Consider the following 72089-nt stretch of genomic DNA (forward strand, 5'->3'; position numbering starts at 1 on the left):
CACTGTTTTGGGGGTGGCAACAGCGCGACACTGGTGTGCCCCGTTGCGGTGGCCTTTTTATTGTACAGTGCTCTGACACCTTCGGGTAAAGTCCGCGCTTTAATGCATTAAATAAAATCCTGACATTAAGGCAGTGCAATGACACATCCATTAGTCTGGCACGGTGGGCGGACGTCACGTCACGTCACGTCCTGCTTCCAAAGGCGGGGAAGTTGGTTTTTGGAGCAGGAAGCGGCTCGGCCTGGCTCTGCGGGCGCCACCTCTATTATGGAGCTTGAAGCACCTGCCTCCTGCTCACAGCTGCAAGGCCGCCGTCGTGTGCTGTCTCATTACCGAGGCGAGCTGAGCTCACATCATGGAGTCGGTGACCGACACCAGGACAGTCGAGACTCTGAGCACAGACAGCCCTGGACCAAGAAAGCAGGGTGGCAAACTGACTTGAAGTAAGTTCCAGCCACCCGACTTTCTATTAACACCATGCTGCTGCAGAAATACACGATTTTTAAAACGGTGCCGTCTGCAGAGGCACACGCTCTTTGGGGGATAAAATAATGAATACTACCTTTACTACCTCATGTATTTCACAGTTTTTACTACCTCATGTATTTTGTTTGCTCACAATTGTCACTATTACCTTGTGTAAGTAACGCATGTTTTTGCAATCTGTTCTTTTATAATGTTTCTCATTATGTTTCATCTCTGTTCCTAATGTAAAGCGCTCTGACGCCTTCGGGTAAAGTCCGCGCTATATAAAAATGCATAAATAAATAAATAAATAAATAAAAAAAGAACAGAAGACTGGTGATTGGCAAGATGGGATGTACCAAAGAGGGCTCTAAATAGAAAAAGAAAGTAAAGAAATAGGCGGCCTTCAGGGAGAGGCTGCTGCGAGCAGAAGGAAGAGAGGGGGCACAAGAGATGATAAGTCATGGAAGAGGGAAAGAAAGCACCAGCAGCAACAAGGAAGATGATGGGGGAGTGAGGTAATTGAAGAGGGTGAAACATAATGGCATGGAGAGCGTGAAATGGAGATCGGAATAAGACACGGGTTTGGGACAGTGGTGAGTGGAAGGTTGGTGATGTAAGAAGTTGGGAAATGAAGGGTAGGGGAGAAAATGAAAAGTAAAGCAGGAGGGGCTGATTGGGGTAAAAGAAAATGACGAAAAGAATGTAAGGGGAGAGCAATGGAATTTATTTTATTTATTTTATGTTCTTGTATAGCGCAAGAATCGACCCCTTGCGAGGTATCTCCGCGCTTTGCTCGCAGGATGGAGTAGTTGCTATAGAACAGAGAATGTGGACGAACACTGATGTTTAGAAGTATTTAGTCTTCCTGGAATAATACAGTTTTTAATTTCTTCCTGAAAGAGAAGTGATTGTCGGTTTGTCTGAGGTCAGCTGGGAGGTTGTTCCAGAGCTTGGGCCCTACCAAAGAGAATGCTCTGCCCCCTTGTCTGGTTTTTTTAACAAGGGGGGTTTTGAGTAGCAGTTGATTGCTTGACCGCAAGGCTCTGTCAGGTTTATAGACAGGTAGCTTTTGGGCCAGGTAGTCAGGACCTTTCCCGAACAAGCACTTGTGGACAAGGCAGCAGATCTTGAATTTGGTGCGTTGTCTTATTGGCAGCCAGTGCAGTTCACGCAGCAGGGGTTTGGAGGGAGTTCTGGGGGGGGCATTCAGAACCAGTCTTGCTGCAGTGTTTTGGACTACTTGGAGGCGATTTATGAAGAGGGAAGGAAAGGAGAGTGTAAAGGAGACAAGGGGAGTCTTCCTGGTCCGGGGGACATGATGACTGCAGACAGAAGTGTGAGAAAACGAGAGTAAGAAAGAGAGAAGGAGGCGAGAAGGGAAGGACTGAGGACGTAAGAGAGGGAAGGGTAGGGTGGAGATACAGGGAAAGAATTAGGAAAGAAGTGAGAAAAGAATGACCGTGTGAGTGGGAGGGAAACAGAAGAGGAGGAAGATTTGGTGAGAAATAAGCAAGGAACTGGAAAATAGAAGGAGAGAGGGGAGGAAGGGTTAGAGAAAAGGGATAGGGGCCGAGAGGGGCGGAGGCTGTCCTATCATGGAGAGGGGGTCTGTGTAAATAAGGGAACCAGGCAAGAGGAATAGGGGAGGGGTAAGGGTCGAAGAGGGAAAGAAGGGGTGTAAATAAAAGTACGAAGCAAATGTAGGAATCCAGGAGGGACAGAAGGAGAAAAGATTGTGAGAGACCCGGTCCACTTAAAGCCCTGCCTGAGGCTTTCATGCACCCCCATACTCTATTGTGTCTCAGTGTTAATTGCTTAGACTAGCAATACAAGTTCAGCCTCAGGTTGTGAATAAATAACGGTCGGCACCGCACACCTTGCTGTTATCTGCTAATTCATTTTTATCAAATTGCTCAGTGTGTCTTTTTGAGATAAATTACAGTCTGCAGAGGGGTTGTGACCTCTAAGGTACGCGTGTACCCTTCCATTTCCAGTGCTTTGCAGTCGTTTAACAATCTTCTTACAGTTTCTCGTTGCTCAAATGGGTGTAATTTCAGATATTTATGTTTCCGTTGTTTTTATTGCTTGATTTTAGTTGCGAAAAAAGTGTCACTCATAGTTGTTGAAATGTCACTCATAGTTACGCTGACATTATCAAAATGTCACACTTAGCAATCTGAAACCTTGGCAGCTATGACTTCCTTTATGTCCGGCCTGCTGTTGTTAGCTGTACTTCCGGTGCCAGCTGCGCCCCTCCACGTGCACAAACCATGAGCTGAACATTGCAGGCATTGCCCTGCAACTGCAGAAACGTAGACATTGCCGTCTGTTGTATAGTGGGGTGTCGGAGAACATTCCATAAAGTATAGAACCCAGTGAATGCTGGTAATTTCTAACTTGCACAGACATACATTTTTACAGATAAAACTAATATAGCGCACAAACGATGTGTGGAAATCAGGTGTCAATTCATCAAACAAACAGGATTTGCATAGCGCTACATATCACCTGTGAGGTTATCTAGGCACTGTGGGGTGGGGGCAATGCTTCTGCTGAGGGACGTTAATCGAATAACCATGTTTTTAGGCCCTTCCTGAAATCCTGCAGGGTGGCAGTCTGTGTGCTCTCCTTTGTACTGCCGGTCACCGGTGTATTTAACTGTGTAGCCTTGGACCGTGTCATGTATGTGCATGTAACTCGCATGATCGAGGTAACTATTAGCAGCAATACTACGTGTCTCTCTGACATCTTTCAAAAGTGCTCACCGTCCTTTTTCCCAAGCACCCCCTATCCTCCCCCCCTATCCTCCCCCCCCGTTCCCCCTCCCCCCTAAGGGGCGGCAATCTGAGGGATAGCCCCGGGCGCCACAAGCTCTAGCTAAGCCCCTGGCTATTACATAACACAGCCTCTGGCTACATCACAGCACTTTTTCTTTTCTTTTAATCTTTCAGCCATACTGCTGTACAACAGGACTACGTACATCGACAAAGCCAACAGGTCTCTCCTAGGCAAGACCCATGGACTTTGCTGATGCTCTAATTTGTCAACACCTTCCAGGGTGGACTAGGATTTTTTTTTACTTTCAATGTGAAATGTCACTAGCGTGATAGTCAAATATTGGAAACAAGTCCGGTCATGACTTGCGCTCAAGGGTGTGGTGGCATAGACATTATTAGTGAATACTTCTAGGGCAGTACTATTTCTGGTATGGAACTATGGCCGGGCCTCTTGGGGGGGGCTGCGATGGACAGAAACCGTACACATGCTGCTGGAAGACCCTAGTGCCAAGCTGTCACCTCTTCCTGTTTCCACAGCCTCCGTCTCCTACGAAAGACCTTCCTTTGGATCCCCCCTCAAACATAGGAAAACCATCACCCACGCCCCCATCAGCAGCAGACTGAACTACGCAACGCACTCTACGCCAGGCTCAGCAAGAACCTCACCCGCAAACTCCAGAACATCCGGAACGCCTCTGCCAGGCTAGTCCTCAACCTACCGTGCCACTGCCACATCACCCAATACCTGCAGACACTACATTGGCTCCCTGCCAAGAAGAGAATTGCCTTCAAGCTTCTCACCCATGTCCACAAAGCCCTCCACAACACCGGACCTGCCTACATGAACCACAACCTCCCATTCCACGCATTCCAAAGATCCCTCCACTCAACCCATCTCTCCCTTGTGACGGTGCAGCGCATCAAGAAGACCAGAACAGGAGGCAGCTCCTTCTCCTTCCTCGACGCCAAGGCATGGAACACCCTCCTTGCTCCACCTCCGAAAGAAAGCAACCCTCTTCAAGTTCTTGAATAACCTCAAGACCTGGCTTTTCGACGAATAACCATGACCTTCCAGGAGCTGCGCACCCCTCCCCCCCAACCACCTAAGAACCTTGAGACCCTTTCGGGTGAGTAGTTTGCACTTAACAAATCCTTGATTAATTGATTGATGGTGCCAATTGTGTGATGCAAATTCGACCACTTTGGTTCATCATGAATATAAAGCGCTGTACTGTTGTGCTAGAATGGGATCTTAAGCATATGCTCATTCATGGCTAGGAGTTAATGTGCTATTTATATATGGTTTTAAACAGCGCTTCATTCAGTGCAATGATGTAGCCGTAGAGAAAAAAAAGTGCTAAGCTGCTGTAAGTGCTGGGCACATAATAATTTTGTGTTATGGTGGGTGGGGCCAACAGAAAGTAGGAAGGAGAATGGCAGGGGTAAGCAACACGACTGACAGCTGGAGGAGGGTGAGAGTAGGCAAGCAATCCAACTCACAGCATGAGAAGGGAGGGAGGGGACAAGCAACACAATGGTAACTGCAACAAAGTCCTGACCCAGCTCCTCAAGGGAACAGTCCGGCACGAACTGCCAGGTCAGGTCCTCCCTGAACCGGAAACCAGCATCCTGGGACCGGTTTCGGGGTATCACCCCTCATCTGCCAGGATAGCTTGAATACAATGGCATAGCTAACAAGGGACCCATGTCTGGGCATACCCTTGGACACGTTGGGCGAACACAGCAAACACAACGAGATGATGGACGGGGTGCTGAAACTTTTCAACCACTCACCCCAGTCAAGAAATCTGGGTTTAATGCATTGTTCTTTTGCTCACCATGCCACCCCAGGTTGAACGCATCCATATGGAAATCAGTCTTGACCCTGCTCCCAGGTGCACAGCAAGCAAGGGACCCACTGGAGTCAAGCTAGACTGAAACACTTATCGCTCCTCTGAAGAGGCTGCAAAATTTGACCATCCTAAAACGCTTTCAAACTGTACCGGGATGAAATTTCAGAGAGACAGATGAGCAACATTTCATATATTCTGGTAAATGATAATAATAATTACGCACTTATATAGCGCACAACTACCCGTAGGCATCTCGGCGCTTGTACGAATACTGCAGAGGAACCCTTCCTGGCCTTTCCCTGTGAGGAGCCCACTCTTGGGCACCCCCAAGGTGAAGTCAGGCATCCTCAGCGCTGTTGGGGCCGTTGTGGAGACTAAGCAAGCTATTGCCCAGAGTCACAGAGTGGGACCCATGATTAGACTAGGCACCGAGGCGAGAATTATCAGGTCCGAGGAAATTGAGCCCGAGACCCGCCGAGGCGGGAATTGAACCCTGGTCCGGGCCAGACCTCTGCATCAGGGTCTGCCACTCTAACCATTGAGCCACACATCTCTTCTGGGACCACTAACCCCACCCACACTGCAAACCAGTTCAGAAGTGGGAAGGCGAGTGTCCCTAAAAGGCACTGCAGACCAACACAATCTGAAAAGGAAACCCAAAAACCCCTGAAAGCTCGTCCAAGATAGGCACTTTGAAATGTAACCACAGTGTTTCACTTACCAAAATACTGGAACGATGCGCTACTCATCAGAGTTAAGAAATGTAACAAGATTCTGAAACGCCGCTGCCCTATATCTGGGACTGAAAAAAGGCAAAGCTCCGTAGACAATATCATCCATTGAAGAGATCATGGTGTATTGTGAAGGTCACACATTTAATATGCCTCAAGGCCGCCTCAGCGCATCACCTTCTATGGCAGGCACGATGAGTACCTCGGATTTGGGTACTCATTGTTTGGGCTGACTTATACAAAGGTACCTATTACAAGGGCAGGCTGACGCCATACCTTTCCACGTTTCTTTCCTACGTTTCCTCACCCTTTAACTTACCACAACCTGTATTTTTCCCAACTTTTGCAAATGACCAAATTCCTCAAATTTACTACCTATATTGTATTTTTCTATGCACTTATTTTGCCCTAAAATTCCTTAGGGGGGAAGTACTCGCTCTGAACAACATTTTTTGTTTAGTCATCGGGGGAACACATGGTTTTCTGATGGCTGCCAGGCTGGGGCTTCGGGAGAACTTATATCTGTAGTTGCACTCTATAGGCTCAACGGTTGACGTGTTGCGTATGATCAGGGCATTGTATTAGCACATGGAATCATCGATCGAATAACACAACATCCTATAATTTATTAAGCCTCTGAAAACTGACTTGCTGCTTATCACATTTCCAAGCCTCTGAAGTGTGTCAAATGAGGAGAGCAGTCAAGTGAGCTCAATTGATTTATCCAGGATTGCAAAATGAGGTCAAGTGGAGAACCTCCGGTGGCAACCCCGGTCTCCAGCTGCTACGTATACTATTAAACGCTAAAACACACCCACTACGCCAATGAGTAAAAGCTATCCTCATGGCTAAATACACTTGAACTATTATCTCGAACTCTGTTAATACTCTGCACCGAGCTGTACTACATGTTTGACCCCTTTGCTTATTTGTATTATTTGTCTTATTACTCACATGATTGGCTCTGCAGCCACCTATTTGTACTGTGTGATCTATTGATTTATCTGTCTGACTATGCTCCCTCATGTACCCCTTCTATGTGAAGCGCTCTGATATCTGCAAAGATCTTGTCCGCGCTATATAAAACTTTCAAAATAAAAAAAAATAAAAAATGAGGATGGATCTAATTTTATTTCAACCAAAAGGTGCTAAGAATGTCCTAGCATCCACCCTTTAAACGAGTGGAAGGCAGCTCCAGAGTCCACCAATTTCACATTTCTATTAGCCAGCTTCCTTGTTAAATACAACTAAAAGTTTGATTAGTGTCATTCAAAGAAAATGGATTGGGAATGACGTATCAATAAGCCTTTCAAACCAGACCCTGAACGACAAACCTATGTGGGGCAAGCAATGATGAGCCACAAAGAAGATGGCGGTGGAGTCGAGAGAAATGAGGCTGGTCACCCAACTACTGGGCGAACAAAGCATTAAAAGATTCTTCCCAATAATCTAGAAAGCATTTTATTGAACATTACTTTCTAAAGGGGGACACAGTAAGTTCTAGGATCCTCTGATCAGCATGTACAGTGCGGAGACCGTGAAGGCAAAGAATGTGCAAGTCATGGCAGTGGTGAAGCGAAAGTTCCCATTAATCCGGGACTCCAGACTCTGCTTCGCGTCTACCAGTTCCAGCATCACATCGCTCACAGTGAAAGGCATGTTTTCTTCCCCTACGAAAATAGCTGGGCGCGATGTCTCCACTGGTGTCTTTTCAAATGCAGTCTTCATGTTCTGTACCTCAGAAGACACTTTACTTAAACTTTTTCCAAAGCCGCTCACCTGCTGCTGCAGATTTTCTATGGCTTTATGAATCTCTTCGGAGTAGTTTGTCTGCTTACTTATATCGACTATAACAGGGTCGTCAGTTGAGGGGATCCCCTTAGCACCGGACCCCATTTGTATCAGGTGCTGTAGCCTCAAAATGGCATTACTGAGGTCTTTTTGCTGATGTTTGTACGTGGTGGCCTGTTCGTGAAGCGCTTCCTGCAAGTTGATTGGTCCTTTTTGCGCTTCCTGAAGTAGCGATTTCAATTCTTTTAGCCGGACCCGATTAATGTATGTTGAGCCCAAGACCCCAATGAGGGTACCTATCACCGAGCCGATGATGGACCAGTTTTTTGTCTTTTCGGCTCGAGTTCGCTCTTTTTCGTGGCTCTCCCTGACGGCAGCTGAAAAGAGGGCAAACTTCTCCCGTTCAGAGTCCTCTGCGTTCGCAAATGAAGTTCTAACGCGCTTTTCCTCCTGTGGAAAACACAAGACAACTTAAAGCAGACATGCGGAAGGGAATGCAAACAATTTAGCTGCAAAATGAAAATGTGTCCACAAAGGACAAACCATCTCTTTGTTTTCACACATGGTGCTAATCACCAAAACAGGTTTCTAATCTGGACAGTAGCATTGAACCTCTAAGCACCGTGCATTTGTAATGGACAAAATGCTGCAGGATGGTATTTTGACATCAAAGAGTTAACAGTTTAAACTATAACTTATCTAACCAATGGTATCGAAACTTTGTTCTTGGAGGCAAACACATTTTATGCATTCTGTCCTTCTCTGCCATTTAACTGTCAGACAACCCACCTATTGATTTAAAATGTTTTAGGAATAGGCTCAGATTGACAAACAACGCCCACACCTGAGCCCCAACCTATGCATGGCATTTAAACTGGGACAAATGGATAAAAAGAAATCTCAAAGTAGAACCCGAGAAGCGCTCTACGAAATCTGCAGTTCCGTAAGGCGAGCACAGCTGGCCTCCAACCTGTCTGGATAACTGATTAAGCAGGCAGCCACAATCGAATAAAACAATACTCAAAAGACATTTACAATAATACAAGAAGCATTTTTGTTATATTTCTTGCGAACAAACAGATGTTTGGTTTTATTCACACAGTGCATGTACAATAGATGCTGTGAAAGGGTGACCCTGGGAGGTGGCAGCAGACACAAGGTTTACTCTCCAAGTAGCACAAGCCACATTCAGGACTGGAACCAACCTTGGCTGGATGGGAATTGGGTTTATTGACTACCAACATTGAAGTAACTGTCTAAAAACAAAGGTGAGGGTTCCCTCTTTCTGAGGAAACCTAGCCATGAGTTCCTGGTGCCTTAAATATTCATGCTTCCTTGCACATGCATATCACACCCTGAACGGGTATATTACAAAATCAGATTGGGATATTGCCTTTTTATGCACCTGAAGTGTTCCTCACCTTTAACATGCATGCTAAGTTTCATGATTCCCATGAGCCTAGGTGCAATTTTACTAGCGGAAGTACATCAGCATACGTCCTGCACCTCGCTGTAAAATGCAGCCTTCCTTTCAATATTAAAGTATGGACAACTAAAACCGTCGACATTTCGACCCTGAGAGGAGCATTTATAAGGGATTGTCATGACTGAATCTCCTGCCGTCTTGCTGGTTGCAGTCAATAAGCAATTGATGTTTTTTCACAATTCATTTGTGACGCCTGGGTTTGCCCGCTAAATAGGAGGTCATACCAACTGCGTACAACCGCCAGAGCTTTATCAAATTCGTAGCAGCGCCTGGTTTCCTTAGTGCTACCAGGAGCCGCATTAATTTGCTAAACACGTCTAGTTGGATTCAGCCAAATCTAGGCCGACTGGTAGGTCTTTCATGTCCACCTCAACACTTGTTGACATGTCTATTGGCATCGATTAACTTGAGGAATCGGCTGTCCACTTAACTCCTTGTCCTGAAGAAGACCAGCCATGACAATGCCTCATTAATGCTCGTCAGGGTTGAAACGTCAACGGTTTTAGTTGTCCATACGTCAATAGGTCTCTCAGCTTACAAATCACTGTGTATCAATTCTTGAGCCTGAGACACCTGTATTCTACTATGAAACTGGACCTATTCTCAAACTCCCTTCCTTACTTGTCAATTCATTACCATTGTGTGTGTTTTCAGTTATATGTACAATACACGGATTCTGTCACTTGGGCTCTTTTTTCACCTTTTCATTGTAAATAATTGTCACTTTCGCAGCTTCAGTCAGTCAAAACAAGCTTTATTCGATTACATTTAAAATCATAAAAGCAACAGACAACATGTATTTAAAAATTGATTTACAATTTGATAAAATTCATTACAATTTGATACATTCATGTGGGTTACAAAAACAGAACAGTTCAGTAAAATTCATAAAGGTTAAAAAGCAAGCCGGGAATCATAATAATAAAATCACCCTTCCAGTTGTCTCGGGGATAGCATCCTGGACCTAGTGCGCATAGCGGCGACCAGGAAGCTAGCAACCCCGAGAATTGTCCTGATGCTGCCTAATAACTGAAGGTAAAGTAGAGCAGGCCGTACCTGAACAAAACCTGCATCTCTTAAAATGGGTGCCAAAAACCTCAACCTACTCGCTTTGTAGTGGCTACAAAACATGATGAAATGCATGAGGGTTTGGTCTGAAAAATTGTAACAGCTACACGGGGTAGATTCATCAGGAACACCCCACACGGGAAGATCGCCCAAGGAGTATTGGATTAAATTGAACCTAAATCTAATAAGCAGGTGACGATGGTAAGGTCTGCTCACGATTTTTAAATAAGGTTCAATTTGGGGCGAGGTCAGGAGTAAGAAGTTGGCTCTGACTCTTGGTTTAGTTAGTTCTTTCTCCTCCCGTGTTTGAACTGCCCTCCTCATGAAGTTTTCTTTGATCCATTTCAAATCTCCCTTGAGTATAGTGTTTGGGTGGCTGTATAGATTTGGTCTGCCAAGTCTGCCCATCTCCCCCTTTATGTATTCTAGCCATGGAATTTTTGAGGCATTGTCCAAGGTCATGCAATCCCTGAGGATTTTGTGGTTCAGAGCAATGTCCTTGTTCAGCCAAGTTTTAGTCCAACACATAAGGGGCGCTAGTTGGAGTGAGTCAGTAAGATAACCCAGCCCTAGTTCGGTATGTATTGAAAGGACGGGTGTGGATTGTGGGACACCCAACAAGGACCTGAGGAAATGATTTTCTGCTATTTGTAGTTTGCCACAGTTTGCGTGGCCCCACAATGGGGCTCCGTAGGAGGCTATAGATAGGCATTTGGTTTTGTAAACCTTCAATAATGCCTCCATCGGTCGAGACCCAAGACGCTTGGCGAAACTCAAAAGTGCAGAGGTGGATCTGGTAACGGCTAGGGATTTCGCATCCACCTGTGGGGACCATGAACCCTTCTCTTCAAATATCACTCCCAGGTAGGTGAACACTTGTACTCTCGAGATCCCCTCTCCACAGCAACTAAAAGATTTCAACTTTTTTGGCCTTGGACGCTTCCCTGCCAGCATAATATGAGATTTTTTGTTATTGACCAGCAGGTCGAGCGAAGACATAAAATGACCAAATGCATTAAGGAGCCTCTGTAACCCCACCCCTGTGCGGGCTAGAAGCACCGCATCGTCCGCATAGAGGAGTACGGGAACTGCAGATCCCCCCACATAAGGAATATCGAGTGTGGACCCCTCCAGGGCTTTATCAAGGGAGTTGATATAGATGGTAAACAGGAGTGGGGCTAAGATACAGCCCTGCCTGACACCCCGTCTGGAACTAAATGGTCTGGTGGTTTTACCATCACGGGTAGTTCTGATGTTAGCTGAAAGATCTGCATGGAGTGCGGCCAGGAAGTCTACTAGAGGGGGGTCAATCCCAATACCAGCCAGTATGGTCCATAGCTTGGCCCTATTGACCAAGTCAAAGGCCGAAGAAAGGTCCATAAAGGCCAGATATAGATGACCCTCCTTGGCCATGGTGTATTTACTAATCAGCATGTGGAGGTTCAAGCACTGCTCTATTGTACCTCTTTTCTCCCTGAAACCATATTGCAGGTCAGAGAGCACCCCCTTCTCCTTAATAATGTCGCCTAATCTGTGTAGAATGACTCTGCCAAGAATCTTTACGGCAGAGTCAATTAATGAGATCGGCCTGTAGCATGCCGGGTCCGATCTGGAGCCCTTTTTAAATATAGGGATGATGGTTGAAGTGGACCAGCTTTTTGGGAACCCCACGGTGACAGTTGTATTAAAAACATTTGTGAGGATTTTGGCCCAGAATAGTGTCTGCAAGCTATATAAGTCTGCAGGGACCCCGTCTGGGCCCGGTGCCTTATGTTTAGTCATCTCTTCAATTGCCCTGATAACCTCAAATTCAGAAAAGGACAAAAGGGGGGGTTCGGTAGGTGGCTGATGGGAATGGGGTGTGGTTAAAAGATCTGCACTGTTATAAATTTTACTAAAGTGGTTCACCCAGTCATCCTCTGGTATCACACAATCCAGCACAGTGTTGTTGGAAGAGGCAAAATACGGATGATTTAAAATCGACCAAAATTGGGAACTATCTCTCAGCACGCTGACCGATGTTAAACTGTCCCATGCCTCACTTTTTATGGTTTTTTTGCGTGTCTCGATAGCCTGCCTATATTCTTTTCTGAGCCGACCCACCAACTCCCTATCTCTGGGCTGATGTTTAAGAGCCTGTAGTAGAACATTATGTTTTTGGGAGCACTCCCTATCGAACCATCTAGGACTAGTAGAAACCACTTGGTTTTTTGTGGACGTCAGGTCATGGCTAATTTGTGTACATATGGCGGTGAAAGAGGTAATAATGGCCATTCCCTCACTTGTACTCTCCATACAGGTTATGATGTCAGCTTGTCTATTCTGAACAAGATTGTCCATTAAGTTCTCCGGGACAACTTTTGCCCATTTTAATCTACGACCCTGCTCCCTAGGGATGAGGGCGTCTCCACTGGCCCCCAGGCGCTCGACCTGGGTCGCAGTGTTGTCGCCCTTCATTAACGGAATTATCAGACAGCCTGTTCCTATGGTAATTTTGTGGTGAGAATCAAAAAATCTTCTGGTGAATCTTTAAAGTTTAAGTAAAGCACTCGTTTTTGAAATTATGTATTACTTTGCCATTCTATATGTGTTCTAGCGTCGTCCTCAGATTCACTAATTTACACAAATGTTAAGCACTACAAAGAAATGGTATCACCCGACAGAACCAATTGTTATTTGTACTATACATGCCCAGGTTCTGAGGGATACTGGGTTACCCCTTTGCTTTGTGTATTCCTTTCAATCCTGGCAAACAGAAGCAGGACTTTCAGATAATAATGATTTCAGCACTCGGTTTATGCATCTTTATCTTTGACTTCAGGTCTTCTCGCACTCTCTCCATGAGAAGATTCTGCCTCCTATCCTTTTTATTTAGTTTTGTTAAAGTAACAGTTACTGTCACATGTTTATGTTCCTATAGATTTATACTGAGAGAGAGGTGTACATGAGCCGTTTTATACAGATTAGATTTACATGCTCCAACTGCCTTTTTGAGCGATAACTCTGGTCGGGTGAAATGACAATAGTCCCTTTAGTATGTGTTAGGTGTTTTGCAATGTTTACATTAATCACATGTTAGACTTTCAGGTGTCCCGAAGTGTTGTGTTTTATTTTAACAGATGGTGCACTGTCAAGCGGGAAAAGTACTCCACAAAGGAGAGCGCTGGATCAGACCCCACACACCAAAGGCAAGGAAGGACTGGATTTTCTCAGGGGATCTAGGGTGCAGCAGGGACTAGCACTGTGCCTGGGGAACTGGCAAAGCTGTGTGAGCACTCTGAAACAACATTCTATGTAAAATCTAACTGAGATTACAGTCTGTTTGCTTGCTTACTCTGCCTGGCCTGTATGGTTTGATAACCAAAGTACTGTTAAAAACAGCACACAAATGTCATCCGGGTCGGCAACGATAATGAAATTAATTGATTAGTAGGCAGGATTGGGAGATGTCCAGTGAAAAGAAGTGTGTGAATCTATGGTCTAGAGAAAGTGGGTTCTATAAATAGTACAGTAACAGGAAAGACGGGCAGGAGGGCCAGGATCCGAAGAACAGAACTTTGATGGATGAACCAGAGAGAGAACAAGACCCTCTGATCCAGCACCTTCACAAGCCCAGTTAGGTGTTGACTGAAGGGGGAAAAACAAACAAAAGCAAGGGGTTCTTTGAGTGCGAGTGTACAGTGCCTTCACAGGCGACAGCCTCCTCACTTCGCCCCATATATAGAAGCAACACCTGGGAGGGGACATTATATGGAATCACGTGACTTGGGATCCAGATAAGCTTGGGAAATGTAATTGTTACGTTTGTTTAATGTACGGCAAAAACGGGGAATGAAAGAGATTATTTGTGAGGACTGTACACCAATGATATACACAGCTGCAATACTCACAAAGTTTCATTTTAAAAACAAAATCAACAAACCAGATAATTAAAAAAACAAGCACTTACAATGCAATGGTTTCGCCTTTTGAAAAGTTTGAGCTATTGGCATTGTAAATGACAAAATTTGTATTTATGTGTTGGTTTTGAAAACAGATAAATAAATGGCATTGTCATTTACAATGCCAATAGTTTAATCTCTGGCAAATGCCACACAAAAACACACAGACCCACACACAGCGTTTGGTACTTTAAAAAAATCACGGAAACCTACACTTTTTATTTATCTTTCGCATTTTTCAGGCAAGGATGCCACTGGAGTTAGCCAATCATTTCAGCAATAAACGCGAAATCAATTTATGCATTACTTTTTTTCACGGCGTAAAACTATTGCCCATTTGACATCTTTTAGATTGTGATGCTATTTTGCACTAAGATCAGATTATCACGTTTCTTTCATTTTGGGATTGGCATTCTTCGTAAAATAACAAAACATATCAGCTATTTTTCAGCTCGAAAATTTAGATGATTGTGCTCTATAGGCAGATTGATCTAACTACATCCAAGTCGCCATGACGGAGTCACGGTCTGAAGCTGCAACCCCCGCCCTGTGGGGGGAGGAGGGGGGGGGGGGGGGGATGCGCCGACTCACCGGTGGTCCCAAAGATCGGAGCCCCCTCCGGGCTCCACGCAAGACACAACGGACTCGGATCCAGCCCCACTGGTGCGCAGCCAGCAGTTATGGCCGGAGAGGAGCACCACCAACAACATGGGCAGCCTAACCATAGGGGCCCCCTGCATTTCGCCGGACTATCTCCCGCTCATGTAAGAAGCCAGGGTTAGATTTCCCCCGCTCCCAAAAGCCAAGGGGGTGGACATTAGGTACCGGCGCGCGGGAGGCGGGCGCGCGGTTCATCATTCATTGTGTGCAGCATTAGCCGCAGCCGGGGGGGGGGGCAGTGGGGGGGGTCCGTAGGGCCCGCCCATGCCGCCTGGGGGTGCCGCTGCTGTTCCGCGGGGGGCGGGGAAGGTGCGAGTACATGCCACGGGAGGCGAGGGAGGGGGCACGGGGCTGGTGGCGGGGGGACCATGCGCGAGTACAAGGTGGTGGTGCTGGGCAGCGGCGGTGTGGGCAAGCCCGCGCTGACTGTGCAGTTCATGACGGGCACCTTCATCAAGAAGTACGACCCCACCATCGAGGACTTTTACCGCAAAGAGATCGAGGTGGATTCGTCGCCCTCGGTGTTGGAAATTGTGGACAAGGCTGGTACCTAGCAGTTCGCCTCCATGCGCGACCTGTACATAAAAAATGGCCAGGGCTTCATCTTGGTTTTACAGCATGGTGAACCAGCAGAGCTTCCAGGACATCAAACCCATGCGAGACCAGATCATCCGTGTCAAGCGGTAAGCAGACTGGGGAGCCCAGAGGCCGGAGACACGGACAGCGGGAGGGGGGGCGGGAACGGGTACCCAGACAGCGGGAGGGGGGGGGGGGAAGAGCACTCACCTGGACTTCTTCCGTTGGCCTGGAGAAATGACCAAAAACAACCTTCGAAGAAAGAAAAAAAAAACAACCGCCCGCAGCCGCATGACGCACGAAAATGGGCGGGATGAGTAAAAATCACCGGAACGCCCACGAATCTGCTCGGGGAATGAGTGACGCATCTCTGTTCCAATCGCTAGCCTGCATTTATGGAGCTAGCCAATGGAACAGAGGGGCGGGACAACACACACATACTGTAGACATAAGATTTCGCCTGCGCCGAAAAGCTGCGCGGTGCGCGGCTTTCGACAGGCGAAACCTAAAAAGTGTACCATACCTTCTCAGCCACCTATGGAATCAGGAAGTAGAAATATAACTGAGGGAACCGTCTTCCGTTTAATTCCCTACCGCCCTCCAAGGGATGAGTTTCCGGGCATAAGACCTCAAGATCCCTCTTGTTCTCAACAGTGTGAACTGTGAAGAACACTGATGGGGCCGGAAAATCTAGACACAGGGAGTCCCCACCGAAAGGAACTCCTGCCCATAACATGCGCTATCAGTACGATAAAGGCACAAGCAGGTATTCTTACAAGAGTGGGTGGGATTCCCTCAAGAGGATTGGTAGAAGTCTTTTTATGAACATGGTACCGCTGACAGAGAAAGATCAGCAAACCTGCAGAAGAAACTGAAGGATCCCAAGAACGAAACAGATACCCAGCAATGGCCACCCTTCCTCCAATCGCATGAGGAGGCACACGAGCGTAAGTATGAACCCCAAGTCCGAGGGATGAAAAACACCCAGGGGAAAATAGAGTACCAAATGAGTCACCTTAGGAACAGAGTTAGGGCTACTGCTCCGCTGCCCCCAAATCGTCTACCATGATCAGTCCGCCGCATCTATTCCCCACGATCAGTCCGCCACCTCCATATCCATTCCTCTATGATCACTAAAGTACAGGAAAAAGAGAAAGAAAGTGAGGACCCAAAAAAGATGGATTTGCTGGATATGCTCCCCTTGCCAGCTGAAGGGGCTGGGGGGGAAGTTGCTTATAACCCCGGGGGAAAAAGTAGTTCCTGAGAGACCACCGGAGACTGGAGCACAAGGAGGTAATGTATAAGCGAGCACTGTAATACAAGTGATTGACAGTAAAGTCCCAGGTAGAAGATTTGAGTGTCTAGTCATGAGGCAGATTCCACTACTGTGGATCGATCCAGGGCACACGTATGAACATAGGAACCTCTGAGAACACAGCCTCACCATTACCTCAGAAAGTTTAGGACAAACCACCAAACAATCTAGAAGACATCTCACATCTACCCCACTCAAGTGACCCTGACAATGAGGTCCCTTCCTGATCTGCTCTTTTTCCCTTGTGTGACTACAAGGCGGCCGGGGTTGATGGGGGGAGGGGAGGAACTGGCAGGGGGATAGGTAGACTCTTCCTATGCGCCCCCTCTGCCTATATGAGCATTAAGAAAACACTCTTCAACATTTAGAGAGAACTCTACTCAATGCCAAGAACATCTGCATAGTCTGTTCAGAGTATACAGACCAACTTGGGAAGACCTGAATCACCTACTGCAGATGTGTGTATGGTGAAAACTGCCTAGACTAAGATCTCAAACTGGTGGCGCCCTGTGCGACAATGTTTGTTGGTGCCCCCCAATGACACCCTCCGCCAGTGATTCCCTCACTATTACCCTTTAACAGTGCCACTCAAGTTTTCATTACCACTCTCTCTGAGATGCATCTAATTAATTTTATAGCACCATTCATACCAGTGCAGGGTGTACTTTACATTGAACACACATTAAACAGAGACAATCAATTGTAGGTATTAAAGCCCTGGGTTTGGGGTTACTTTCTGTATCCGTCGTCTCTCTTGCGCAGCGAGTCACAGGCGTAAAGTAAGTCAGATAAAAGCACGTTATGCTTGTAGTCAGGGCTTTAAGTGGGATAAAAAAACTGGGAAGGGGGGGGGGGGAAGTCTCATTAGGGCGATGTAATTAAGGAAGTGGCTTAAAACACTTAAGCTACAAATCTGTACTAAGCATAGTATGCTCACCCCCTGGTATTTTGCTGCATCTGTCCAATTATCTATATACCCAAAACAAAAGGAGAGTGAGGGAGAGAGGCACTCTTAATCCCCCTGGCAATTATACAAAATAACAACAAAAGAGTGACTGCCTAGAATTTTGTGAAGGGAACACACAGATGTTTATAAAAGGACCCTCACTCACCAACCTGGTTGATGACATTCGGATCCAGACGTGCACGCCTAGGCACACGGCGGGACTCTGCAATACTGGAAATTACCCGGCAGGTCCCCCGGCTGTGATCCATGATGCAACTCGCATCAAAACTCTAAGCTACAGCAGGTCTAAGAAATACTTGGAGACCTTTTTTGTGGTAAAACCGTGAGTTTTATCAAAAGCACTAGACCACAGGTTAGGGTACGCCTTAGCGTGCGTATACCGCCGTGGTCTTATTATCCTTTAGGTCCTGATGAAAGCTTTGCAGAACTTGCACTAATAAAGCAGAAACATATCGACCACATTTTCACCCCTTTAACTCAATCGGATCCTCCTAGCTACGCTAATCAGCTGGCATAGATCCGTCACTTGCTTTTAACAGTAACCAAATCACCCAGAATAAACTATTCTCAAGGTAGTATTTGGCTACTTTTTAACCTGCACAAAACCGCCCAACCCCCCACACGCACTAAACAAATACTTGCTCCGCTGCAGCCGCAGGCGTCGTAGCACACCGGAATGGCACTCGGCCGCTCCGTAGGGACCCTATGATGAAGCATGTCATCAACCAGGTTGGTGAGTGAGGGCCCAATTATCTATATATTCAACACAACAAGTAACATTACACCTACAACGAGCCAGGGCTACTGACTTTGTCAATGATTGTAAATTGCATAAGATAAATAAGCAGCAACTAGGACTTTGTTGTATACAATATTGAAAATGCTTCGTTCTTGTAGACTAGGTTGTGGCTAAGGCTAGAGCTGCCGTCTTTAAAGCTGAGAAAGCAGCGTCTAGCTTCACGCCGGCTCAACATCCTTGGATTCAAAACATGAATATGTCCTTGTGTAATGTAACTGGCGCTCATGTTTGCTCTATATAAAACCGAAAAACGAGTTGCTTTGAAGGTACATCCAAAGCAGTGATGGATGCAGAGGTGCGTTTTTTTACCTCCACCCTCAAGGTAAAATTGAAGAGCCCAATAGGAAACCGTCTTGGCACCGGCTGAAAGCCCTGCTTGTAGATTTGATGCATTTCTTCTGTTAATAGAGCGCAGCACACAATCTGGCCCGCTCTATTAACAAAAGAAATGCAGCAAGTCTACAAGCACGAAGTGTGCTTTCAGAATCACCTGAAAGCACACATCTTGCTTGTAGACTTGCTGCATTTATTTTGTTAAAAGGGCGCGGCTGCATGGTAAATTGCATGCCTTTGTGAAAGTAATCATGTTAATTGCAGTGTATGATGGGCACTGTGATTAACATGAATACTTTTATAAAGGCCTACAATCTGCCCCGCAGCTGCACCCTTTTAACCAAAGAAATGCAGCAAGTGCAGGAGACACTTCCTGATGAACTTACATGCCGCTCTAGGCGCTTCACACACCACACTGCGTGCTCGAGGGGCAATGGGTGCGCAAGCACCTTACAGGGAAAAGTGGTTGCTATGCATTTTGTGAGAATTAGTTAATTTCCAATGCCTTCATTGAAAAATGTGTCTCAGTTGCAGGAGCTAGCCACAGAAAGTGTTTGGATCAAGCAGAAATGTGAAAGATACAGTGAGGTATGGAGAGAGAGTATTGTGCGTGCTGCTTCAACCATATGGTATGCACCCATCTTTTCTTCTACAGCCCAGAGCTAGTGCAATTCCTGCGCCAACAGTCTATCCCATACAGCCTGCACGGGTATTAAGACCACCCAGCTGCTCACCATCCCACTTGATGCCCCTTTTTGCATACTCAAATGAATTTCCTCCAGACGGCAAGATGTGCTATCTACCCATTATGTTTTGGTAATTGTCTGTATGTTTTCAGGATGGGTGGAAGTGAACCCCCGTGCCTGTCCGCATGCCAATACAATACCTAAGTTATTGGTTCAGAGTACCAAACTAGATCTCAAGTGTCTGTGAAACACCCTCTATGTCAGTAGTATTGCAGTTTGCAAGGCTCTAGTGTGATGGTGATAAACCAGCATTGCCATTGTGCCCATCATCCACAAAGAGGCGGCAAAGTAGAGAGGACCAATAGCACCCCTAAGAAGAAGATAGAAAAAATATGCTCAGAAACCCAATTGATATGGCCCGATGCCCTCCCACTAGCACTATGGTCCCTCACAGCGATGCCGCTCCAGTCTCTGTACTCCGATTCAAGCAACCTTAGCTGGGTATCCAATTAAGGCCTGCCATGCACTCTAGCCTGGTGCTTGGGTGTTGATACGCGTGGAGTTAAGGAAGACCACACTGCAGTGCCGCTGGTGTGGGACCTAACAGATTCTGTTCATCAATAAAATAGCTGTTAAATGTTGTGCTGTGGCAAGCGAACTCTTCCTCCGAGAGACAACAGTGTTCCTGTTTCTGCTTCTGGACCGGACCCTGGCCTTGGACCCGGATTCCCTGCTGGGACTGCCTCTGCTGCTAAGATCCATCGGCCAGTGGACTAAGCCTTATGCCCACCCTCACTGCCTGCTCCCCCTCCACCACCCAATGCTGCCCCCACAGCCTCCCATTGATACCACCTCCGTTGAGGTAAGCAGCCCTCTGCCAGAACCGTTGTGGCCTGGTCTGCTCTTTTCCACTGCCTTGAGGGTCTGGTTGGTGGTGGGATATATATTTATTTATTAATTGGGCTTATAGAGCGCGACAGATACCCAGAAAGGGCTTCCCGGCGCTAAGCAGAACATTGAACTAGAGGGATAGGAAAGGGTTATGAATGGGAGGCCAGAAGCGGTCACTGGTTAAAAAGCCAGGTCTTGATGGCTTTGCAAAAGTAAGAATACCTGTTTTCAAGACGGAGTGGTTGGGGAAGGGAATTCCAGAGTTTTGGGCCGAGGAGGGAGAAAGATCTGCCTCCCATCCTTGCCCGGCGTGTTTTAGGGACGCAGAAGAGACCCTGGGTGGCAGATCTCAGGCATCGGGCAGGCATGTAGGTGTGCACAAGGGTCTGAAGATATTTGGGAGCCTTGCCCCACTTTATCCTGTGCATGAGGCTGAGAGTCTTAAATTTGACCCTGTTGTCGACCTTTAGCCAGTGGAGTGCCTTTAGGCGGCTCGACATACGATCTCTCCTGTTGCATTTACAGAGCAGCCTAGCTGCCGCATTCTGTACCAGTTGGAGGCGCCTCATGACTGACTGAGATGCCCCCAGATAAAGGACATTCCCGTAGTCCAGGCGGGAGGTAATTAATGCATTGATCACTGTCTTTTGAGTGTCGCCAGGGAGCATCCATATGATCTTTCTGAGCCATCTTAAGATTGTAAAACAGGTGGCTGAGAGAGCGTTCACCTGGGGCTCCATGGTTAGTTCTCTGTCAAAGATAAAGCCCAAATTACGGACCTGGTGCGATGGTATTGGCAGGGGGCCCATTTCAGATGGCCAGTGTCTGGAATTCCAGAGGTTCTGGTCGGGGCCTACTATCAGTACTTCGGTTTTACTGCCATTGAGTTTGAGCATGTTTTTGTTCATCCAAGATGAAATATTCCTAAGGCCTGCCTGAAGGCGTGAGGGAATATCTTGGTTATCATTTGAAAGAGAGAAGACGATTTGGGAGTCATCAGCATATGTGTACATGATGAGACCTGCAGATTCAGCAATCTGGGCCAACGGGGCTGCATAGAGGTTAAAAAGCAGGGGGCTTAATACAGATCCCTGTGGAATCCCGTGCGGAGAAAAATGGACCTTAGATGCCGCATTACTGGAGGAGATTTGGAATGTCCTGAGCATCAGAAAAGATGCTATCCAATCTAATGCCTTTCCTCTTATGCCTATATTGGAGAGGGAAGCGAGCAGTGTATTATGGGAGATGGTGTCAAACGCCGCGCTGAGGTCTAGAAGGATCAGCGCGGCAGTGTTTCCCATATCGACCAGATGTCGAAGATTTTCCACAACTCCAAGTAATGTGGTTTCCGTCGAGAATCCCGTGCGGAAACCAGATTGGGAGGGGTGCAGAATGTTGTTTGCCTCAGTGAACTTGGTGAGATGTTCATGGACATGCTTTTCCAAGATTTTGGAGAGTGCAGGCAGGAGGGATATTGGACGAAAATTTGCCAAGATCTTGGGGTCGGCCGCTGGTTTCTTAAGGAGGGGGGAGACCATGGCATGTTTCCAAGATGACGGGACCGTGGCCGTGGAAAGGGATAGGTTTAAGATTTGGCTTAGCACGGCAAGGAGAGGAGTGTCCAAGAGTCTAAGTATAGAGATCGGGAGAGGGTCAACTGGCGACCCAGATTTGACCTTCCCTAGGATGTCCCGTAGACCTTGGACGTCTATCTCGGGCCACGAAGTAAGTAGCATGTGGGGCAGATGAGGTTGGACCAGGATGACATCTGTATTGGATCTGAGGTTTTGCGTACTTGTAGATTGGGCTTGCTGTTGTGTTGTTATGTCTTGATGAATGTTCTCGATCTTGGAAGTGAAATATTTTGCCAGTTCCTCACACTGAAAGCTATTAAGGGGAGGAGGTTTGGAAGAAGTATTTGCGCCTGCAAGCTCTTTTACAAGATTGAAAAGAATTTTTGATTTGTTAGTAGCTTCAGATATGGATTTGGTAACGTAGTTAGATCTTGCATTCTTGCAGGCTTTATGGTAGAGCTTGAGCTCACTTTTGTAGTGTAAACTGGCCGCCGGGGAGTAGTCCTTCCTCCACAGGCGTTCTAGTCGTTTACATTTAGATTTAGAGGCTTTCAAGTGCTCGTTATACCACGGGGCAGGTGGATTGTGGGAAGTGTTTTTTTTGTGGGCTAGGGGCAAGCAGGTGTCTAAGGCATCTAGGAGCCATTTATTGATGTTGGTGGCTGCCAATTCGATGTCTCCGGTGTTTAAAGATTCCTCAGGAATAGTCAGGCTTAGCGTGGACATGAGGCGATTAATGTCCAGATTTTTCCAGTTTCTTTTGAAGGACTTAGTGGTCCCACTGGAAGGGCTGACGGCTAAGTGGTCTCCCAGATGGAATTTTATTAGAAAATGGTCTGACCAATCTAAGGGCAGAGCCTGCTGGCACTGTAGCTGGAGGAGGCTGGAAAAAATGGGGTCCAAAAGGTATCCCTTTTTGTGAGTAGGACCTGAGTTCCATAAGATGAGATTCATGGCGGCAAGGTCATGAATTAAGTTTGTGCCTGGTTTGTTAGCAGGATCATCAAAATGAATGTTTAGATCTCCAAGAATGGATAGATGGTTATAGTTCACCCTTACCGAGGCAATCCAGTCCACTAGTTGGGTGGCCCAAGGAAGAGTGGGGCCAGGCGGGCGGTAAATCAGAAGGCCAGTAAAAGTGAAGGTCGGGTGAAGTTGAAGTTTGAAGAGAGCCGCCTCACTTGCTGGAAGATGAATAGGCTCCAGAAAGCATTGCAGCGTTTTCCTAAAAATGACTGCAATCCCGCCTCCGCTACCGGAAATTCGGTCCTGACGAATGATGGCATAATTGGACGGTAGGGCTTCGGCGATGTCTGGGCCAGAACTAGCATGTAGCCACGTCTCGGTAAGAAAGAGGGCGTCAAGGGAGTTGTCGGACAAAAGGTCGAAAAGGTCCCTTTTGTGTTTACAGAGCAACCTGCAGCTGAGACTGCCAAGTAGCCAAGAGCGAGTTGTCTTGTGGTCTTTGGGTCTAGGTCGCTGGCCACATAATTGCGGGGTATCGAGATGGAAGTTACATGCACGACATGCGATACTGTTATCCCTATAGTTAGATAGAGTTTCGCAGGTGTGTTTAGCAGGTGGACGCAAGGACCGTAATAGGTCGGGTGTGTAGGTAGTCACTCCTCCAGAGTCTGAGGGCCCAGGGCCCGGCCAGGCGCAAACGGGCTTCCCTTTGGTGCGCCTTCGGCGCGCAAACGGTGCTCCCGCTGCGCTCGTCCGCTGCGCTTCCGGAAGATACACATTTTATCTCATAGGGAAAGGACCGGAAGGGGCGTGGCCTCGCTGTGGAATGGGGAATAGATCAAGGCCTAGCTGTACTGAACCAATACTCTTGATTGGTGCACCTGTAGGTGATATCAACGATTGCCTTGATCTAGTCTACCACGGGCAACGACTGCCAGAGAGCACCAGGATTCCCCACACTCCTTATCAGGGCCTTGAAAAGTTCAACAATTCTTTGGGGGGAGCAGTCCTGACGCGACTCGTCTTGCACCGAGTTACCCAGGATTCATCTGTGAGCAAAGTAAAGAGAATATCTCTTGTTTTCATTGTAAAAAGTGAAACATTCCTTTCAAATCACTCCCTTATAAATTCAGTCTTACCACTGGGCAGTTGTTTCATAAGAGTCGTCAGCAAGGGGGCTATGCACTTTTCATTTGTGGATCCGGAGCCTAACTATGGTTGCCCCTGGACGGAGACCTGTTATCCGGGATATGTCAACCCCACAGACACTTTGGCAACCACTCTTATAGAGAAGATGGGTTACGGAAGCTGCTTCAACTTGAACTAGACTATTTTCTTCCTAAAACTGTTGTTTTGAACGAAGCAAGACCATATGTAGAAATCAATAGATTACTAATTCCACCACCTCATCTTTAGTGGTAGATCAGTTAGATGCACAAGGCCAAATTGCTGAAGGAGAGTAGGATGACATTAGATTACATCTTAACAGCAAAAGGTGTGCGAGTGCTCGTCTAGGTTCTGAATGCTGCACTCAACAACCCGTCAGTATACACAAGCAAACAGCCTACATTCGGTGTAGCGATATAGAAGCGCACAAGCTTCAGAATGGGCAATCGTTCAATGCATGTGGCTCATGGACAAGGCTGGGTGGATGTTTTGGGCATTGGGGAAAGATATTTTAAATGATCAGTTTCATATTTTTGGTTGCTTTATATAGGATAATTAAATTATTAATGTGCATCATCCTACATATTTATGCAAATGAAAGTACTGGTATATTCAGCAGCATCCCGCTCGATATCAGAACGAGTGGCTGGCAGTGGCCGTTGCACAAACATGTCACGCCAGGCGTGCGTAGAAGGTGTTCAAGTGCAGCATGTGTGCACACAAACATGCATGTGTGTGAAGTAGATGCAGGTGCATATGAAGAGACGTTGCTTAATGACTGCGTTGTATGATTATTATAAGTGAATGGCAGAGAACGTTAACTTGATGCGCGTATGCCAAGAGTATGCTCGAAGAACTTTAATTACAAAATGTGCACCGAGCTTGTAAAGTGTCCATCCATTCAGCAGGTGTAAAGTCAACTTATGGACATTCTCATACAGCGACACAATAACTCAAAGCACCTTCCATTCATACTAAACCTGCCATGATTTCCGACTACATGGTGTGCTGGAATTACCACCAGCTTCAAGTTAATACTGGATGTTTGTGGGATATTTTAAAATATGTAATCCACAAGAATATGGGTCTATCACAGCATCGATGAAAGCAACACATCCTGGCGTTCGTCCTTTACCTGCAACAGTTTGTGTTCCTGGGTTGCCAGCTCCAAGAAGTGAACATCTTCCCTGGGCACCCTCTCGAGCTGACCCCGAAGCTCCTTCAGTTTTTCTTGTTGGAACTCAACAACATCACGAATGTCTCGAACAAGAGCTCGGGCCACCATGAAGTCTTTCTCGGCCTGAAAACGTAAAAAAGGAACGAGAGGTGGGTGAAACGGAAGAGAAAATAATTCAAAGGACATGTATGCATGCTGTATGCAGTATTATTCTTCAGACTAACAAATAGGAGCATGTTCCCAGGGGTAAGCTCGCATACAATGGTTGCCAGGCCAAGAAGCACCATTCAGTTCTGCTGCTTTCAGCCTTTTCGTCTGACAGGCAATTCATGTCAACTGATCATTGGGTCCTGATAAAAAATGAATTAGTCTTTGAACCAATCAGAGGCTCAAACAAAATGTGTCTTTGGATGAGTTACTGAATCAGCGATAACCACAGCCAATATATGCTACATAACTCAAAAAAATTGCACAGATTAATACACCTACTGGGTTGTAAACTCTCCATCATAGAAATAAATTGGTGGAGGAAAGGTCACCATCGGATTCTTTTAGAGATTTAGGATTTCTTCAAGAAATGTAAGGGCTTTCCATTTCCAACCAGCTCTAAATCAGGGTCTTGGTACGGTGGTTAAAACCTCGCATGAAAGAATAGAACTCTAGGCCCGACATCTATACGTGACCAGAATGAACCTCTCTGTGCAAGAGTATCGCATCTCTGAGAACTGGAAGCACTTAGATAGAGATGTCTTCCTTTTTAGTTACTAAGTAAAAAAACATTAAAGAATAAAAAATAAAACATTTAAGAAATCACCCTCAGAAAAAAGCACATGGAAGTGAGGAGTTTAGAGCTTCAGTGAAAGCAAAGTCCAGATCTCATGTATTCACAGGAGCCACCACAGTGATAACTCTATTGGGCATTTCAAATCGTTACATGGCACTTGCCCAGAATTTTGTCCAATATCATTCAGAGATACACACCTACCCGTAATCTGTGATCAGCCCACACTAACATGTTGGTCTCCACGTACTATAAATCAAAGCGGTTAGTTGGCAGCTGATTCGTGGTGCTGGCCCCTCGGTTCCGGAATGCCTTGCCTCATCACATCAGATCCTGCACAAATCTCCTGAGATTCAGGAAACTCCTCAAAATATGGTTGTTTATCCAGACATGGGATTAACCTAAAACATGGCTGTTTATTAATACATCTGATTAACCATCCAGGACTCTGATCACTCCTATAGTTAGCGCCATGAAACTAATTGGTGTACGTTCGATTTATAAATAATTTTAAAACAACATAACATTTGATGTTGTCTTCCTGAAGGTAGATCGATCCAATTTCAACCTCTATCCCTGTTACGCGGGTTTGTTTGCAATCTGATAAACACATATCGGCTAAAAGTGCAGGCTCCACAGCGTCTTATCACATTATTGGTTTCACGCTCTCAGGAAGTGATGCTGAAATAACATTGGGTTTATGTAAAAGGATTTCTGTGTTAATGAACAACCTTTTAAAATAATGGAACATTAGAGAAGAGGGCAACAGAAAGACTGGATTAAACTGTCTAAGTTCAAAGCAGGACCGACCACGACGGTATAAGTAAGAATGCGCTGTTGTGGAGGCCACTTAAACATACCACTGGGATTACCACTGGATGCTTATGGTGTACATCGCTATACACTTGGGCATACCCATGTCGCATCATGCGTTTTCCCCCAAAACATCACCAATTTAATTTGAAATGAGGATGCCATGTGCAAGAACAGAGCGCTAGGAAACGCATTGAGCAGAACTCGAATAGGTTGTCTTGCCCTGAGAAACTTTTAATTAAAGTTCAAGGAGTTAAAATGCAGAAAAGTATCCATTGGAGGACTGACCACAAAGCTTTAAAAAAATACCTGAGTTATGCCAAAGAACCTGCTCTTTGAGGAGCACCTGAAACCCATGCATATGGAGGTAGGCTGCCACTAGACGACATGGCACTCAGATGTCCTGCAACTGGAAGTCAGTGGCGCTGCCATGCCAAAGACGGCGGGATAACTGCAAGAGCGGGTGGTCACGTCTCATCACAAGGTGTTTATGAATTGAACTCTATCCCATTCATTCTGCCTACCTCTTCCGTTAGAAATGTTACATCAAATATCCTAAGGGCTTCTATGCAGCTAAAAAGACCTCTTGCTTTGTTGAACAAACAACATGATTAAGAGCATGAGATGTGCCCCTTACACCAAACAAGGGACCGGAGCAGATTCTTTGTACTGACTGCAATCACAAAGGCTTCAAGTTGTTAACGGCAGCCTTGCTTTCTGAGCTGATCTGCCTTCTCTTGCTCTCTTTCCTCGCACATGGGGGACACATATTCCAACAGCTCAAACCAAAGGTGGGGCTGTGATTAGTTTTAATATAAGACAAGGGATGGGGTGCGTTTTCATTGAAGCTGAAAAACTAGGTGCATCGCTCACGTACCCGACAAATACTGCTTTTAGGAGAACAATAAAATGAATGGTTCCGGCAAACTTTGCACACAAAATATGCATATGGTTTGGACCATAAAGTATGCATCTTTATTATGCTTTCTGCCCCTGACGAGGCAACTGAAGTGCTTTGTGAACTGGTAGCAGGCTACTTGTGAGAGCACAAGGTTAGTGATTTAGCCACGCACAAGGGTTACACTTGGTCATGCATAATGCATCTCATGCAAATATATTGTGCAATTCCGGATTTCAGAAGGTTGTTGTTGTGTATTTTGAGTTACACAGAAAGCTTCGCACCATTAGCACATTGTATTGTATTGTCGTTAACATAGCATCGATTTCTACCTCCTGACAAGGGCCAAGTTGAGAGCACTTGACAAACGGGCAGCACACAACTCGTGATACTTACAACATTATAAATATTAATCTTGCAAACTCAATTAAAAAAAATATCAAATCGCGAATCACACAGTTGCCACAGTTTGGAATGTGATGGAATTTGGTATGTAAAATCATCACAAACTGACATGCAATCTCTCATATGAAAAATACCCAAAGTAGAACTTTCCTTAACATGGGTGACTTCTAAAACCATATCCAAGGCATCACACAGACGCCAGTTGGTGACCGCTGGTGTATAGTTGTGCGGCTATCCTACGGGCCGCCCTCATACAAAGAGGTCTGCTGCTTTGGGCCCAACCGCCATTGTTTGTGCATAAAAGTGGGCCTGTGCCTTATGCAAGATCACCTCTCAATTGCAAGGCGCTACGTACACCAGTACACAGAAAAGGACTGAACCAGAGATAGGAAGTTTACCAGTCCCCCCAAAGAATTTGGGACTATAGTCCAGGACTGACAAAAAAAAAGCATGCCTTTTTTCAGAAGAAAAGGGAGAAAACTGCCCACTGAGGTGAGAACCTTCACTCTTTGAATGAGCTGCTTCGCTCAGTGGCTATGAACTGATCTCATGAGGGATTTCAAGAAAAGCCGGAAGGTGCACTCGTGGCAAAGTCAGTCACGTAAGCAGTAATTCCAAAAAATGCTTCTTTTATTCAATCAGTCTTTAAAACCGGCACACAGCCAACGCGTTTCGTTCCCAATTGTGCCAAAAAAGAACTTCGTCAGGGCTCGAGTATCCAACCAATCAGTGATGATAAACAATATGTTTGATGAAGTAAAAACTCAAAGGGCACAATCCGCCTGAGACATGGTGTATACAGGAGTAGTCCTGCAACAAATTAATTTATAGAAATGTCTCAGAGAATTCTTAATCGTAGTACTGGGCAGGTTTCAGGTCACCACTTATTCACCCATAAATCCTGGCATGGACTTTCTAAAGCGTATCTTCGTAGGACGGCATAATAACCGGCAAAGATCTCATGAGGGCCACTGCATGGCCGGGAGAAGCCATCAAAGATTAGAAAACAATAGCCAGCCAGTTGCCTGAAGGATGCTTCAAGATTAAAAACTAAATCTGTCACTCAACATTATTCCCATGCAAGAGAGACACCCACCCTGCAATAAGCGCTTAACAAGGAGAGGCAAGAGCAGATTGGGTCTTGTAGCACAGACTACTCCCGATCACAGGGCGATCGTTTGGTGTTCACACCACTGGTTTTCCCACATTTACCCAATCGGTCACATGCATTATCAGAGAGTGACATATGCACTGAGAAGCTTATGTTCTGCCCCTTCTTGGGGGTGACTTGAAGTAAACTACGGGCCTCGCAGATACCAGTGCCCGTTCCCTGTAGAATGAGTCACACAAGACGACCGTGTCCTAAGAAATTTGAATTTCGTATGTATATGGAGCTACCTAAAATCCATAAAAAATATTTCCAACTCAGAGAAACCTATAATTTCAGGGTGCTGGTCAATCTAGAATCCTATATCTTAATATAAATATCATTTTCTAAAGCCATTTGTGCTGAAAACTAAGATCTACATTGGCAAATATTCCCATGAACCCCGACATCTAGAGTCAGTTTTGACACAGAGTCTCTCCACATCAGGTGTCTCCAGCCAGTCGATAGCTAGACACCTTCAGAGTAGCTCACGGCCTTGAGTTCATTTTCAAATAAGCACAGGGTCACATTTTCCTTTCAAACTCGAGGGAAGGTTGTTCTCATTTTACATTATCATCACCAGGCTGCAGACAGCAGGTTCTGATGATGAGCAGTGCTCAGTCAGATGCATGACACAGGCTGGGGCAAATAAGTGAACAACTGAAGCAATTCGGTGCTTATTTAATAACTCTTTAGAAAAAAAGTTCTTGTCAACTCAATAGTGGAGTATGAGAAATAAATGATGTTTTTGAATTCTTTTAAATGGGAGAAATTTAAAGTGCAGATACAGTTTCCTCATTCTGAAGATTGCTTTGCAGAAGACTTTTCTGCACTTTAAATTTCTACCATTTAAAAAAAAATTCTAGGTTTGTGTTATACATGTAACAGTGCCACAAGTACATACGACACAGGCTATCACTCATACACATATATCCCATTCATACACACACATGTTGATACATCCCCAAAGACCACACTCTCATTGACACACGTCAGCCCTGTCATAGTCAAGTCAAGTCAAGTCAAGTCAAGAGATTTATATAGCGCGCTACATACCCATAGGGTCTCAAGGCGCTTGAGGAAGGGTGGGGAATTACTTGTCGAATATCCAAGTTTTAAGTTGCTTTCTGAATGCTAGGTGGTTCTGGGTAAGGCAAAGGTGAGTGGGAAGTGAGTTCCAGGTTTTAGCTGCCAGGTAGGAGAAGGATCTACCTCCCATGGTGGTTTTGTTGATGCGAGGTACAGTGGCAAGGGCTTGGTTGGAGGATCGTAGTTGGCGGGAGGGGGTGTAGAAGGACAGTCGTGTGTTGAGGCATTCGGGTCCAAGTTCGTAAAGTGCTTTGTGTGCGTGGGTTAGGAGGCGGAAAGTAATCCTCTTATTTACGGGGAGCCAGTGGAGGTTTTTCAGGTGACCAGAGATGTGGTCTTTACGCGGGATGTCTAGTATGAGCCTGGCTGAAGCGTTCTGGATGCGTTGGAGTTTTTTCTGGAGTTTTGCGGTGGTACCGGCGTATAGGGTGTTTCCGTAGTCCAGGCGGCTCGTTACCAGTGTGTGGGTGACCGTTTTTCTAGTTCCGGTGGGGATCCAGCGAAATGTTTTTTTGAGCATGCGAAGAATGTTGAAGCAAGATGATGAAACGGCATTGACTTGTCTGGTCATCGAGAGTGAGGAGTCCAGGATGACGCCCAGGTTCCGTGCGTGGTCCGTCGGGATGGGTGCTTTTCCAAGGGCCTCTGGCCACCAAGAGTCATCCCAGGCGGAGGGGGAGTTGCCTAAGATGAGGACTTCTGTTTTGTCTGAGTTCAGTTTCAGACGGCTGTGCTTCATCCACTCGGCTACTTCTTTCATTCCTTCGTGTAAGTTGGTTTTGGCGGTGTTAGGGTCTTTGGTGAGTGAGAGGATCAGTTGAGTATCGTCAGCGTAGAACATGATGTTGAGATTGTGTTGGCGAGCGATGGCCGCAAGGGGGCTCATGTATACGTTGAAGAGGGTGGGGCTGAGTGACGATCCTTGTGGCACGCCGCAGATGACTTCAGAGGCCTCTGACTTGAATGGTGGGAGGCGGACTCTCTGGGTTCTTCCGGTGAGGAACGAGGTGATCCATTCCAGTGCTTTTCCTTGGATTCCGACGTTTCTGAGGCGCTGTAGAAGGGTGCTATGACAGACTGTGTCGAAGGCAGCGGAGAGGTCGAGGAGGATGAGGGCATTGTCCAGTAAAGTTCGAATGTCGTCTGTTGCTGCGATAAGTGCGGTCTCAGTGCTGTGTTTGGCTCGGAAGCCGGACTGTGAGGAGTCGAGGGATTTGTTGGTTTCGAGGAAGGTGGCGAGCTGGTTGTTGACAGCTTTCTCGATGACTTTGGCCGGGAATGGAAGAAGCGAGATGGGGCGTTAGTTTTTGAGTTCGGTGGGGTCAGCTGTGGGTTTTTTCAGAAGGGCGCTGAGTTCTGCGTGTTTCCAGCTTTCCGGGAAGGTGGCGGAGTTGAGGGAGCAGTTGATGACATCTCGGAGGTGTGGTGCTATGATGGAGTCTGCGTGGTTGAAGATGTGGAGTCCCTAGTCAACACATTTTTTTCCAAACAGCAGTATCCGGCTCTATGGACATTATCCTTAAAGTCAATCAAGCTGGGTGTGTCTGGTAAGACTGCGCGAGTAGCTCATGGTGATTTTCCCTGATCAGAAGTAGCTCTCTACAGAAAAGTTGGAGACTCCCACTCTACATGAATAACTCTCGAGAGGAGGCTTTAGCTTGACAGAGGACATTCTTAATAAAAGAGAGGCTCCACAGGCCGTACCGAAGGAATCCCTCAGGCAACTAGAGAACATCTGCCTCGAGAAAAGTATTTTATGTTCAAATCAGGCACATAATTGCAAATCAAGAGGTTGGCAAGTCGAGTAGCTTTGCTCCAGAGATAGTAAATGTTTTTATGGCATAATTTGAGTATAGATGGATATACAATCCAGATAACCCATTCAGAAACCACATTACACAATGGTATAATATATAGGTGATGTAATCACTCTTTAAAAGGTACCTATGAATCATTGAATGAGTTCTATATAAGGTTAAACCATTGCTCAGTTTATTAATTTACCATGCACTCCGATAAAAAGAAACTAAATTTTCTAGGATTATGGATGAAAAGTAATAACCCATCTTTCAGTGACTTTATATACTAAACTCACTGATAAAAGTTCATTACTAAATTTTCCAAGTTCGTTCTCACTCAAGGAGATTTTGCCATACGGCCGGTTTCTCCAAATACAAAAGAATCGTACACATGAGGAATTCAGACATTTTGCGGAGCAGACTTATGGAAAGAGTATTGTAAAAAAGACTTGTCAAGGCTGTACATAAACAATTGAGGTACACTAGTATGGGAGGCTTCACGAGCCAAAAAAGATAGTAATACTCCCCTGACCTGTCTCATTACCTACAGCCCATGAGCCAATACGGCTATAAAAAAGTATCAGGAAGAAATGGAAATTGCTGAAGAATTTGAATTCTATTTTTGCATTTAAAAAAGGAAAGAATAATCATCGATTTCTTGGGCGAGCTGTACGGCATCTCAACAAAAGTAAGTTCTACTTGAAGTCCATGTTAGCTTTACCACCTGTACAAGGATACTTTATATGTTGGTCCCGCTGTGCGAGTACGTTAACTGGCAAAAAAAGGGGTCTTAATAAACTGAATCCCAATCATACAGAGTTGACTTTCGAACTTTAATACTGAAAATGTCATCCAGCGCCTCACTTACCCATGTAATTCATATTATATAAGTCCGACAACACGAGTGAAAAAACAGGATTAAACAGCACAGATCAAGAATGCGATGCAGAACATCAGGGGGACCACTAGCCGTTCACTATACAGAAAGACATCACGCTTATGATCTCTCGTGGACTGTCATCACTGGGATCGCGCCAGGCTCCAGAGGGGCGCAGTTGAATCCCATCTTGCACTGTGTGAGGCAGAGTTTACTGAAGGGTTCAAAACAGCTAGAAATGGCCTGAATGGTCAAGCCAAAGTCTTCAAACTGATGGGTAGATAAACTCCCAGCTCGGGTTCAATTATAGATGTTTTGACGCAGAGTACCTGCTCAAACTCAGAAGTCACATGCCAAAAAATGTCTTGTTGTCTGACCGTATGAGATAGACAATAAAGAGTAAATTACATGTTCCGCATCTGCATATATGATTTATTCCGGGTTATTTTTTTAGTGAGCTGTATTTTTTAAAAAGATGATACTGAAATAAATCAGGCTGTGAAAGGTTAAATGAGTTAAGCAAGGCACACATCACTCCGAGGAGGCCTTGTGGTGGTATCCCACTTTAAAGGCATTGCAACATACAATCAAGGAGACACTAAGCTGTTTTTCACGAGTCCTTTTCACTGTGCTGTGGTACTAAAATGGAATTTGACCTTTGAATTCCGGTCATAAATGCGTACTGTTGATATATGTAACATGAATCATTATACCACATTTACTTTCAATGCCATTGCATAAATAAACCTATTTAGCAAACATCAATTTCCAGCTAAAGAAAAGGACAAATCAATATTAAACAATTACATTTGTTTTCTTTGCGAGTCCCAGACCCAATGCAAAAAATAAGTCTCAGGTGCCATCACAACAATCAGTTCAATATCTCCTCTCAAACGTTTTCGATAAACACCTAAACGCTCCTATTTGCACCGGTGTCTGTAAGGGAGGCCTCAGCTTTCCCTGCTTTTAACTCGCCTCATTTAGGGCAGTGCCGTCAATTTAATTTTGCACAGTTTCATTAATGTCAGTATACTTCTCAACATCACAAAAACAGCGGGCTGACGAGCCTGGGATCCCGCACCTACGCGCCTGAGTGGTACTATACCTGGCAGATATCGGCAGCCATCGGCAACCCCAGTACACGGCCTATCCCTGCTGATGAGGGGTAATACCCCGAAACACGTGTCCAGGGATGGCGAAGACAGGGAAGATAGCAGAAGATCGAAAGATGATGCATCGCGAACACTTTACTACATTGACCAGAGTCCTTAGGGGCGACACCGCCGGTGTGTGAGTAGTGTGCGACCCCACCCCCATTTGTAACTTTAAAGCTCCCTTGAGCAGCGGGCTGACGAGCCTGGGATCCCGCACCTTCGCGCCTGAGTGGTACTATACCTGGCAGATATCGGCAGCCATCGGCAACCCCAGTACACGGCCTATCCCTGCTGATGAGGGGTAATACCCCGAAACACGTGTCCAGGGATGGCGAAGACAGCGAAGATAGCAGAAGATCGAAAGATGATGCATCGCGAACACTTTACTACATTGACCAGAGTCCTTAGGGGCGACACCGCCGGTGTGTGAGTAGTGTGCGACCCCACCCCCATTTGTAACAAAAACAAGATAAGTCCTGGAATTCATGTGGGCTTTTAGGGCATACCATTTGCAGCATCTTACTCTTCATGAGACACAATAAGAATGTAAATATGTTACCGCTGAACTCTCCCAATTCTCACTGTTAAATAATACTCAGGTTACCACCCTTCTCTTACAGACCAAATCTGGATCTCCAATCGATCCCTGTCCTCCCTATGTACTACATACAGTCCCGGAACCAATCAGCTCCGCTCTTTCCCCGCTCCTTAATATTATTCTAAGTTCCGGACTTTTTCCCAGTAGCTGGAGAAAAGCATGCATCAGACCTATTCTTAAAAAGGAGTCATTGGACCCGACCGAAAACAAACATTACCGCCCAATCTCCTGTTTGCCCCTTCCAGCTAAAATGCTTAAGCATGCTATGAATCAGGAGCTCACAAAACATCTACAGATTAACCATCTACTGGACCCTACACAACATGGCTTCAGAGCCAATCACTCCACCGAATCTGCCCTGATTATAGCCACTGAAAACATCCGTAGGACCATGGATGATGGGGGAAGAGCCGCGTTGATCCTATTGGATCTAACGGCGGCGTTTGACACTGTTAACCATAGGGTCCTTGTGAACAGACTGCGGACGCTGGGAATTACGAATACTGCCCTAGCCCTTCTCGAGTCCTTCTTAAACGCCCGCACCCACCAGATCCACTGGGGGGGCCTTCAATCAGATGAGTTCCATCTCCCATGTGGGGTCCCTCAAGGATCCGCCTTGTCACCTATGCTTTTTAATCTTTATGTTACCCCCCTTGCGGTTTTGGTTAAATCGCATGGCCTGCATTTGGCTTCATACGCCGATGATACACAACTGGCTGTATCCCTTGCTCAGTCGGTGGAAACCACGGCAGCCAGTTTTAGAAACTGTCTGTCAGATGTAATGAATTCGATGAATTTACACTTTTTAAAGCTCAACACCGAGAAGACCGAGGTGATTGAGTTCGGCCAAAAACCTTCGATTTGGAGCTCCCTATGGTGGCCCCCAGAGGCTGGCACTTGCCCGCGCCGGCTACCAAAGTTAGAAACCTGGGCTTCACAATGGACAAAGATCTCTCCTGTACAGCTCAAATTAGTCAGGTCACCTCGGCTTGCTTTTTCACTTTGAAAATTCTTAGGAAAATTCTGCCCTATCTGCCTTTTTCCCTTAGGAAAACTGTGGTGGGAGCGTTGGTAATGTCCAGGGTGGCCTATTGTAACGCCCTGTACATAGGAGCAGGTGAAACACAGCTCGCTAGGCTCCAATCAATACAGAACACTGCGGCTAGAGTCCTGCTTGACCTTCCAAAAAGACATCCCACCTCAAAAGCTATTCGAGAACTACATTGGCTCCCCATCAGGCGTAGAATTCAATTTAAGGTCATGTGCCTGGTTCACAAATCTCTTTATGGCAACTCTTCTAGGCAGCTTTCCGGTCTTCTTCCCCGCTACACGCCGGTACGTACTTTAAGATCTGGTTCCCTTGACTTAATTCAAACTCCTAGAATAAAAAGAGCCGTTGGGGCGGTAGATCCTTTTCCTACCAGGCCCCCAAGCAATGGAACAGTCTGCCTACCACACTGTGCGCAGAAAAGAACCTAGCCAGGTTCAGAAGGGCCTTGAAGACCTGGCTCTTCCAGTTACCTTAATTTATCTCTGTCTTACCTTGTGTCCCATAGCGCCAAGACGCCTCGGCATAAGAGCGCTTTACAAATGGTTCAGTCAGTCAGCCAGTAAGCACCATTTCAAACAGACGCTGACTGGAAGCATGACGGCCTCTAGCTAGGACTCAGCAATGAGATGCATCATCTTGGACACAGACCATAATTTCCAATTTAGGGCGTATGTGACGTTCACTATTGGAGAAGCATGTTGATTGGGTAGTGGTATGACAGGATATGGAGACAAGCACAGGGTCAAAAGGGAGGAGAGGGGATTGGAATGAAGCATAGGTTCAATCAGATGACCCTCTTTGTGGGTAGGCCGCGGGGAAATCTCCGTCTGTCCGAGGTCTACACGGTCTCCAGCTAATGCTCTTGCCTAATGTCTGAAGGTCTTTCATAATTGCTGAAATTCTTTGAATATACTAGTGAAATTGTGAGATTGGCAGATAACAGCTCTAATGCTTGAAAAGCCTGGTCAGTTTTACATTTTACTACAACTTGTTCAAATGATAAATAAAATGAGGGATAAACAATTGGGCTGCTGTATTTGCTTAAAGACATTATGGCAAATAACTGCTCATCTCCCCCGACTAGTGCCTTGAAAGATGGAAAAGGGGTGGGGGTTGGCGGGGGCGGGACGATGACATATAGCAGTTGATCTTTAGCAATGCAGATCTATGCAGCAAGAAGTGGGTGGCTCTCCTGTTCATGTAGGAGTGAGATGTATGTTTGAGACATAGGTCTGTCATTATTGAAATTTGTGAAGTGTTTCTTCCAAGACTAATTCGGTGTTTTGTGAAGTGAAACTGGAAGAGGGTGTAGAGCACAAAACTGTGAGCAAGTGTGAAAAGTCTTCTGTATATGGTATACAAAAATAGCGGAAGGTTAACAGAATGTGAAAAGGTACATGCACATGATTTAGGAAAAAATTAAACAAAGATTGAATGTTGACAAATTGCCCTGCGTGGGAAGATGAAAAATGGGATAAGCAAGAAGAATAGTCTTCAAGGACTTTAGTAACGTGGGTACCTAAAAGTATAGTCATCAATAGAAAACATTTATTCGTGGAAACTATTTACCTCAGCCACCTTTCCTTGTGCTTCTCGGACTTCAACTAAGCCAACAAATTCTTCGTATCTGTCCCACCAACTTTTAGCCGTTGCAGACACTCTTTGTGCAGAGCTGGTGTACAGGACTTTGAGCGTCTCCCTCAATGATGGTTGTCCAGTGGAAGCAGCCGCGAGACGCTTCCTTCCATGATGTTTTGGGTTTCGGGAAGGAAACGTGCTCACTCTAAGTTTAGTCAACGGTTGACCCACTATTATAATAGAGTGGGACCGCCTCATGTTTCGACATAGGAGAGCCATGGCTTTTCACTGCATCCAACTGGAAATGTACATCTATGAATCCTGCAGAAAAGAAAACAATACATAAATATACATGGATAATGACTGAAAGTCAGAAATACTGTTACTAAAAAATATAAAGAGTATCCTCCTACACTTTAATAAACAACCTGGAGTAAATGAGACATGTTTTAGACTTAGATAGAGAACCCTAGAATAGAAAAAAGAGACTACCATTGGCATGAACCAGGAAGTTATGTCTACAGATCAGTGAGTTTTCTATGAACCCTCAGAGACATCTTGCAGGGATGAAGCAATGGACATAAAGGGAATGGGTGGTGCAGGGAAAGTTAATATTCTCATTTTGTGCTAAACATGGGATCGTTCAAAGGATGTACTGCCCTTTAAGACTGACCTTATAACTGATCTGTAGTTCCAGCTCTAGCATTTGTGAATTACTCAGCAGGGCCGCCAGAGCCTAACTGGAGTTGAGAATCCAGTGGACAAAACCAGACTAAATGAGTTTTGTGCTTTTAACATTATGTTAGGCACTGGTTTGAAACAATATGTCTCAGGCAGGCAGAAAAGAATGTCAGCATTGCACAGTTAATTGGTTAGTGTTAGAGCTTACCCAGCGATACATTGATACAGGAAGTCTGTATTTCACCAATATCACAGTGATAGCAAAACTGAATCTCACACGTATTGCCCACCCAATGAGGACATCTGCAGTGACAACATTCAAAAGAATAAAATAATCCTAAAAGTGTAAAAATCTCACAAAACAGATAAAGTGCTATTTCAGTTACCAAATGACCCACACGTTTTATGCTGTTAAACATAAGACAACCAGCATATGTCAGCCACCTTTAGAATTTTCTCAAGTGAAGACAATCTTTTCTGTTTATAAAAAATGCAGAAAACAAGTTTTTTTCAGGAAGCCTTGCCAGCAGATTGTATGAGAATTAAGCACCAGTACAACCTGTAGGAGGTCAAAAAGCACCTTACAAACCTGTAGCTCAAAGGAATCACAAAGACCACCATCCCAAGAACTTGGAAGCGTCTCCAAGGCAGTTCCCTTTGCCCACTGTGGTGTAGGGTGCCCAAGGAGAAGCGATTCCTGCAAAAGAGGCTAAACTTTCTATAATAAGCAGACAGGCAGAGCCTGGGCCACGTCTGAGATTATATTGCAAATTTTCTTAGTTCACTAGAATGTCTTGATTTAGAGAAATTCAGTAACCCTATAGACAGGTTATTTTTATCTAGCTACCGTTTATTTTATACCTACTGCGTTGCGTTAGGTAAGTTAAAATAATAAAATGTTCTGTTCTTTTTTCAAAATAAAGTGGGGAATGGACAAGCTAATTTATAGTGTACATCATAAGAGTTTCCAGTACATTCAAACAAACATCGAGAGTATTAAATGCATAAGCTTTCTACCTCCATAAAGTCAAAGCCTAAAACAAGGTATTAGGCAAACCAGTGAGCTCACAGTAGAATCCCATTCCTATAGTTCTTTGGAGTACAGCCTATATTTGTTACAAGGACTGCTCGGTTTTCCATTGGTCCCGCTGGTGCCAGAGAACCAGACCATAACCATATTTAAACTGAGGTGAGTGCATCCATTCTATACCACAGGACTGCACAATGTGGCTAGTAATGCAACCTCCACAGAGAAGGAATTCCCCTCTTTCCGTCCGCTCTCATCACAAAGCCCATTCTTCTCTCTGTATCCCTCTTTCCAAAACCTCATAGTGCCTAGCCAGCTCACCCTAGCAGCCAGGCTCCACGGCACCGGAATACCGAAACCGCCCTCAACTGGCTCCACTCCTTCCTCGTTGACAGAGACCAAAGGATCAGACTCCAACCTTTCCTCTCAGAAACCACAGAGATCAACTGCGGAGTACCACAAGGATCTTCTCTCAGTCCCACATTCTTTAACATCTACATTGCCCTCCTTACCGCTATCGGCAGACAGCATGGACTCAGCATTGTATCCTTTCGCCGATGACACCCAGCTCATCCCCTCCCTCACGAAGGACTCTGAAACAACCAAACTCAGCTTCCATGAAGCAATGAAAGACTTTGCAGCTTGGATGAGCAGCAGCTGTCTGAAACTGAACTCAGAGAAGACAGAAGTCCTAGTCCTTGGACCCTCCCCTATGCGTGGGACAACTCCTGGTGGCACACCCAACCCCCACAGACCACGTCCGAAAATCTTGGCATCATGCTCGACTTCTCTCTCACCATGACCCCACAGATCAACGCAGTCGCCTCCACCTGTTTCTACACCCTCTGCAAGACCTTCAAGTGACTCCCCCCCCACCCGAGGCAAGAAAGGCCATCACACACGCACTCATAACAAGCAGACGGCCAGGCTCGTCCTTGGCACCCTAAGACAGGAGCAAACCACCCAACACGTGCAAGACCTCCACTGGCTCCCCGTTGAGAAGAGAGTAACCTTCAAGCTACTCACCCATGCCTACAAATCCTTCAACAACAGCGGACCCAAATACCTCAACGAAAGTCTCCTTCCACGTACCCTCCGCTTTGCCGACCTCGCACTAGCAGAAACCCTCTGCATTCGAAGAACCAGAGCAGGTGGAAGAGCCTCCTCCTACATCGCAGCCTAGGCCTGGAATGAGCACTCAGTCAACACCAGACACTCCCTCACTCTGCACACCTTCAGGAGGAGCCTCAAGACCTGGCTCTTTGTCTGAACTGGAGCTGCATCCCCCTCCGACCAACGCCTTGAGACCATCACGGCTGAGTAGCATGCTTTAAACCCCCTGATTGATTGAAGGACCACCATCACATCAGAACAACAAAAAAAACTGCCATATAGGAACTAATCAATGCCAATGGACACAACAGAAAAGAACTCTTCACCGTCGTCAAAGAATTTGCCAAACCCAGCACGAAGAAAGCAGACCCCTCCCCCTACCAAGACCTCTGCGACAACCTCGCCACTGTCTTCCACCACAAGACCAAGGAGATCTACAACAGCTTCTCAACCCAAGATCCATCCTCCCCCTGCAACCACTGCACCCAATGGCTCCAGACCCCAGCAGACCATGCCCAACTGGACTACCCTCACCTCTGACGACACCCTCAGTACCATGAAAGCATCCACTCCATAGCCCCCTTAGATTCCTGCCCTCACCACATCTTCAGTGTTGGCACCTCCATCACCCCCAAACTCTGCTGCACCATCATCTGCTCCATCGAGTCCGCCACCTTCTCTGAAGACTAGAAACTTCAGAGATCAACCGCCTGCTGAAGAAACCCTCTGCCAACCCGACAAACCTCAAGAACTACAGACCCATCTCTCTGCTCTCATTCCCAGCCAAAGTCATTGAGAAGGCCATCAAATCCCAACTCTCTGAGTTAATCGAAACAAACAAATCCTGGACATCTCCCCATCGGGCTTCAGAATCAACCACAAAACCAAGATCGCACTCCTTGCCACTACAGACGGCATCCGCACCCCTCTCAACTGAGGCTAAACTGCAGCCCTCGCCCTCCTGGACCTTTCAGCCACATCCAACACCGTCTCCCACCACACCATCTGCACAAGACTCCACGACGCCAGCATCCGCGGCAAAGCACTAGAATGGATCAACTCGTTCCTCACCATCTGAACACAGAGAGTCAGACTTCCACCGTTCTACTCAGACCCCAAAGAGATCAGCTGCAAAGTGCCTCAGGGGTCCTCCCTGAGCCCCAACCTATTCAACATCTACATGGCCCAGCTTGTAGCCATCGTCAGAAACCACAGACTCACCAGCGTAACCTCCGCCAATGACACCCAACTGATTCTCCCACTCACCGACGAACCCACAGCCGACATGAGCAACCTCTACAATGGGACCTCAAGACCTGGCTCTTCGACTGAACCGCAGATCTCCTCCCCCCGACACAGCACCTTAAGATCTTAACGGGTGAGTAGTCGTGCTCTACAAGAAACCAGATTGATTAATTCTCCTTATGCTTCCCTTGTACAATGAAGTGACTTTATTCCCTTCTCTCCTTTCCCAGTCTCCTTGTGGAACAGTGGAAGGCAGGGTGGCCAGAACTTTAAACTTAAAAACAGAGCTCACCACAAAAGAATAGAAATATACCGCAGGCTTTGGGCACAGAATGACTTAATTGAGAGCACTCACCAGCATAGAAAACCATGGCCATAAAGCACTATGGTAGACATTTTGGTATTTTCGTGGTGAAAGTTAAAGGGAAAATTAGATGCAACTTTGAAATATGGTATTCATCACTTATAGTGCTACTTGATGAGTGCAGCAAAATTAATCCTGCACAGCTTCACAGGAATAATTCAATTGTGCTTACATCTTTTCTCTTTTAAGTCTGGACATGTAGTACATTTAGAGACATCTGCTGGGGCAGAAGTAACTTAATACTCCTCTTAATACTTGGGTTGGCACTGCAGGGTGGATGCAGTGGGGGCTGTCCATGGTGACATGGGAAACCACCATCAGGCAGGAATGCTTCATATGGCTCCAGTGCTACCACCAGAGGTCGGGTGAGAAGGGTGCCCAGGGAGGACGGGCGTGGGTGGCTGTTATAACTTACCTGTTGCCATTCCTCTTCCCTAGCTACGTCTTCCCTACTGCTCGACCAGAATGTGTGCTGGAATGTGTGATGATGTCATGGAATGCTTGGGTGCTTGGTTATGTGTGAAAGAGTCAGTTGGTGGATGCAGACTGAGCAGCAGGGAGGCTGTTCCTGGTGGCGTTATTCTTCCATCTACTTCTCTTCTTCTACCTAACTTACCCTGGAATTAAGCCTGAATAAAGCTATCCTGGTTTGTATACCTGGCTCATGGACTTTCTATTTACAACAGAGGCACTGCAGGGTGGATGCAGAGGGGGGTGTCTACAGTGACATGGGCCACCAACATCAGGCAGGAATGCTTCATGTAGCTCTAGTGCTACCACCAGAGGCCTAGCGAGTACGGTGTCCGTGGAGGGCTGGCACTGCAGGGTGGATGCGGAGGGGGCGTGTATACAGTGACATGGGTGACCACCATCAGGCAGGAATGCTGTTTGTGGCTCCAGTGCTAACACCAGAGGCCTGGTGAGTAGGGTGTCCGCAGAGGAGGGTCTGGGGTGGCACTGCAGGGTGGATGCAGAGGGGGGGGTGTATACAGTGACATGGGCCACCACCCTGAGGCAGGAATGCTTTGCGTGGCTCCAGTGCTACCACAAGAGGTATGGTGAGATAGGTGCTAGGGTGGATGCAGAGGGGGGCGTGAGTGGCACTTTGCGGTGGATGCAGTGGGGGCGTGGGTGGCACTGCAGGGTGGATGCAGAGGCGGCGTGGGTAGCACTTCAGGGTGGATGCAGAGGCGGCGTGGGTGGCTCTGCAGGGTGGATGCAGAGAAGGGCATTAGTGGCACTGCTGGGCGGATGCAGAGGGAGGCGTGGGTGGCAGTGCATGGTGGATGCAGGGGGAGTGTGGGGGGCACTGCAGGGTGTTTGCAGAGGGGGCGTGGGTGGCACTGCAGGGTGTATGCAGAGGGGGCGTGGGTGGCACCTCAGGGTGGATGCAGAGGGGGTGTGGGTGGCACTGCAGGGTGGATGCAGAGGGGGTGTGGGTGGCACTGCAGGGTGGATACAGAGAGGGCATGGGTGCAGAGGGGAGCGTGGGTGGCACTGCAGGGTGGATGCAGGGGGGCGTGGATGGCACTGCAGGGTGGATGCAGAGGGGGCGTGGATGGCACTGCAGGGTGGATGCAGGGGGGTGTGGATGGCACTGCAGGGTGGATGCAGAGGAGGGTCTGGGGTGGCACTGCAGGGTGGATGCAGAGGAGGGTCTGCGGTGGTACTGCAGGGTGGATGCAGAGGGGGGTGTGGGGGGCACCACTGGGTGGGTGCAGAGGGGAGCATGGGTGCAGAGGGGGCATGGGTGGCACTGCAGAGGGGGTAAGGGTGGCACTGCAGGGTGGATGCAGAGGGGGCGTGGGTGCAGAGGGGAGCGTGGGTGGCACTGCAGGGTGGATGCAGAGGGGGCGTGGGTGGCACTGCAGGGTGGATGCAGAGGGGGCGTGGATGGCACTGCAGGGTGGATGCAGAGGGGGTGTGGATGGCACTGCAGGGTGGATGCAGGGGGGGTGTGGGTGGCACTGCAGGGTGGATGCAGAGGAGGGTCTGGGGTGGCACTGCAGGGTGGATGCAGAGGAGGGTCTGGGGTGGTACTGCAGGGTGGATGCAGAGGGGGGTGTGGGGGGCACCTCTGGGTGGATGCAGAGGGGAGCATGGGTGCAGAGGGGAGCAGGGGTGCAGAGGGGGGACATGGGTGCAGAGGGGAGCATGGGTGAAGAGGGGGCATGGGTGCAGAGGGGGGCATGGGTGCAGAGGGGGGCATGGGTGCAGAGGGGGGCATGGGTGCAGAGGGGGGCATGGGTGCAGAGAGGAGCAGGGGTGCAGAGGGGAGCAGGGGTGCAGAGGGGAGCAGGGGTGCAGAGGGGAGCAGGGGTGCAGAGGGGAGCAGGGGTGCAGAGGGGAGCAGGGGTGCAGAGGGGAGCAGGGGTGCAAAGGGGGGACATGGGTGCAGAGGGGAGCAGGGGTGCAGAGGGGGGACATGGGTGCAGAGGGGAGCATGGGTGAAGTGGGGGCAGGGGTGCAGAGGGGGGCATGGGTGCAGAGGGGGCATGGGTGCAGAGAGGAGCAGGGGTGCAGAGAGGAGCAGGGGTGCAGAGGGGAGCAGGGGTGAAGAGGGGAGCAGGGGTGAAGAGGGGGGCATGGGTGCAGAGGGGGGCATGGGTGCAGAGGGGGGCATGGGTGCAGAGGGGGGCATGGGTGTCACTGCAGAGGGGGTGTGGGTGGCACTGCAGGGTGGATGCAGAGGGGATCGTGGGGGGTCAGTGCCAGCTGCAGATGACCCCTCCCTGCCAGTCACCTTCAACAGAGCCTCATGTCTCACCTGGACAGCGGCTGCACCTGCTCATCTCCAGCACCTGGTTCCAGGGGGGGTCCACGGGAAGCCTGGGGGCAACGGGGGCTTCCCACGGACACCTGCTCGAGCTCCTGCCCTGCGCTTCCGGGCCGGGTGTCACGTGACCCGCGTCAAGTCATGGCTCCGCCATCTTTGTTGTGGGTAATAATGGCCGTCATGGAAAGAGAAGACAGACAAAGCACGGCGGGCGTTCAATCATTGTCACGGCGGCCGCCATCTTGAAAAGGTTATGTCTTCTAACCTTTCAGTACGTAAGAATACTCGGAAACGTTCTTGTAATGACGAATCCCTATTTGCCGTCACAACACTCGTTTTTTTCATAATGAGAATGACCGGTCAATTTCTTTGGCAATTCTGACCGCGCTTTATGTTTCTGAATGCATGAAAGGCCTCTTCAGTTTTTGGCCGACCATATCAAAGTAAAATCCGTTTTAAAATGGACTATTTGAAAAAAATGGACTACATGATACAGTGCAAAGAATGTAGCTCTATTTTTATAATATTCGTTCTTTCCATGAGACGAAGAGCCCCAGCCTCACGTTGACTCCGCTCTACCGCCCGGAAACGCTCCGGCGTCGACGTCACTCCGTCCGGCGCATGAGACCGGAAGTACATGAGCCCAGCACGCTGCTGCGTGGATTGTACTTCCGGTGCGAATCTTTTGCCGCGCGCGGTGCTTTCTGTAGCTTTGTGAAGGGAGAAGCGCCTCGACCGTCCATAGCGCCAAGATGTCCGGCAGAGAAGGTGCGCGCGGTTTCTGGGGGTGAGGGGTGCCGTGGGCTGCCTCCGGGGGGTGAGGGGCTGCTTGCGGCCTCCGGGGGCGTGCGAGGGTGGTGGGGTTAGGGAGGGCCGAGCTGCGCCCCCCTCCCCCCCCCCCCCCCCCCCCCCCCCCCCCGGTACCATAATCTTAACACTCCCGTCCCGGACTTTTCATTTATTTATTTACGAATGAGTGCTTTATCTGCTTCTGTGCAGTTGAACGGATTGAAGACTACAACTCCCAGAATGCATCCTTTTTAAAGGGTCACTGTAGTATGCTGCTCAGCCAGGGCGTGTGAAGTTTACAATGTTGAATGTTGGTATGATTGGATCAGATGCTGAATGGGCTGAGCAGAGCACAGACTGCTCCTGGTGGGGCTCTCTTCCTGAATACTACTGGAATAAATACATCATTGAATTTACAAAGAATGGACTGCCCTCATTTATTCCATTACACTCACCCACAGCGGCAGGTGTTTTTCGGGGTAATTGGCGTGATACAACCCCCCCCCCCTCTTCCAGATGGAGCTACCTGAGCTTAAATTGGAATATATGTTCTGTTAAATATCCTTCTCATCATTGAAACTTTATTTCGGCTATTATAGTCATAAAACAAAAAATATACTTCTATAGCGCACGTCCACCCGTAGGTGTCTTGGCGCTTGCAGGTCATGAGCTTCCAAGCTAGAGCATTACTGGTTCCTGAATAGGCAGGTCTTACGTTATGAAAGCAAGGAGGTGGGTAAGATGCATAAAACTCCTTCCTCCCCCTTTCACTTTCCTGGTTCTTGTGGTGGTAATCCATTTTGCATTGGGTGAACGGAGAAGTCTTCTTGGTGAATGCCAGTTGCAAACTTTCCACAGAAATTTTGGTCCATCTCTGTGTAAAGCTTTATGGGCTACACAGTGATTTGGATTTAATCCGTTGTCGCACCGGGAGCCAGGGCACCTCCGGATATCGACTGGTATTTGGGGATGTCCAAAGCTATACTGGCTGCTGCGTTCTGCACTGCCTGGAGCTTATCAAGTAGTTTAACTTGGACATTCATGTATACACCAGTACATTAGTCCAGTTTTAATAATATCAGTGAGGAAATAAGCCATTCTGGTGTCTGGGAATGAAAGGGAGCATTTTCTGCAAGGTTCTGATGGTAAAAAATGAGGAGGATACTACTTTTGCCACCTGTTCCTCATATCTGAGCTTATTGATGATCAATCCAAGATTTTTAGCCTTAGTCACCGGAATGGGAGGAGACCCTAAACTGTCCGCCCACAACGCCAGAGAGCATGCTGGAGAGAGATTTCCAAAAAGAATAACCTCTGTGTTACTCTAGTTTTAGTTTTAAGCAATGTCTACTCATCCAGTTGCTTAAAGCAGTCATGCAATAATGTAATCTTGGAGGATAGTTGATATTATCCACAGCTGATACGGCCAGTTGGGTATCGTCTGCATAAGATGTTGGATTTAGGTTAAAACTTTTAATTAGAGGGTGAAGTTCACAAACATAGATATTAAAAAGTGTTAGGCTCAGCGCAGAGCCCTGTATGACTCCACATGGCAAAGTAAAAGGTGAGGATTTAAACAGACCCAGATTTAGAACATGAGATCTCTGATGGAAAGGAAGTTAGTAGTTTGGGAGCTTTACCTTTAACCACTATGGGGTTCAAACAAAGGGCCAATAATCAATTGTCCACCGTGTCGAATGCTGCAGAGAGGTCAAGCAGGATGAGTGCAGCTGACCCTCAATCATCCAATCCCTTTCTTATCACTAAAGTGGTTTTTATCAGGGCAGTCTCTGTACTGTGATGCACTCTAAACCCAAACTGACTTGGGGTACAAAAATTGGTTCTCTAAAATTTAATTGGATAACTCTGCATTGATTATTTTTTCCACAATTTTGGCCAGCAAAGGAAGTCTTGAGATGGGACGATAGTTTGAACCATCACATGCATCAAGAGAGGGCTTTTTTTATGATAGGGAGGTTTAGCTTGTTTCCAGAGTACAGGAAATGTCCCTTGCTCGAACATTTTGATTGAATACTAATGAAAGATGAGAGGCGCTCAGATTTGCGAGATTTAGGATCCTAGGGGGGACATGCATCGTTAGGAGAACCTTATTTGGCCTGAATGTTCTTGGGTTTAATTGTTGGATTTTGCAAAGAAAACTACATTACACAATACAACGCCCCTGGTCTTGTAATAGAATTAGAAATGTATAATGTAGTATGGACTGTGGGGGCAAGCATCTGTGCAGGAGCTGGTGACTCCACTATGCTGCTGCTCCTCTTTCTGTGGTCTATTACTTCCAATAAATTCTAATTTAAATATGATTGGACTCCGGATTTCACTACACTTACTTTTCATGAGTAAGTTGTTTATAAAATAGTAGTGAAGGCCAGTGGGTTGAACTCATTCTTTGGATGTTGCGTTTATCACATTATGCCTAGATAGGGATTTTCTGCTTAATCTGTAAATGTATAACAATGTGTGAGACTTTATAGGCTATATTGCCTTTTTTATGCAGCATGATTTAGGTTGGCTTGCCACATGGTCCTCCTAATGGCTCTGGCAGTGATAGCGAGCTGCAGAGTGGTTTTGAGCAGTCAATATGATATTGAGAGCTATATTTCCTGCGTTTTTGTGTGTGGGGAGTAAAAGCACCCGAAATGCAAAATGACAGGTCAGCAAATATTTGCATTATCAAAACGGCGCATGGCTCAATGGAGGCTCATGTGTCTGCAAAGTGCGTTTAAGAACAGTGGCTGGTATGCAAACTATCTGTGGGTGTCTTGTGAATGTGTGCTTTCTTATGTGGGATCAATCTAGTTTGTTTTGTGATCTTCAATGAGGTTATGGCCTGAATAATATTGTAGTTGCATTTATATATCATGTACTACCCGGATGAGGCATCAAAGCGCTTTTCGGCGAGTCGCTCGCTACCCCAGGACACAAAGGATTAGTGGTGACTTAGTATAGGGAGATATGAAATTAGTTTGAGCGGTGGACATGTGAGTTTATTTGGATTGAAAAAGGATAGTGGCAGGATAAAAGAGGGAAGGGTTTGCTGAAATAGAATGACCTTGCATAAATTAACGGACCCTGCAAAACGAGACCGCTTGTAATGCAAGGCTTGCTCAGGGACACTACTTGAACATGCATTAAGCTCGCTGGCTCAACAACAGCCATCTTTAGCATACCGTATATATAGGTAGAACTAAGTATCACTGGTTGAGCAAAGTATTTGCCTAAACTATGTTGTGAAGTATTGGAAGGTTCCCCAGATTCCCCATCCCATGGCATGTAGAGATCACACACTTTGCCACAACCATCTTTCTTCTCCGATTCGTTATATGCTTATATCTGATCCAGCATTCTTAGCGTGTCGTCCACCATGTGTGAGAGCCGGTTCAGTGCTCTGACATTGACGGAAGCCAGATTGGAATTGGTCCAGAAGTTGGAACTGTTCTATGTGGTTGCCAAGTTAGACCTGCATACATTTTTCAAGGAGCTACGCCAGAGTCTGAATGTTGGAGATTGTGTGGAAGTTGTTTAGGTCCGAGCGATAGGGGTTACCTGCTCTACTTTTAGGCAGTCCGGGATAGTGCCTTCCCGAAGCGAGGCATTTACTGTCTTGGTCCAAAGTGGGCGTATAGAAGATTTGATCTGTCTGAAGGTAACGGATTATTGAAGTGGTTTGAGAGTTTCAGCACCGCAACAGTCAACAAATATTTAATCCAAGTGATTTATAAAGCTTACCAAAAATGCATAATGAGCCGCCTGAAGTCCAGAAGAGTTTTGTCTGTCTTCTAGTGTTAATGGCCAGTTATTGGGAGCTTATTTATCGATTTTTTTGTAGATTTCAGCTTTTGCTTATTCAGACACTTAACAAGTGTTGGAAATATCTACAGTAGTCTTGGCAGTTCATCCCCCGTTCACTCCATGTGCACGCTGGTACCTGATATGCCAGGTTTGCTGGGTATTAATAGAACTTTACATGTTATTTATATCCCAGCATTGCTCCAGTTTAAATCTGTAAACTTTCATTGTAATTTGTTTTAAGTTATATTTGTTTTTATTACTGTGCCCAATAATTAGCTTTGCAATGCTTAAAAGGTGGAACGCAAATTAAAGATTAATCACTTGTATACAGATACCACATTGTTCTTGCGAGTATTATTTTCAGGGGCGGGTGGGACAAGGATACAGTGACTTTCAATCCCTATGTTAATTCCAGGATGTACTTTGATTACATACACTGTTTCTGTGTTACTGGGATATCTTGAGTCAGTGGCTTGCTTTCTAAATATGGGCACAAAACAAAGTTGCTATGTAAACTGTATATTGTAGTGGGTTTATGAATGTTAAAATATCAACATTGGTGTCTTTCTTCCCCTTTTACAGGTGGTAAAAAGAAGCCGTTGAAGCAAGCTAAGAAACAGTCTAAAGATGTGGATGAGGTATGCAAAGAGTGTTGAGAATTGATGCTTTGAGTCGCTTTCTCTTTGCCTGCTCGAGACTGCTTTGTGCCATGTTCGGTTTACCGCTACCCTTACGCGAAGAGTGCGTGGCACACAACTGCTGGTTCGTTGCCACACTGCTAATTTAAAACATCTGTGACGGTGTTAAGTGTGTGGAGCTTCAGTTTTAAAGTTAAGGGATCTGCTTAATATTAAGCTTATCCATTTTATTTTTCGGATTTAATTTTTTTTCAAAATGATCTGTGTGCTCAAACCTTTTGTTCAAGTGATGTGCAGTAAACACATTGCACAGAAGTTTTGCTGTACTACAACACACTGTCCCCTGACTTCTTTATACTTGTCTTTTAACTAAAAGCTCATGGGAAATGTTGATCGTTCAAACACCCAGTATATGCTTTTCATTGTTTTTGGGGCTCTGCTTTAGTGGGGGCGGTACTAAATAAAGCGTTTCCACACCAGAGCTACTGGCTTCTTCTATCACAGATATGAAGGCAATAATCTCATGCAGCATGATACAGGAGGCAGATCCAGTTCTGTCTTGCCTGAGGGAACACACTGTGCAGTACGTTATCTTCCCCTTTTGAGGTAGACAAATAGAAAGATGCCAATACCTATATTTGTATGTCTCTGTTGAGGTTTCCCCTCTCCTTGGATGAAAGCCTTGTTCCGATCGACTCACATTTCTCTAAGAGAATTTAAGCATCACTCAGTGTACGGTTAGCATGTCCCCCTGACATCACAATAGAGTTCTCTGATGACAAAACCGTTAAAACACAGGGAGTAGGCTTGCAAGATTTGTTCCGCCCTCTGCATAAAAGTCAGAGCTGTCCAGAAGACTTACTGCAGAAGAAGAAAGATGGCACCTTGGCAAAGAGGAAGTTGCAAAGCGAGGGGCTGCAGAGGAATGGTTGCAAGTCTGTACTATTGCAAAGCAGAGGGAAATAGCTGTGCCAGTGAAGAATGTTAAATATACCAGACGTATCAAATGTAGGAGGCATTCTGTAGTCACCGTAACTATCAGACTTGCGTTCTGCAAACACTTTTCAACAAGGCAACCCTCAAGTGTACAAAATAGTGTACACCGCCTTTCAGGAATGATTATCGAAGTGAGCCTTCAACTCCAAGAGTTTGTTAGGTGGGTAACAAACAATCAAAACTCTTCTCTACCACAATACTCTGTGAAAATCAATTAACAAAATACATCTCTCAACAGTCCGTTATCAAACACCCATTGGCATTAACATGCATTTCACAATAAATGTCTTTCCTGTTACCTTTGTTGTAACTTTTGTATAATAAACAGAACAGGCCTCTTGCACTCATCATTCGCTGATCACCATAAGCTGCTGTGTCCTCCTGTATTGAGCTTAAGCTTTCAGACAAAGCAAAACGTGCAATATAAGTACACTTATTCAACAGAAACACACAATTTATGCCTAATTAAATGCTGTGCTCAAAGGCAACATGTGGGTGGAACAAAAATCCCACTTCTAGTAGTACTTTTCAGACTTCTTTTTCTGCTCAAAACCGACCGTCTGGTTCACCAGTGCAGTCATTGGGCCACCTGCACCTGTGGATAAGAGATAATGTATGTAAGCACTGATATTGTTGTGGGTAGCATTTCATCCTCTCATTGTATCCACTCCACCGGATGTCTTATCCCCTTCTCAAAAGGGTAGCCCAGTTTGTATGACTGCCTTGTTTGCACCTCAACCAGAGCAACATGGGGCTCCCCTGACCATGTTGGGCCTATTCAAGTAAGGTTCTCTCCTAAAGTCTGGAAGTGCCAGCATTGCATTGGGGTTACAATTCACCCTAGCTCAGTGTTTGATCTGTATGGCCTCACTTTCTGGCAGCATTCCTCCTTTTGCAACCTTCTCATCCACTCGGGCAGATACCCTATGCTGTACATTTACCAAACCCGTTTTCATCCTTTTGACTCCAACTCCCCAAAAAACTATTGCGCTGTAATTTTCCTCCACACCATGGTCCAGTCTCTAATCCCCCCTGAGACTTCTCTACAAACTAGTCTGCCTAAAGATTGACACACACACTAAACGTGCATAATTTGCTCCCTGCTGCCCCCCTTCTGTTTGCCTCACCCTACCCCCTCCACTCCACCCCTGTACCAAGCTTTACTCTGCCTGTCCGTGAAACATCAGCTGCTCCCGATTCTGCCCATTATGGACATTCGTCACATCCAAGCATTGTTCTGCAGTTGTCTTCCCTGTGCAGTTTGAAACGTCTGGTGACCTGTAGCACACATCAATAGTGGCAGCCTTTTAGACTTGAGGCTTTGTGCATGGAGCATGTGGGGTCTGGTGGAAGCTGTAATGCAGAACCCAAAATATAATGGAGAAATCTGAAAGCAAATTATTGGATGATTCCCATAAGCACGGTTGTCGTTTACATACACTGTATACTTTGTTGTTTGAGGCAAGAGTATGTAAAATGAGCCTTTCTCTCTGTTTTGGAAGCCGCACTTAGAACTAGGGTCTCCTGGTTCCGAGCTCCTAAAATACGTCTAGAGCCTTCTTCTGTTCCGTGTTTCCATTAGCTGGGGATTGATGGTTTATATCGTTGATGTGCGTGCTTTATCCTGGTTCCCAGCTCCTAAAATACGCCTAGAGCCTTCTTCTGTTCCGTGTTTCCATTAGCTGGGGATTGGTGGTTTATATCGTTGATGTGCGTGCTTTATAAATGTTATTTTGTTGTTGATGAAGACACCAATGGTTGACTCTGGTTTTCCCACAGGAAGATGCCGCTTTCAAACAGAAGCAGAAGGAAGAGCAAAAAAAACTGGATGAATTGAAAGCAAAGGCCTCCCAGAAGGGTCCTCTCAGTAAGTTCAAAGATTGCGCAAGCTTTATAGGCACGGCTGCGTCCTCTAATTTCACACACTTTATGGACCATTTACCAAAAGGAAATGTAGGTTTGTATTTGTGTCGCAATCGAGGTTTCTGTGATTTAATTTGTATGTTCTGTTGTTGCAGCTGGTGGTGGAATCAAGAAGTCTGGCAAAAAATGATATGATACTGGAGAACCTCTCAGATTTTTGTGTTTGAAGCAATGAGCGTCACAGGACCTACCTGGGTTGCAACTTGTTCTGTTCCTTGTAAACCTGTCTAAAATCAGATGGTTGTGTTTGTGCATCTAAGATATTAATGGATACAAGTTGTAAATGCAGCAAAATTTGATTACTGCTGTAAGTTGTTTTACTGAGCTGGCTGCTGAGAAGTATTAAATAGATTTTCACGGCATCGTTCACACTCTTTTATAATGCAATAAAACACAGTAGTTTTGCATTATTATTTCTGGCGTCCTGTCTTTTTAATATAGTTGGCTATGCTGAACGTGGGGTTTGCTGAGAATTCCATAACTACTGCCTTTCTTTGTATATTAATAGCATTACACTTGTCACAGTTGTCCACATTGTAGTTGTACTGGTAAAAAGTGACAAGTTTTTTTAAGAACAAACTTTATTGGCATTTGTCTTACCCACAATATAACCAAAAACAATACTGTATGTGTATACAGATGGAAATAATATTGAAATACGTGAGCAATATTATGCTTTTCATGTAAATAGAGGACATAGAAAAGGAGAAAGAAAAAGAACCAAGTATAACGAAAAAACCTGCTGCCTTACCGGAGGTCGAAGTATTGTCCGTATGAAGTGTCCAGGTCTCCATCTGCTATTTGAACGACACAACACAATTCCATAAGCAATTCGGTAGCAGTGTGTATACATTTGTATTAATTGTGGGGCAGAACCTCCAAATCTAATGGTGTGGGCTGTGACGGCGGTGTCAGACTAATCCCTCTGAAATCTGCCCATCGATGTCATATGCATATGTGTTTGTGGGGGTAGCCACGAGCTTTGAAGACCGGTTCTCCCAACCGCATTCAGAAGTCCAACCCACGCTTCTATACCCCCAATGGGGGTGGGGATGGTGCCTTCCATAATCGGGCTATTTCGTGCTTGGCTACAGTCAAACCTAGGAACGATAAATGACGTTTATATGTTGCCCCCAATATCCTCTGCAGTGTGTAGTAGCGCCAGCTGTGGTGGATTTGGTATAGCCCAACCCAGCACCTCAGCCAGACAGCTGTTCACACCCCTCCAAAACCTGTCCTGTGCATGTCCACACTGTATAAATAAAGGTGGCCTCATCCACACCGCAGCAGAGACACTCTGGAGAGGCAACAAGACCCGCCTTGTGAAGCCTTGATTGAGTAAGCTATATTCTGTGTAAGTATTTGAATTGTATTAGTCGTAATCGAAATGTGACAAGTTTTCATTGGGTGCTGCCATATTTCATGTTCCTAAATCTGTATCGCAGACTAAATCATCAGAGTTGGTGTTGCATTTATGTTGCTTTGTTTATTAGAGTTACAGCAAACAAATGATGGATGGAATGCTGACAATGCAAACCTTCTCCCCCAGTCAAAAGACCTGGGTTAAATCCATCGTTATTTTGCCCACACCTCCGCCCCAGTTTGGACCCAGACATATTCAAATCAGTGTTGACCCTGTTCCTCATAGGAACATTCCGGACCGAACTGCCAGGCCTGGTCCTCCCTGGATCGGAAACTAGCATCCTGGGACCGGTTTCAGGGTATGTCACCCTTCATCAGCCAGGCTAGCTTGAATCCAGTGGCACAGTGAGCAAGGGACCCACGCCTGGGCAGGCCCATCCCACTTAGGGCAAAAAGTGTTACAGCAAACAAATGATGGACAGAATGCTGACAATGCAAACATTCTCCCTCAGTCAAGATCTGTGTTCAATCCATTGTTCTTTTTCCCACTATGCCAGCCCAGTTTGGACCCAGCCATATGCAAATCAGTTTTGACCCTGTGCCTCATGGGAACAGTCCAGACCGAACTGCCATTAGAAACATTTCACCTTGAATTGCTCAAACGGATGATGTTTTAATTAAATTCTAATATCAATATCGCTCTTTTAAATATAATTAGTAAATGTATGAAACCTTTGTAGGATATTCTGAAACTACATTTTGTATCCTATGCATCTCTGCATGTGCCTACAGAATTAATTTCACCACTGTACCTTGTAATAAAAAATAATATGGTTTTCTATTCCATTCATGCTGATGGCAATTAGATACTTTACCAGTGCTCTTCAGTTTTTCAGTAGTGACTGCTGGGGTTGGACCTCTTCAGACAGGTGAATTGATCATGGGGCGGTGTCCGATAATCTGCTTTTAATGCTAATGTTTTTTGCAATACTAAATTTAACCATAGGGTATAGTGGAATAATTGTCTGACATTTAGTTGCTTCAACATTAGTTACCCTTCCGATTTTGAAAATTTGACAATCTCGTCATTTGACAGACCACGTACACCCATGGTGCATATTTTAACCTGGTCCCTGCAGGATTGTTTAATTTTGGTGGCCCAAGTGCGTGCCAAAGTATCCTTGCTGCTAGTATTTTAGAGTAGGGCAAGAGGGCGTGGGTAGAACAAATAGCTGTGGTTCGTTGTTCGAGGCTCTTATCTTATCAGAGCTACTGGAATTATATGCCCCGGGCCGGCCAAATATGTGTCTGGATTTAGTAATTTGTGCTGGAGGAGCATGCAAATCAGGCAGTTTATTGATACACGTTTTCTGATAGTATTACTTATTTATTTTTACATTTTTGCATTTGTTAACCCTGTCTGGGCTCTGGTTGCACCTCATCCACATAGCAATAAGCACAAGCATTGGAAATGCAATAGGTCTCGCAGCATTAGAGTTAGTGCTTTTAGAATTGTTTATGGGTTTTTTTTGTAAATCTTTAGCATTTTTGTTTCCTGTAGCCAATGCTAAAGAATTACAAATAAAAAAAGCCATAAACAATTCTAAAAGCTCTAACTCAAATGCTCCGAGACCTATTGCACTGTGTGAGGGTGAGTGAGGGTGAGTGAGGGTGGGTGAGGATGGGTGAGGATGAGTGAGGGTGAGGATGAGTGAGGGTGAGGGTGAGGATGAGTTGAGGGTGAGGATGAGTGAGGGTGAGGATGAGTGAGGGTGAGGATGAGTGAGGGTGAGGATGAGGAGTTGAGGGTGAGGGTGAGGATGAGTGAGGGTGAGGATGAGTGAGGGTGAGGATGAGTGAGGGTGAGGATGAGTGAGGGTGAGGGTGAGTGAGGGTGAGGGTGGGTGAGGATGAGTGAGGGTGAGGATGAGGAGTTGAGGGTGAGGATGAGTGAGGGTGAGGATGAGTGAGGGTGAGTGAGGGTGGGTGAGGATGAGTGAGGGTGAGGATGAGGAGTTGAGGGTGAGGATGAGTGAGGGTGAGGATGAGTGAGGGTGAGGATGGGTGAGGATGAGTGAGGGTGAGGATGAGTGAGGGTGAGGATGAGTGAGGGTGAGGATGAGTGAGGGTGAGGAGAGGAGTGGAGGGTGAGGATGAGTGAGGGTGAGGAGAGGAGTGGAGGGTGAGGAGAGGAGTGGAGGGTGAGGATGAGTGAGGGTGAGGAGTGGAGGGTGAGGAGAGGAGTGGAGGGTGAGGAGAGGAGTGGAGGGTGAGGATGAGTGAGGGTGAGGAGAGGAGTGGAGGGTGAGGAGTGGAGGGTGAGGAGTGGAGGGTGAGGATGGATTCGCCATTGGTGTGACGGTCAAGAAGGGTTGCCCTAAATTCAATCAAGAAATTGTACTTGCATACCTCAGATGTGCCAGGGCGCAGGTAGCCTGAAGTACACGCAGCCACCAGAGCCTAGTCACACCACACACGCAGGAGATATAAACACAGAAACAGACGGATTCGGGAAGGGCTTGTGCTGACACCAGTCACGCAGGGGCACTTCCAGGGCTAGAAGATTGCGAGCGTCAGTCACAAACACGTGCTTACGTTCAAATGCAAAATGCGCACTCACAAATAAAGTATATTGAGACGCCCGCGCATAAGGAGCGCACGCACAGATTGGGGCACAGCCAACATGTACAAGTGCACTTAATGCACACCCAGAACACACCATTCGAGTCAAAAACTGACAAGCACACACAATGTACACGGACGGGGTCTGACAGGCATCTATGCACAGTTCCTCCACAGTGGCACCTACTGATACCTATGTGGAGTAAACGCACGCACTGAAAGAGAAAGCTCAGTTTTATGCAATTTACAAAGAATAGCCTCGTTCAATAGCATAGGGTGACCAGGCGTCGCGGATTTGCCCGGACAGTCCCGGTTTTTCTCCAGCCTTCCCTGCAGATTTCAGGAAATTATGGTCATGTCCCGGTTTTTAGAGACGGTCGGCTGAACTAACAGTGGGAGGTACCTTTTAATGTTTTGCAAAGCATGGATAGTTAGCAGCTGTTATAAGAAAGCAATCTAATTAACAGGCAAGCTGCTGTGTTTATGGCTTTTTATGAATGTTCTTACTGTCTCTTCTGTAATTCTCTGCTGAGGAGCGCTGTCATCGGTGCGCTGGGTTGAATTACAATACTATTACGAATGGTTGTTCTTCTTTAAGGCACTTGTAGCGTACGATACACTCCGGGCGGTGTCAGGGTGCTAGTCCGGGCTTTGCCTTGCTTTGCTCCGTTCTTCTGTCATGTACCAGTTTGTCCGACATGGAGTATGTTTATTTAGGCATTAATACATAGTGCGAGTTGTTTATAAGTTTATGCATGTATGCATTTTTATATAGCGCGGACATTAGCCAAAGGTTCCAAAGCGCTTTACAGAAGACATACATATTACATATTCCTAAAATGTTCCTACATATAAATAAAGTAAAGACAGTAGAGTGTGGTATAAATTGCAGCAGTCATAATATTTGTAGAATGTACCATGTACCTGGATGCAGGGGCTATATGTGTAACACAGAGATCAATAGTTCCACAGCCATTAAACACAGGACGTGTTCAGCCGGTTGGGGATGCTCTACAGCCATTAAACACAGGACGGGTCAGCAAGTTGGGGATGCGCAATATTATATTTGAATGAATGAATAAATGAGATTGCTTGTATTACCCACGCTAACAGCAATAGATACCTTGGCATACATTTACAATTCCAAAGGTCACTAAGAAAGAGGAGAAGCTACTATTAAAAGGAAAGAATCGTACAAAACAATTACAGCTCAAACAGAAGATGAATGAGCGCGTTTTACAGAAAGATAAAGCGGGTCCTTTAAACCTCGCAGCTCCCCTCGAGATTTCACACGGGTTTGTGAAGATTAGGCCATGGGGAGAGAATGTGACATCAGTCTGGGCTAACCACTTCTGAGCGGGGGAACCAGGTTCTAATCTTGGGGTTGGCTCGACATCCAGTGATCCTGGGGAAATCGCATCATTATCCGTACCTACAAAAACCAAATTTGTCCTTGTGCAATGTAACGGGTACCATGTTAACCGTTCCAATCAATAGCTTAGAGTTGAATTTGCGCTATATCAAAACTGCAAAAAAAAAAAAACCTGCAAAATACAAGTGTGCAAGATAGGATCCTTCGGTTTGCTGAGCAGCTGAACTGCAGTATAGTCCGGAAAACGGGAACGCTTCAAGACTTGTATGTTAGTTTGTTGCGTTAGGGCCCGGACAGAGTAAGTCACGTCAGTCTCATGTCTCCATGGGGCTTGAGGGGCTGTGGGGAAGGTAGTCTCATGACTGACATCTCAATGGAGGTTCTGGCCTGGAGCATAAACAGTCACGGGTCAGGTTGGTGTCTCTATGAGGCTTAATGGACTGGGGCAGAGGCTCTGCCGCAGAGCCAGTCACATTTCTTGATGCTGAAGGGCTGCATGTAGTTAAGTATACTGCCGGATGTAAATTGCTACAATAACTCCTCAAGTGTATTAAGTGTCACATAAACGTTGCTGAGCACCGCGCTGAGAGTAAAAGTGTGTTTGAAGGCAAGCCTCGATGTCCATGACAAAAGAAAGGCGCGCTGCCATACTTGAAGAAGGTGGGCCTCTTCCAGCAGAGAATGGACCCCGGGGCGGGCCAAGTACGCCTCTCATAAAAGAAATGGCGGGGATGGTGGAGAGTCAACCGCACAGCATTTTTATATAGCGCGGACATTAGCCAAAGGTTCCAAAGCGCTTTACAGAAGACATACATATTACATATTCCTAAAATGTTCCTACATATAAATAAAGTAAAGACAGTAGAGTGTGGTATAAATTGCAGCAGTCATAATATTTGTAGAACAGGACGAGGACTGGCGCCAAATTTAAGACATGAGGTAGAGAGGGGCGCCTCGAAGCATGATCAGTGTAAAGACTAATCCAGCGAGGTAACATCCTAAAAGAGACGCCAGGGCCGCGAGGGCAGAGACCAGTTTAGGCACACCGTGTGTGTGCGCCCTTCTCTTCTGACAGTCACTTTAATTAAACCAATACACTGCAAATTAAATTAAATATAACTCGCATTCAATCAAGGTTCATTTAACAAATGCGTCACGCGTTGGGCAGCAGCCTCAGCATTAAGCCGGAATCAAAGTGACAACAAGCTCTCGGCATTGCGTGGCGGGAGGGGGCGGGGGGAACGTCGAGGGCAGGCAGGATGACTCAGGGGAGGGGGCGGAGCGGGGCAGAGCGGCATGTGGGTGTGAACAAGCCGGGCCTTTGAAGTGAAGCTAAGCTTCACTTCAAAGGTGTCGGAGGAATGCGGGCGGCTGTGCACGCGCTTTTAAGCTCAATGCACATGCGCATTGAGCTTAAAAGTCACGGGCACTGCAAGGAATCGCCACGATTCCTTGCAAGTTAGATAAAGTGTGGATGAGCCCCTATAGTCTCGCTTGCTCGATGCGCATGCGCATCGACAGGCGAGACCTAAAAAGAAAAGTGACCAGTCAAGGTTTGCTATGAGCCTTCCACCGTGCGGCAACATGTTGCTGCCTTTTTAGTAACACGATCAGTTTGAGCTAGAAACAAAAGAAAATTGTAATCTGCAAACTATGCAGCAGATGATTGTGGCAAATCTATATGAATGTGAAAAAGCTGCGGCTGCACAATCGTATAAACAAGTATTTACAATTCAATAGGTTGCGCATTAGTTAACCGCATGCGTGCGGGCGTTATTCCGCTCCCACGCTGAGTTTTTTAAAAACGCATGTTACATGACGAGCTGGGCTCGTCATGAGCGTGCGAGGAGGCTACCTCATGACGAGCCCAGCTCGTCATGAGCGTGGAAGGGGTTAAATGCAGAACTATCAGCTTTGCAAATGGAAAAGAAATGCGATGCCCGGCTGCCATTGTTATGTATTGACTTATGTAGCAATGGCAGCTCGCTGCGCTTTAGCTGCTTAAAGCTTAAGTGCCGCTTACCGCCATTGCTACAAAATTCAATACCCAGAAAAAATGTTGTGCGCCCGTCTTTTTTTCCGTTTTCATTTCAGCAGCAGTGCAGGAAGGTCGGCAGCAATAAGATGAGGGAGGGGTGCAAGTGAGGGGGCAACAGGTGGCCAATCAAAAAAACAAAACAATTGTTGATGCCGCTGGGTGGGAGCCAAGCATACACAGGCTGAATACCTTGTATCTTCTAATAATCAAAACGTCTGTTACCGCTCCTACACTGCAATTCAGAGTTCTTGCTGGCTTCAGGTGACCATTTGATACTCCTGTTTGAATGCCCCCTGTGTTTGGCTACAATGCAGACTTCCTCTAAAACTATCCTGCATCTGTGAGTTCTCTTCGGTGCAGAGCCATTGTTAATCCCACCATGTAATAATGTGGTCATTGCCTTCATGGGGTCTTCTTGATGCTGGCATAGTCATAGTGTGTGTGATTGGTTCAGATGCTCCGTCCATCACCACCCCCATTTGTACCACTTTGTTTGCAATAAGTTGCAGGGTATGCTCAGACGCGAGTCCCTTGTTCACTTTGCCACTGGATTCAAGCAAGCCGGGCTGAAGACGCCTGAAATGCCAGAAACCGGTCCTCGGAAGCTTGTTTCCGGTCCAGGGAAGACATGGCTTGGCAGTTCGGGCTGAACTGTTCCCATGAGGCACAGGGTCAGACTGATTTGCATATGGCCATGTCTGAACTGGGGTGGCAGAGTGGGCTAAAGAACGGTGATGGATTAAACCCAGATCTGTTGACTGGGTGTGAGTGTTTGATTGGTTCAGATGCTCCGTCCATCACCAACCCCTTTTTCCCGGCATAGTCGTCCAATGGCATTTCTTGCACTCAAAATGGGGCTTCAGTATTGCAGCAAACTGTGCTCTGGTATCCGTACCAAAACAGCAAATAAAGTTCACGGAGCACAGAACTATGCTTCCAGTTTAAAGATGTGTTTAAAGAGGTTGACCCATCATTCATTCTGCTTCACTGGTAGTCTGCCAATCTCTCAGCTTTTAGTCGAACGTGTTGCTTCGCAACCAACAAACTGGGTGCCTGAGTTTACCCTCTGTTTTGTGAGTCTGCCCTGCAGATGAGAGAGAGCTTGGTTGGCCAGAGGGCCTGGTTGGGGGAGCATCTATCTATCTATCTATCTATCTGAGCACCAATTTAAACTCGCCAGCAGCTTATCTAATCTACCTTCCAATGCTGTACAACCAATTGGACTTGGAAAGCGCTCTGCAGGACTACATATGGTAGAACTGTACTTAAATGACAGTTCAGGGCGGTGGCAGCGCCTGGAGCATTGCTTAGTGGCGAGCAGATTGCGAGGGACTCTCCTCTGCTTTTTTAACCCAGTGCTGTGTTGCAACACTTTTTAAAATACGCTGTGTTTTAACTGTGATTTTACCTGTATTCTGACTGCAGTTTCATTAATTTGCTCAGACGCCTCCTGCCCCGTTCCACCGCGGCTCTTCTGTGCCGATTGTTGTGGAGGGCAGGTTTGGACGCCATCTTTTCCGAAGTCCCGGTTCCCCGCCTGACCGTAGGCAGCGGTCTAGCCGGGGGAGGGGCTTGGGCTTCAAATAGCAATGCTTTCTCGGACGCGCAGCGGCCGCGTCGACGGAGCGCCAAAGGAGGGCCTGTCTGTGCCCGTCCGTGTCCCGGACGTGCCCTGGACGTGCCCTGTGCTAGGCCCCCTGTCTGTCCACTCCGAAAGCAAGGGCCTACTCGATCAAGGTACTCACGGGATGAACTTACCGCTCTTAATGCTCTTAGGTGTGGAGAAGAAGCCCCCTGGGAGGTGGCCGACAGTCTATCTCGCTTGTGCTTGGCGAGTAACTTTCACTTCCACCCCACGCTCAGCTGCTCTGAGCTAGTTAGCACTGACCCAATGTTGATTAGAGCAGGGCTAATTAACGCCAGGTCTATGGTGAAGCATGCCGCCGATGTTTTTGAAATCTTGGCAGAGAACCAGCTTGATCTGTTTTTTATCGCCGAGGCCTGGTTAAACGAGTCTTGCGCCCCGGTGGTGGATCTAGCCATCCCGCTGGGCTTTAAGATCACGAGGGCGGACCGCCCGCTCGGTAGAGGGGGCGGAGTCGCAGTGATCTACAGGGATAAGTGGGTATTCTCCTGTGAACCCCAGGTCGGATTGGGAGATGCAGAGTTGCTCCACTTCTCTCTTGTGCTTAACCCACATTTTACTCTGGGCGGCACATTGGTGTACCGGCCCCCGGGTAATGCTGGGTCGTTTATTGAGGCCTTGGAGGAGGTTATTGTACCGCGAGCCCTGAGATTTTCAAAGTTTTTGCTCCTAGGAGACTTCAATATTCATGTCGATGTATCAGGCTCTACTGAGTCTAAACGCCTAGGTGAAGCTTTAACTATGGCCCATCTCACACAATGGGTCGACGCCCCAACCCATGTGGGTAGCCACCTCTTGGATCTGGTATGTTCCAACTTTGATATTGTGATGGCAGGCCCTGAGAGTGTGACATGGTCGGACCATAAGTTGATTAGGTTCTCCTGGTCCTTGGATAGAGTGGTGGGGACGAGGGGAACTCCCCCCACTGGTGCATTCTCAGAGGATCAATTTAGTGTCCCTGGCCGAATCCTTATCCCAAAACCGTCCTACATTGACCTCAGAGATTGATGAGGCGCTCAGTGTCTTTAACGCATGGGTGGAACAGGGATCAGCTGCCTCTATCAACCAGGGTTGTATTCGTAGGATGCGGTCCTCCCCCTCTAAACCATGGTTTCCTCACACCCTTTGGGAATTGAAACTTGGCTGTAAGAAACTCGAACGGGTGTGGAGACACGCCTATTTGCCTGCGGCTAAGAGTGACTTATGAGCCGCACAAAAAGAGTATTATGCGGCGATTAGGGCTGCCAAGAGCAGCTACTACGCAGGAAGAATTGAAAAGGCAAACAGCAAGGAAATCGTCTCCATTGTTCAGAGCTTTTTATCGCCATGTGCATCGCAGCCTACGCTGCCCTCATCCAATTACTGGTGCGAAGAGCTCTCCTCCTTTTTTGTAAATAAAATTGTTAAAATCCAAGAGGAATTAAGAGTTGCCTGTGACAGCTTTAAGTCCTCACCAGCTCTACCACCTCTCTATATGCCCAAGCCAGTTGAGAAGTTTGCGGTCTTCTCTTCCCCTATTGAGTCAGACATCCTGGCTGTACTGAAGGCTCTGAAATCAGGGTCTCCTACGGACCCTTGTCCTGCTAGGGCCCTCGGCGGGGTGGCTGAGATTGTGTGCAGTGAGGTTACCCAGATTGTTAACATCTCTTTCTCTTCAGCCACTGTCCCGTCCTGCTGGAAGCAAGCCAAACTCCTTCCTCTCTTAAAAAAGAATGGGTTGGATCCGGCTGTCCCTTCCAGCTTCCGGCCTAACTCACTATTGCCGACTCTGGCTAAAGTTTGTGAGAAAATCGCCATCCGCCAGCTTGACCATTTTATTGAGTCATCTCGGGCGCTGCATCCGGCCCAGTCAGTGTTCAGGGCCGCCTATAGCACCGAAACGGCCCTGGTTGAGATGTCCGAGGCGATTCGGGAGTGCCTAGATGGAGGTGGCAGAGCGGTTCTGATTTTACTAGACCTCTCTGCTGCCTTCGACACGGTGCCCCATAGCCTACTTCTCACCAGATTGGCGGCAGTAGGCATTTCCGGATTGGCACTTGACTGGGTAACATCCTTTCTGGACAATAGGACACAACAGGTCTGGATGCCTCCTCACGCTTCTATGCCTTGGAACCTCACCACCGGTGTCCCACAGGGGTCTACTCTTAGCCCCCTGCTTTTTAATGTTTATCTGACGCCTTTGATTTACCTGGCAGAACAGTTGGGGGCTAAAATAATGTCCTACGCCGATAAACCCCAACTTCTGTTTACTTGCCCTGAGGACAATTTGGATACATCGGCAGTTAGACTTTGCCTCTCATCTGTCTTTCGCTGGTTAGCACTTGCCCAGCTCAAGTGCAATGAAGACACGTCCGAGGTTCTTCTCTTTGGTTCCTTTCCCGAAAATGTTGGTGTTTTCCTATGGCCACCTGACCTGCCTCGCCCCAATTCTATGGGGGGCCCAGCTAAGAACCTGGGAGTCTGGTTTGGGAGCAATCTGAAATTTGAGGACCAAATCAGGAAACTTACTGGCATATGCTTTGGCACTCTCAAAACCTTACGTAGGTTCCTCCCACTTCTTCCGAGAAAGGCCAAAGAGACCGTGTCGCGCGCCTTAATCCTCTCCAGGCTTGACTATGCGAATGCCCTGTTTAGTGGTTTACCTGCCTACCTGATCCAACGGTTGCAGGTGATTCAAAATGCGGCTGTTCGCCTCTTGTTCACACTGCCTAGGAGGGCTAGCGTCCGCTCTCATCTTCGTAGCCTCCACTGGCTTCCGGTGGCCCACCGGATTATGTTTAAATCGTTGGTCCTCTCCTTCTGAGCTATCCATCAGCTCGGACCGGTGTACCTGAGGAAACGGTTTACTTTCTATGTTCCGAATCGTTGCCTCCGATCGGCCAATCAATCTCAAATGGTGGTGCCTAGATTTAGGTACTCTAGACTGGGTGGCCAGTCCATTTCTGTCGGGGCCGCCAGGGCCTGGAATGCTCTTCCTCTGTGTCTCAGGGCTCCTCAGTCCATTACTGCTTTTAAAAAAGGACTGAAAACCCATCTGTTTAATAAGCCCATATAAATGCTGCTTCTCCTTTCCCTCTTTCTACCCTACTCTGCTTGCCACTTCCGCGCCAGGATACTAGTTTAGTAATAGAGCGCGTTATAAAAGCCTTTATAACATAACATCTTTGCACATAACACCTTCCTTCTTAAAAAACGAACAAAAAAGCCGCATTTGCAAAGCATTGGTTTCTCCAGTGTGTTTTAGCCATGTTGTATACCGTGGCTGCTGTTCAGCATGGCTAAATGTTTGTGCCCTAGATGAGATTGGTGTGGAGTAGCATAATGTGGCAAAATGTCATGTCGTAGAATGTAGTGGCGTAGATTACAGTGGTGCAAAGTAGACGAGTGGTGAAGAGTGCAGTGGCATAGAGTAGTGTGCTGCAGTGGCGTAGAGTGCATTGACAGATTAGTGTTGCAGAGTAGAGTGTCGTAGAGCGCAGTGGTATAAAAGTGCAGTGGTGCAGAGTAGCTTGGCGTAGTGTGTTGGTTTTGAATAGGGTGCACTGTGAATTGTTTGAGTGAAGGAGTGCTGCAGGGTAGAAAATGGTACAGTCAGTTAATGCAATGGCATAAAAAGTATGATCCTAACGAAAGACAACAAGCATTGGAAATGCAATAGGTCTCGCATTAGAAAAGTTGGAGCTATTGGTTTTGTAAATGACAATTTTTTTTTACCGTGTTGGTCTTGAAAATAGCCAAATTAATAGCTTTGTAATTTACAATGCCAATACTTTAAACTTTTTCAAATGTGACACCTATAGCATTTATAATGCAACATGTTTTGTATGTATGTAATTAAATGCAAAAAAAACTAGAGACGCGGCCAGCAAAAAAAATTGGCGCGAAATGAAGACAAGGCACATGTAAGTGAGGGCAAGTTAGACCTTTCAGTGCATCTAAACACTAAAACACACGATACTTTAGAGACCTAATGTGTTCTAAATTTGCAAGGAGCGATGTGTTTTGTTTCATGGTGACAGGCTTGAATCCTAGTGGGTCCACTTGACCATTATCCTTCATAGGTCGGACAAACATAGAGCATTGAGTTGGATAATCTAGCACACGACACCAAGCAAGTAAATTCAAGGCCACGTCACGAGGTCATTTGCGGATATGTTACGGTCAGGACGAGATTCTGCGATGTGGGGAAACATAATATCTAGGGTGAGCGAAGCAAGTGTGACCAGACTGGAGGATAGTTCAAAGGTTATCCCTGCAGAACATTTGTAAGAATATGGGGTTAAATAGAGCATTCTAAAACACGTTTTAACATTTTCTAAAAGGCTCAGAAAGGGCATTCATGATACACACCAGTATTCCAATTCGAAAGATCGAGATCTAGAAAGGGAGATAGAGAAGGACAGAGAAAGAGAGAAATAGAAAGATGGGAGGGAGGTGATGCGGGAGAGACATATAGAGACAGCAAGACATTGAGCGGCAGACACAAATAGAAAGAATATGAGAAAGGGTCAGAGAAAGATAAGGGGACAGCAAGCAAGACAAATGGACAGCAACAGAAGGGAGAGAAGTGTGGGTGGTGGTTTTGAAATGACTCAGCGCCACTCAGTTACACCGCTGCTCTACCAAGAGAACCAAAAACGTCTGGGAGGCATCTGCATGCACCAGTTCCAACAAGGGAATCCTAGTAGCATTTTTCAAATTTTTAAATATTGGAAAAAAATATTTATTAGATTTCCAAATATTAACATAAGGAAATTCCCTAGTCTAAGAGCAGAAAAACAATGCAGAAACAGCATTTTGCGACTCTTATGTACCAGGTTACTCATCGCAGTGTCAAACACCATTCAAAAGCTTACACTGCTAAAAATGCAAGAAAATTGAACAGCCTGCGAAGGATAATGCTAGAACTCTAATTACCAGGTGTAAATACTACATGCGGTGGCATCCACAGCAGAAGCTGAAGCTGTGAAGTACACCAATTTATATGAGGAGACAGTTTCCGCAAGGTCAGAGTGAGACATCGTGATGCCACAGCTTCAAGAACAGAGAGAGAAGTGGAATCGTAAACGGCACTAGAGAACAGCACATTAAACAGACAGTCGAGCGTTTGCCCACATTCCTAGAGAACTTTCTGATAACATTTCAGGCCGTTGCACGATGGATGGTTGGATGTTAAGGACAGAGATTGCAATAAGTAACAAGAATAAACAGAAGGGAAAATAACGTGGTGGGGATAAACCAGGGTGAAAAAAAAAAAAGCTCTTGGCATCACGGCCTGCCAGCCGTGAAAGTGAAAGTACGGCTGTTTGGCCGTGAATAATTAGGGGAGGAGCAGCCAGGAGAGAGCAGGAGCGGAGGCGCCAAGCTGGGGAACAGATGGCTGGCGATTTGATGATGTGCACGCACATTTTAGCTCAATGCGCTTGCGCATTGACCTAAAAACGCACGGGCACAGCATCAAATCGCCAGTCTAGTTAAAGTCTGTTAAAGCCCCTATAGTCTCGCTCAATGCGCATGCACATTGACAGGCGAGACCTAAAAACACAAACTATGTATTATGAAGTACAAAAATATGATTCTGGAAGAAAAATCCTATTTTGCTGACAAAATTAAATCTGGCAAAAACTCAGCTAGAACCCTCTTCCAAACAATGAATTCCTTAACCAATCGGAACAATACCAATCTGCTGATCGGCAGCCTATCTTTCCGGAACGAATTGTCAGAATTTTTTCAAAACAAAGTAGCTGGAATTTACAATGAGTTACCGTCAAATGAGGAGGCTAACCAAGCTTCTACTGAAGCTTTTTCGGCACCTCAAGTAGTGAATACACTAACCAATCTTTCCCTTCTTACATCAGAACAGGTTAGCAAGCTACTGGATGTGGTCAAATCTGATCCACGTGCCCCAGCATCACTGCAGATGGCTTCAAAGGCTGTAGTGCCTCACCATGCAAAAATATTTAATGAGCTGCTCGTAGTGGGATATTTTCCAAAAACCTGGAAAACCGCGTCGGTTTTACCCTCTTTTACTTATTTTTCAAAATCTACTCTTAAACCCCTGGAAACCAATAGATATTGCCTCCCATTTCCAGCCAAAGTAGTGGAGAAAGCAATAAACTGGGTACTCACATCTGTCTTTTTAAATTTTATTTTTGGGCAGTTTTATATAGCGCTAACTAGACCCTGAGGTATCAGAGCGCTTTACATTAGCACCAGTTATGTTACATAGTAAAGTAAAGTCCACATTTGTAAAGCGCACAATCACCCGTAAGGGTCTCTAGGCGCTGGGGGCCGTCGGGAAGATTAAGCGAGCTATTGCCCAGAGTCACATGGTGCTGGGCTAACCTGCCGCCGGAGCCGAGGATCGAACCGTGGTCCCCAGATTCCAGCGTCAGTCGCCCTGGCCGCGGCGCCACACGACACACACACATTTTTGTTAGGCACAAGGACATTAAGTGATTTGCCGAAAATCACAGAATGTTGAACGTCCCTACCGAGACTCGAACCCGGTTCCCAAGGTCGATCGCCCTAGCCGTTTGGCCACATTGGAAAATACCCTTCTAGATCACACCCAATTTGGTTTTAGAAGCTGACATAGTATGGACACAGCCCTAATTGTTGCCACAGAAGAAGTCGGAGCCAGCATTGGTCAGGGAGGGAAAGCAGCTCTGATCCTCTTGACTTATTGGCTGCTTTCGATACAGTCAACCACAAGGTCCTCCTAAACAGCATAGGAATAAAGGCTACTGCACAGGCTACGCTCTGATCGTCCTTTCAGGCAGCGAACAACCTGGATCCCTTAATGGATTCGTCCCTACCACTTACCTTATGGTGTTCCACAGGGATCGTTACTAAGCCCAATGCTTTTTAACACGTATGTTACACCCCTTGCAAGCGGGTTCGGATCTTTGGCTTCTGTTTGGCGTCCAACACCTTAAGGCCAGTTTAAAAAAAAAAAAAAACTGCCATTTATTCCCCTGAAACTCCAGAAAACAGTGATCCCTACCCTGGTCCTGTCAAAATTCAATTACTGTAACGCTCTCTACCATCAACAACTGCAAAGCGAGCCTCAGACTTCGAAGAATGCCGCTGCTTTGATGCTACTAGGGATTCCAAAGTTCCACTCTGCATCTCAAGCCCTACATAAACTTCACTTCATAAGCTGCCCGACAAAAAAAGAATTACTTTCAAATTCCTCTGTATCACCCACAAGGCCCTACACGCCTCAGTTCCTGAATACTTCAGAAAGAGCCTTTAGTGGTATACTGTGTCAGAAATCTTACTTCTGCCTCCACTAAAGGTGTCAGGATTCCCTGTTTTAAACTGCCCAACTAGGGAGGCAGGAGCTTTATTTTTTAGTTTTACTGATACAAGTATGCAGCAGAGCCATAGTGTGGAAATATAATTGCCTAGTGCATTGATTTGCTTTGATAGTATTAAAATATGTGCTTCCACCACACTTCAGAATTACACAAAATGTGCTTTATTTGTACTTTAATAACTGATATATTCTGAAATGTCTGCCCAGTTCATTTGACATTGAAACATTCTGTGCTACAAAAAAAGCCTTTCACAGCAAGTATTGCATAAATCTTCTCACTTTGAAGTCTGGACAAGAAAAGTAAGCACCAGGCTCCTTCTGAAGACAGAGCCTGACATTTGTCCTTGAATGCACAGCAAATGGGACAAGATAAAAACAAGATTTAAAGGCCTGTTTTACAGAAAGCGATACTGTGAAGGATACAGTAAACCAGGGATGCTTTTCATGAAAGACAAACTAAATAGCCTAAAACAAATAAAGCCAGTGGGAGTTTCAAACCACAAAGCCAAGGATAAACAACGGGCAGAATGCATTCCCTATGAAACTTTGAGTGTACCTAAGATGTTCGGAAAACATAATAAGAATCATCTGATATTTGGGAGGGACAATCCTCCCTCTGTAATCGAGCAATTTAAAGTGCTAAGTGCCAACCTCGGTATCTTGTTTGCCCATAAAAAGGAAGAGAACATACCATCTATTTGCTTAAGAAAGAAGCCTGTATTCCGGTCCAGGGAAGACATGGCTTGGCAGTTCGGGCTGGACTGTTCACATGAGGCACAGGGTCAGACTGATTTGCATATAGCCATGTCTGAACTGGGGTGGCAGAGTGGGCTAAAGAACAGTGATGGATTAAACCCAGATCTTTTGACTGGGTGTGAGTGTTTGATTGATTCAGATGCTCCGTCCATCACCCCTTTTTGTACTGCTTTTGGCCCCCATAAGTGTGGCAGGGTATGCTCAGACGTGAGTCCCTTGCTCACTTTGCCACTGGATTCAAGCAAGCCAGGCTGAAGACGGCTGGAATGCCAGAAACCGGTCCTCGGAAACTTGTTTCCGGTCCAGGGAAGACATGGCTTGGCAGTTCGGGCTGGACTGTTCCCATGAGGCACAGGGTCAGACTGATTTGCATATAGCCATGTCTGAACTGGGGTGGCAGAGTGGGCTAAAGAACAGTGATGGATTAAACCCAGATCTTTTGACTGGGTGTGAGTGTTTGATTGATTCAGATGCTCCGTCCATCATCACCCCTTTTTGTACTGCTTTTGGCCCCCATAAGTGTGGCAGGGTATGCTCAGACGTGAGTCCCTTGCTCACTTTGCCACTGGATTCAAGCAAGCCGGGCTGAAGAAGGCTGTAATGCCAGAAACCGGTCCTCGGAAGCTTGTTTCCGGTCCAGGGAAGACATGGCTTGGCAGTTCGGGCTGGACTGTCCCCATGAGGCACAGGGTCAGACTGATTTGCATATAGCCATGTCTGAACTGGGGTGGCAGAGTGGGCTAAAGAACGGTGATGGATTAAACCCAGATCTTTTGACTGGGTGTGAGTGTTTGATTGGTTCTGATGCTCCGTCCATCACCACCCCCTTTTGTACCGCTTTTGGCCACCATAAGTGTGGCAGGGTATGCTCAGACGTGAGTCTCTTGCTCACTTTGCCACTGGATTCAAGCAAGCCGGGCTGAAGAAGGCTGTAATGCCAGAAACCGGTCCTCGGAAGCTTGTTTGGGAAGCTTGCTTGTCATGGGAACAGTCCAGCCCGAACTGCCAAGCCATGTCCAGGAAAGACATGGCTTGGCAGTTCGGGCTGGACTGTTCCCATGAGGCACAGGGTCAGACTGATTGGCATATAGCCATGTCTGAACTGGGGTGGCAGAGTGGGCTAAAGAACGGGAAAAGCCAGTTGACTGGGGGTGAGTGTTTGATTTGTTCAAGCGCTCCGTCCATCATCCCCTTTTGTATCGCTGTATTGCACAAGGAGCAGCACTGAAAAGGAAATTAAAAAGTGGAAGAATAGACATTCGGGTTAGGGCGGCACGTCCCATAATTGACAATGGGAGTTTATTCCACCGTGCTTACAGAGTCTACCCTCAGTTAGCTCGCTGTGCTGTCTGGTAAGGTTTGGACTAATAAAAAAAAAAGGGAAGACACTAGAAGTAACTCTGATTTGGTCAATTAAAGATCTGCATTTTTAAGCAAATTATTTTCCAGGCTCATTTTTTGTTTGTTTTTTGCATGCGTTCAGGTTAACTTTTGAGGTTTCTGATACATCCTCCAGTGCCAGAGTGTAACACATTTTCCATGTCTCTAAACCTGGGTCGTCGATGTATTTCAGTCCAGGCTGATGTGAACGGTAAGTTTCTGTCACTTACACAGACTCCAAGGTTGGGTTATTGTGCATTTTTCATTGATCTAGGGCAAGATAAGGGAATAAACAGGCTGCTTTTCACCATATCCCAAGCCCAGCACCTTTGGCTTCAGAGCACCACATCACACCCCTGCATGCCCAGGATGAGCCGACAAGCACTAGCAAACACAACATACATGAACAAATCAGCTGGGTGTTTTAACGTATATGCTGCACCTGTAGCCAGGGCCATTATTAATAATGTATTTTGCAGCTATATGCAGATTTCATAGTTCATAAACAACTGCATCCACTCATGCTCGTGGGTGTATCGGTCCAGCAGTTGTGAAAGAATTCCTAAGAAGCTAGACACGCTGGGCCCGATTCACAGAACTAACTTAAGACAAAATCCTAAACTTACTACCATTTTGGTGTTCACAGAAGGCACTTACTCATTTCGGTATTCACAGAAGTTAGGAGTCCTAACTTTAGAACTCCTAAATGCCTTCTGTGAATACCGAAAGTCTTAAAGTTAGGATTGTTCTAACTTTACTACTACTAAAATGAGAAAAATCCCTATTTTAAGACTTTCGGTATTCACAGAAGG

At 46.4% G+C, this 72089-nt stretch overlaps 1 protein-coding gene and 1 long non-coding RNA gene across 2 annotated transcripts; one reads left to right on the plus strand and one right to left on the minus strand.

Annotated features, from left to right (window-relative positions):
• Positions 1 to 7274: 7274 nt before the first annotated feature.
• CCDC51 (coiled-coil domain containing 51) lies at positions 7275 to 44755 on the minus strand. The gene is made up of 4 exons (XM_078661871.1): positions 44614 to 44755; positions 37408 to 37737; positions 25185 to 25349; positions 7275 to 8070 (listed from the first exon to the last, which is right to left on the minus strand). The coding sequence occupies exons 2-4, from the start codon at positions 37693 to 37695 to the stop codon at positions 7330 to 7332; spliced, it is 1194 nt and encodes a 397-aa protein (XP_078517997.1). The 5' UTR covers positions 37696 to 37737; positions 44614 to 44755; the 3' UTR covers positions 7275 to 7329.
• Positions 44756 to 45252: 497 nt separating this feature from the next.
• On the plus strand, positions 45253 to 53194 carry LOC144782485 (uncharacterized). The gene is made up of 4 exons (XR_013601158.1): positions 45253 to 45390; positions 49807 to 49862; positions 52638 to 52725; positions 52877 to 53194. It is a non-coding gene; the product is annotated as an uncharacterized LOC144782485 (long non-coding RNA).
• Positions 53195 to 72089: the final 18895 nt, after the last annotated feature.

This window comes from Lissotriton helveticus, chromosome 9, assembly GCF_964261635.1.
Source record: "Lissotriton helveticus chromosome 9, aLisHel1.1, whole genome shotgun sequence".
Taxonomy (NCBI): domain Eukaryota; kingdom Metazoa; phylum Chordata; class Amphibia; order Caudata; family Salamandridae; genus Lissotriton; species Lissotriton helveticus.

What these genes read in the sequence shown, in the direction of transcription:
- CCDC51 (XM_078661871.1), bottom strand. Translation starts at nt 37,695, where the DNA reads ATGGCTCTCCTATGTCGAAACATGAGGCGGTCCCACTCTATTATAATA. An exon ending in CACAAGGAAAGGTGGCTGAG is followed by an intron (nt 25,350 to 37,407) that starts GTAAATAGTTTC and finishes TTACGTTTTCAG; the next exon opens with GCCGAGAAAGACTTCATGGT. An exon ending in AGGAACACAAACTGTTGCAG is followed by an intron (nt 8,071 to 25,184) that starts GTAAAGGACGAA and finishes TGTTTTCCACAG; the next exon opens with GAGGAAAAGCGCGTTAGAAC.